General features: G+C 43.1%; 1 protein-coding gene across 1 annotated transcript; it reads left to right on the top strand.

Annotated features, from left to right (window-relative positions):
- Positions 1-40711: 40711 nt before the first annotated feature.
- LOC140467223 (uncharacterized methyltransferase YdaC-like) lies at positions 40712-49117 on the top strand. The gene is made up of 2 exons (XM_072563447.1): positions 40712-41328; positions 46647-49117. Exons 1-2 carry the CDS (start codon positions 40893-40895, stop codon positions 46844-46846), a joined length of 636 nt encoding a protein of 211 aa, XP_072419548.1. The 5' UTR covers positions 40712-40892; the 3' UTR covers positions 46847-49117.
- Positions 49118-60948: the final 11831 nt, after the last annotated feature.

Here is a 60948-nt window from a genome sequence, read left to right on the forward strand (position 1 = left end):
TCTACTTTTCGAAGCTTCTGGATCTTTGGAAAATGTGTACGCTCTGTGGTTAGTGGCAGCTACTTTAGAAGTTCAGTAAACTCAATTTTTCAAACAAAAGAAATCCGCAAGTTTTAACAAGTTATAACATCTTTCATGTACCAATGATTGTGCTGTTAGTCATCGTTGTAATGTAGGAAACCTATTACCTAATTTGTAGTCAGCATGCTCACACAAATTGCAATGTTACAATGAAAAATCTATTTTCACCAAAAACCAGCAGATTTAATGGTGCAGCAGTCACTCATTACTGCTCTGGAAGCCTTAATTTTGGATCTCAAGTCTTGGATTGGAACTTGAATCCAGAATCTTGTGACCCACTGCGAGGATACTATTAAGCTACAGTTGAATCAAAAGAAAGCAGAGAGTCAGGATAAATAGATACTTTTTTTTGTTGGCAAGACGTAACTTGTTTGATCCTCTGGTCGCAACTATTTACAAGCTACGTACATGATTTGAATGTAAAGATAGAAGTTGCTCTAGTAAAAACTGCACAATTCCAAAATAGGTGGAAAAATAAGTTGCAATGAAGAACTAAAATGCAAAGTTAAGACAAAGTCGATATGGAAAGGTTAGGTGAATAGGCCAAAATTTGGTAGATAAATTTAACCTAAGTGTGAGGTTGTCCATTGTGGTCAGGAGGATAGAAAGGTAATTTATTTTCTAAATGGAGAGACACTCAGAGGTGGCTTGGTGCCTCAGTGGTTAACACTGCTGCTTCACAGTGCCAGGGACCTGGGTTCAATTCCACGATTGGAAGTATGGAGTTTGCACATCTTCCCCATGTCTGTGTGGGTTTCCTCCAAGTGCTCCAGTTTCCTCTCACAGTCCCAGAGGTGTAGAGGCTAATGGATTAACCATGGTAATTGTGGGGTTATAGGGACAGGGTGGGGGATGACTCTGGGTGGATTGCTCCTGAGAGGGTTGGTGTAAACTTGATGGGCTGAATGACCACTTTGTGCACCGTGGAAGTTCTATGATTCTAAATGGGAGGAAAAAAAGGTGCAGAGGGTGCCCTTGTCCATAATTCACAGTGAGCTACTTTGCAGGTAAGAAGGAAAGCAAATGGAATTTTGGCATTTATTGCTTAAGGAATAGAGTATTGCTCCATCAATACAATGTCTTAGCAAGACTGCAGTATTGTGCACGGAATATTGTGTAATGTTCTGGTCCCCTTACCTGAGGAAGGATGTGGTTGCATTGCATTCCAGTTCGGAGGAGGTTCACTTGATTGATTCCAGAAATGAGGGTTTGTCTTATGAAGAGAGATTGAGCAGTTTCAATTTACACCCTTTGGAGTTTACAAGAATGTGAGGAGATCTAATTAAGGGATATAAGACACTAAACTGGATTGACAAAGTAGGTGTAGAAATGATATTTACTCATACAGGGCAGTCTGGAATGAGAGGCCATAGTTTTAGGATAAAGGGGAGATTTAAAGTCCAGATGAGGAGGAATTACTTCTCTCAAAGGATTGGCAACCTGTGGAATTCACTCCCCCAGAGTGTGACAGATGTCAGTCAGATTTGTAATGTGTTGAAGGACTATGGGGTGTGGGCAGGCAAGTTCATGAAGAGGGTATTAAAGGGCAGGCAGGCTTGTGGATTTTCCCTTCTTAAATTGGCTGACACAAACTATAACATCCATACTGCTGGACAAAGTAAGGTTGTCTAACCCAGAACAGGCCAAGATGTACTCTGGTCAATGCCTCTCAGTCACTCACTTGATAAACTTGGGATAGTGATCAGAAACCTGCCATTCTTTTATATCTGATTCTGAATTTAACATACTCAGACTGTCTTACAAGATCAAATCACCATTTTAACATCCTAAAAGATCCAATTTTCATAGAATCCCAACAGTGCAGGAAGAGACTATTCCACCCATCAAGTCTGAAGCGACTCTCCAAGAGTATCTCACTCTATCCCCATTACCATGGCTAGTCCAGCTAGCCTGCACATACCTGGATACTACAGACAATTCAGCACAGCCAATCCACCAATATTTTGTGTAGAGAGAATGAGTTTGAATCAGGAGTTCTTATCAATCCCCTCCTTAGTGAAGGGTACTCAATGTAGCTTTAGCAGCCATAATGCACGGGCAGCCTAGGGATCATTCCTGAGACCTTCAGTGTGAATGTGAAATACTCGGGGGACACTAGAGGGTGTACTTATCCAATGAAGTGGAAAAAGAAGGGGTACTTGAAGCCATGGCACAATGCAAACCAGTGAAGTCAGTTTTGTGAACACAATTTGACTCATTGAAGCTCTGATCTGGAAGCGTGGCACCAGAAGAGTAATCAAAGGTCGGTCTCTTGCCACTCTTCGTCAATGATTTCTATTAGACTGAGAATTAAAAGGGAATTAGATCCATTTACCTTTATGCACAAAAGAAGCATGACATGTTCAGTAAAATGTCAGTTTTATGTTTAAAACTAGTAAACTCCCTACCTCTTAAAACAATTACAAAGCAGCAATTGCCAACTGCATTCTATATTTTGCAGTTCCCGTGAAGATGAATCTGTTTGAAAACTCAGATCGAAAGATTTTTGTGATTTTAGATATTTTTGTAATCAATTGGGTAAATAGAGTAGATGACAGTCCATTAGAAAAGTGAAAACATAGATCAATTCCTTAATAAGGGCAGGGAAAAATGATGGCCAGTACTGTTACAAATGGAGCTGAAATAACTGCACAGAGGCTTGTATCCCGTCACCAAGTCCTCCCTTTATTTACCTGTGCACAGTACATTGGGTGTGGCCAGCCAGCTCCGAGTCAGTCCCCTCAACTGAGGAGATTCTAAATCCTCTGGTTATATTTTTTTCTGAAGTAGTGACAAGCAAAACCCAGAGTGAGCAATGCTTACATGAAACCAAAGATGAAGGGGAGGGTGGGGATTAAGTTAAAACAAAATGGGAGGGGGAAATAAAACACTCCACTCCCCGCGGTGCCCACCTCTCCCTTCTCCCGGTTATATATATTTTTTCCTTACCCCCACACTACCACCTAATTGCGATAGTGCTTATTTGTCCCCAGCACTCATGTTGTGTGTGTGCAGGTGTGAGACACAGTGAAAGATAATGGCTGTACAAATCTTTATTCATTGTTCACCACCAGGAAGAAAGGAAACACCCGAGTGGCCAGTGACAAAAAGTGCCCTTCTCATCAAAGGGCAATGCTGCGTGATCAAACAGTGAACGGAAGGGCAGGGATTAAATCAAAATAGAGTTGGAGGGGGAAATAAAACACTCCACTGCCTGCGGTGCCCCACTTCTCCCTTCTCCTAGTTTTGTTTTTCAGGGCTTTCCTGATTTTCCCAGGTCAACAGTAAACACTGACTGGAGCCAGCCAGCACAGAGTCAGTCACCTAAACTGAGGAGATTCTAAATCTCCTGGTTATATTTTTTTCTTCCTTCTCTATTTTCCCCCACACTACCGCCTAACAGCGGTAGTGCTTATATTTTCCCCAGTATCCATGATGTGTGTGTGTAAGTATGAGACACAGTGAAGAACAACAAATGAGCAAAACTTTATTCATTTTCCACCACCAGGAAGAGAGGAGACAGCAGAGTGGCCAGTGACACGCAATATCCTTCTCATCAATGTGCAAAGCTGCGTGAGGGGGAGGGCAGGGACTAAATCAAAATAGAGTTGGAGGGGAAATAAAGCACTCCAATCATGACAGGTACTGTGAAGAGAATCTCTGACTGCATCATCAGAGAAAAACATGGATTGGGATGAGGTAATCTTAAAAAAAGCACTCCAGTGAATTCTGAGGATATGCATCCACAACATGCTGCTTTGGCCTTTGGGATCAGCCCAAAATGGCCACCCCATTCCCACTCTTGGGAAATTTTGGGTGTCTAACCTATGCTGCAAAACATAGGTTTGAAACACTTTAGAAGTGGCTTTATATGTGTGTTTAGGAGCAATCTCCCAATAAATAGCTGGAGCATGTAAAACATTTTCAGATGACAAATGTTCACATCCATTGAGATGTGTTGTGAAAGCAGAAACAGTTTTCTTTCTACAAGTTGGCTTTGGACATTCTTGGTTAAGGCTCGATACCCCCAGTAAATCACTGAATATTTTGTGATAGCATTGTATTAAATAACATAACTTTCATGTTTGAATAAGTCCAGGAGTTAAACTTGTAGAATTGCTAACACTAACAGTTCCTTCCAATTCATGTGTTGCTGAGAGGAGAACCAGACTAAAATGTGAAGATGAACTTGAAGGTACTGTTGATGAACACAGACTTCTACGAGCATGTTTCATAGTGCTTCAGGTCTGAAAATGGCCTATTTTTAGAGAGGGACATGTTAGCTAATGTGCTTGTTCTGTTAGATTTATTCTTGTAGATGCTTTGTTCTTTATTATTGGGGGGAGGGGTGGTGAGTGGGTAAGGATGAGAACAGTTACTTCTGATGATAGTTACTTTTCAGTTATGTTCTCCTGTTGTGTAAAATTGTACCTAAAGTTGTTGCTTGTCCGAAAGGAAATTGTTCAATTTATTGAACTAGAGTTCTGCGCTAAACCTGGCAATCACTTTCTGATAATTTAAAGATTTTATTCCAGAAATGTGCATGTAATACACATTTTGTTGGGAGATATTCGATAAATTACCACATGTGAGGTTACTTAATAAGATAAAAGCCCATGTTCTTAGAGGTAGTGAGGATTGGCTGGCTAATAGAAACAGTGAGTTGGAGTAGAGGGACATTTTCAGAACTGCTGTGCTCTTCCAGCACCACTAATCCAGAATCTGGTTTCCAGCATCTGCAGTCATTGTTTTTACCTCGACATTTTCAGGATGGCAACCTGTGACTAATGGAGTGCTACAAGGATTGGTGCTGGGGCCACAATTATTTACAATGTATAGGAAAGTGAATGTAGTGTAATTATGTTTGCAGATGGCGTGCACAGGTGAGAAGGCAAATAGTGAGGACGACAGTCTGTAGAGGGATATAGACAGGTTAAGTGATTGGGCGAACATTTGGCAGATGAAATTTAATGTGGAAAATTGTGAGACAATGTACTTTGGCAAAGTGAGGATGCAGGAGCTGAATGTCACTTGAATGAGACAGACTGTGGAAAGCTGCAGCACTGAGGGATTTAGGAGTCCTCATGTGTAAATAATTTTAAAGAAAAGCTAGCATAAAGTTCAGCAGGAAATAGGGAAGGCAATAGGAATCATTGGCTTTTATTTCAAAGGGAACAGAGCATAAAAATAGGGAGGCCTTGTTAAAGCTATATAAGGCACTAGTCAGACCAAATCTGGAACACTGTGAAAAGGTTTGGTCCCATTATCCAAGGGAAGATATATTGGCATTGGATGCAATCCAGAGAAGGGTCACCAGGTTGCTCCCATGTATGGAGGGACATTGTTATGCGGAGAGGTTGAGTAGGTTGAGCCTATATCCATTGGGGATTTACAAGAATGAAAGGTGGCCTTATTGCAGCAGACAAGATTCTAAGGGGACAAACGTTGACCTTGTCTGTAATGTCCACATCATGTGGAAGAAGTGTCTTTTAAAAATTGGTCGCAGTCTTTAGGCTTTGCACGAGGAGTTAGAGTTGAAAAGTGAGCTGCATGGTGCCCCCTACAGGGAATAAGTGTATGTGTCTTCTACATTGATAACAATTGAGGCATCCTTCACGAGATGTGTAGGATTTAAACATTCGCTTGCTTAATGTCATGTCAAAATAGTGCTGCTCAGATTCCTTCGATTCACCAAGCCAATAGCATCAATGGTTGTCAACTGCACACCCTATACTGGGGTGGATTAGAGACCAGCTGTCTGTAGTAGACAACAGACTGACGGTGCTCAGTTAGCCTATGTATATAATGCTTATCTCATGTTTGACAGTATCATCTGTCATTCTGTGGTGGGATTGCCCTCACTTAGTTCATTTTTTATCGAGTAGTGGAAGTATCAATTGAATTTGGGTCTTCGTACAGCTGAAGCATGACCTCGTGTCTCTAAAACTCATTCCAACACACTAAATGCCTTCTTAACAACCCTATCAACCTGGGTGGCAACTTTCAGGGATTTATGCACCAGGACACCAAGATCTCTCTGTTCATCTATACTGCCAAGACTTTTACCATTAGACAGATACTATGCATTCCTGCATTCCATACTTCTTCCAAAGTAAATACCTCACAATTTTCCACATTAAACTCCATTTGCCACTCCTCAGCCCAGCTTTGCATGTTATCTATGTCCCTCTGTAACCCACAACATCATTCAGACTAACCACAACTCTGCCTACCTTAATGTCATCCACAAATTTACTAACACATCCTTCTACGCACATCCAGATCATTTATAAAAAACAAAGAGCAAAGACCTCAAAACAGATCCTTGTGGTGCACCTCTGGTTACTGAGCTCCAGGATGAACATTTCCCATCAACCACCACCCTCTGTCTTCTTTCAGCTATCCAACTTCTGATCCAAACCACTAAATCACCTTCAATCTCGAAACTCTGTATTTTGTGCAATAGCCTATCTTATCAAGTATCTTACTGAAGTCCTTCTACACCATATCAACCACTTTACCTTCATCCACCTGTTTTATCACCTTCTCAAAGAACACAATAAGGTTCATGAGGCAAGACCTACCCTTCACACAACCATGTTGACTATCCCTAATTAAATTATTCCTTTGAAACTTCCCAGTACTATCTTTGATTGGCTCCAATATTACTCAAATCATTCTTTTATTCCTGATATACCTACAGGAGGCCTTAGGGTTTTCCTTCATCTTATCAGCCAACAGCTTCTCATGTCCCCTCCTGGCTGATCTTAGCCCTCACTTTAGATTTTTGTGGCTAACTTATAACTCTCAAGCTCCCTAAGTGAGCTTTCACGCCTCATCCTCACATAAGCTTTCTTCTTTCTCTTGGCAAGAGCTTTAACTTCTGTCTTAAGCCATGGATCCCACTCTCAACAATTACCTTCCTGCCTGATAAGTATATACTTACCAAGGACCCGCAGTAGCTGTTATAGAGTCATAGAGATGCACAGCACGGAAACAGACCCTTCGGTCCAACTCATCCATACCGACCAGATATTCCAATCTAATCTAGTCCCACCTACCAGCACCCTGCTCATATCCCTCCAAACCCTTTCTATTCATATACCCATCCAGATGCCTTTTAAATGCTTTAATTGTACCAGCCTCCACCACTTCCTCTGGCAGCCCATTCCACACACACACCATCTCTACAGGAAAACGTTGCCCCATAGGTCTCTTTCATATCTTTCCCCTCCCCTCCCCCTTAACTATGCCCTCTGGTTCTGGACTCACCTACACCAGGGAAAAGACTTTGTCTATTTATCCTATCCATGCCCCTCATGATTATATAAACTTCTAAAAGGTCACTCCTCAGCCTCTGAAGCTCCAGAGAAAACAGCCCCAGCCTATTCAGCCTCTCCCTATCGCTCAAATCCTCCAACCCTGGCAAAATCCGTATAAGTCTTTTCTGAACCCTTTCAATTTTCACAAAATCCTCGCGATAGGACGGAGACTAGAATTGCACACAATATTCTAAAAGTGGCCTAACTAATGTCCTGGACAGCCGCAATATGACCTGCCAACATCTGTACTCAATACTCTGACCAATAAAGGAAAGCATAGCAAACGTCTTCTTCACTATCCTAACTGCATGCGACTGTACTTTGAAGGAGCTATGAACCTGCACTCCAAGGTCTCTGTGTTCAGCAACACACTCTAGGACCTTACGATTAAGTGTATAATTCCTGCTAAGAATTGCTTTGCCAAAATGCAGCACCTTACATTTATCTAAATTAAATTCCATCTGCCATTCCTCAGCCCATTAGTCCATCTGATCAAGATCTCGTTGTAGTCTGAGGTAACCTTCTTTGCTGTCCACTACACCTCCAATTTTGGTGTCATCTGTAAACTTGCTAACTCTAACTTTAATGCTCCTTTCTAAATCATTTATATAAATGATGAAAAGTAGTGGACCCAGTACTGATCCTTGCGGCACATCACTGGTCACAGGCGTCCAGTTTGACAAACTACCTTCCACCACCACCCTCTGCCTTCTACCTTTGAGCCAGTCATGTATCCAAATGGCTAGTTCTCCCTGTATTCCATGAGATCTAACATTGCTAATCAGTCTCCCAAGGGGTACCTTGTCGAATGCCTTACTAAAGTCCATATAGATCACATCTACCGCTCTGCCCTCATCAATCCTCTTTGTTACTTCTTCAAAAAACTCTATCAATTTTGTGAAATATGATTTCCCATACACAAAGCCATGTTGGCTATCTCTAATCAGTCCTTGCCTTTCCAAACACATGTACATCCTGTCCCTCAGGATTCCCTGCAACACGTTAGGCTCACTGGTCCATAGTTCCCTGGCTAGGCCTTACCACTTTTCTTAAATAGTGGCACCACATTAGCCAACCTCCAGTCTTCCAGCAGCTGACCTGTGACTATCAATGATGCAAATATCTCAGCAAAAGGCTCAACAATCACTTCCCTAGCTTCCCACAGAGTTCCCGGGTACAGCTGATCAGATCGTGGGGATTTATCCACTTTTATTCATTTCAAGACATCCAGCACTTCCTCCTCTGTAATATTTCCCGACATTCTATATCTTCCATGTCCTTTTCCACAGTAAACACTGATAGAAAAAACTTGTTTCGTATCTCCCGCATCTCTTGCAGCTGTACACAAAGGCTGCCTTGCTGGTCTTTGAGGGGCCCTATTCTTTCCGTGCCTCCTTAATTTATTTGTAAAAAACCTTTGGATTCTCCTTAACCCTATTTGCCAAAGCTATCTCATGTCCCCTTTTTGCCCTTCTGATTTCCCTCTTAAGTATACTCCGAAGCTCCACATTTCAAGAGTGTCCACCCCCTGCAGTTTCCTTCCCCATCCTAAATCTTGCCTAATCACATCATAATTGCCTTTTCCCCAGTTATACCTTTTTCCCTGTAGTATATACCTTTTCCTGCCCATTGCCTATGTAAACGTAACTGAATTATGGTCACTATCGCCAAAGTGCTCACCGACTTTCAAGTCTAACACCTGGCCGGGTTCATTCCCCAGTAACATATACAATATGTCATCTCCCCTTGTTGGTCTGTCTACATACTGTGTGAAAACCCCTCCTACACACATGGAGCTACTTGAACTATAGTATTCCCAGTCAATATTGGTGAAGTTGAAGACCCCCATAACAACTACCCTGTTACTCTCATTCCTATCGAGAATCATCTTTGCTATCCTTTCCTCTACATCCCTGGAACAATTTGGAGGCCTGTAAAAACTCTCAATAGATGTCTACTTTCCTGTTTCTAACCTCAGCCCAAACTTCCTCAGTGGATGAGTTCTCAAATGCTCTCTCAGCTGCTGTAATACTACCCTCGAACAACAATGCCACAGCACCCCCCTCTTTTACCATCACCTTGGTTCTTACTGAAACATCTAAATCCCAGAATCTGCAACAACCATTCCTGTCCCTCCTCTAGCCATGTCTCTGAAAAGGCCACAGCATCAAAATCCCAGGTACCATCCCATGCTGCAAGTTCACCCACCTTATTCTGGATGCTCCTGGCATAGACGTACACACATTTCAAACCAACATTCGGATTCCTGGTGCCCTCTCACGACCTTGTAAACCTATCCCAGACCTCACTCCCCTCAACCTCCTGTATACTGGAGATAATTACTTCTGAGACTCGTGTCCTGAATCTTCATAAGGAAAGCTACGATGGTATAGTGGGTATGAGTTGGCTATGATGGTTTGGGAAATGTTCCTGAAAGGAACGACAGTGGATAGGCAGTGGCAAACACTCAGGAGTGAATGGGTGATAAACAACAAATGTTTAATCCGGTCTGGCGCAAGAGTGCGAAGAGAGCAGTCATAAAATCATGGTTTACAAGGAAACTTAGAGATATGAAAAAGAGATACAAATTGGAAAGGAAAAACAGTCAACCTGAGGATTGGGAATGGTTTACAAGCAAAGGAGGGCCAAGGGATTGAGTAAGAAGGAGAGAGGATGAGAGTAAGCTTGCAGAGAATGTAAGAACTGACTGTAAATGTGAATTAGATCAGTATTTGAAAAGAAACAGGTTGGTGAAAACTAATGTCAGTCCCTTACAACCAGAAAGAGGGTAATTTAGAATGGGGAAAAAGAAGTGGCTGACAAACTACAATCATAGTTTGTTTCTGTCTTCACAAAGGAGGGTATGAATAATGTACCAGAAATGATTGCAAACATAGGGACTTTAGCTAATGTAACCCCATTGTTTAAAAAGGGAGGTTGAGAGAAAACAGGGAATTATAGACCAGTGAGCCTGATGTTGTGAGCAGAAAGATGCGAGAGTCTATTTACAGGATTTTATAGCAGAGCACTTAGAAAACAATTTTAGAACCAGATACAATCAGTATGGATTTATAGAAGGGAAGCCATGCTTGGCAAACTACTGGAATTCTTCAAGAATGTAACGAGTAGGAGGTGATTAGGGGGAGCCAGTGGATGTGTTTTATTTTGACTTTCAGAACAAGTCCCACATAAGAGATTAATGTGTAAAAGTAAGCACATGGGATTGGGGTAGTGGTTTGAGATGGATAGAAAATCAGATTTTCTCAGGGATTTCTGTTTCACAGGTCACGAATCGATAAAGTACCTTTATGAAAGCTATTCTCTGGGCAGTCTGCAGATGCTGGTGGCTTGGTAGTTCTCCTATCACCTGTGCCCCTGTCTTATACCCCCAATAGCATTGGATTGTATCATTGGTTTTTAAGATCGTCAATATAGTAAATTCAAACTTGATTGGAGTTTGGAATTTTTCAGGGTATAATTTAAACTGATTGGCCTAATTTGAATCTGAACCTGGAATCATACAATACCCTGATGTTTAAATTCCCATGTCTGGTCAATTTGAAAACTCGCAAGAGAACAGAAGAAAATGTCCTTTTTGCTGAGCTAGTCACAACCAGTTGGACGTTATGAGGTGGGCTCAGTTATGGAAACGTTTAGCTTCAAAAAAAGGATAGGTTTCAATTGCTGCTGATTCTAATATTTAATGAAAAATTCCAAAGACATGAGAACTGAATGCAGCAATTCAAACTAATACAATTGATGCATCATTTCTGTACCTCACAAATACTCTGGGATCACAGAAACACTGTAAAGTAAAAAGCTTCAATAACTCCTGGTAATGTCCCTGTCTCATAATTTAAAAAGCAGATCAAAAATACAGCTAGTCCCAGTCTCAGGGATTTAATTATCCAGTTATTTCCAACCTGAACAACCAATTAAGACTATGGCGACAGGTAATGTGTCTATTTAATTCAAGCCATATTAATATTTCTTTATTGAAGAGTGAAGATGATACAGTCATCAGTATTCAAAATCAATGCAAATATTTAACAACATTCATCGAGGATATAACCCACTCACAAGCAATTGGCAGAGCTATGAGGAAAGTGCATTACATAGAAGGAACACCGTGCACATGCAGCACTACAAAGAAACAACAGGTCATTTAGCTTCACAACCTCATTCCATCATTTAGTGATATCTTCGCAAATCTAAATACTCGTCTTTGTCCCAAATACTGGAACAGGAAGGGTTTAGAGGTTTATGGGCCAATTGGTGACAAATGGTACCAGATTAATTTAGGCTATCTGATCGATATGAATGAGTTGGACTGTAGGGTCTGTTTCTCTGCTGTACATTTCTATGATTCTACCTTAATTCTTTTGGCTCACCGAAACTATCAATCCCTGCTTTAACACTGCTGTCATTTCCCCACGCAGAGAGGGATACTTTCAGTCTGCAGGCTCCTGATGTTTCTTCTACATTTGCTAACATTAGCTTAACTTTTTACCTTAGGATCAGAGAATCCCTACAGTGTGGAAACAGGCCATTTGGCCCGACAGGTTCACACTGACCCTCCGAAGAGTATTCCACCCAGGCCCATTCCCCTATTCTACGTTTATCCCTGACTAATGCACCTAACCTACAGGCAATCCTACAGGCAACTCTGAACACTACAGGCAATCGAGTATGGCCAATTCACCTAACCTGCACATTGACTCATAGAGATGTACAGCATGGAAACAGACCCTTCGGTCCAACCTGCCCATGCCGACCAGATATCCCAACCCAAACTAGTCCCACCTGCCAGCACCCGGCCCATATCCCTCCAAACTCTTCCTGTTCATATGCCCATCCAAATGCGGAGGAAACCCACGCAGACTTGGATAGAATATGAAAACTCCAGACAGACAATCATTCTAGGCTGGAATCAAACTCAGGTCCCTGGCGCTGTGAACATGTTGCATCTCAACCAATCAGAAGGCTGTTATCAGGTATAATTTCCTTAATTTAAACATGTAGCAACTTCCAGGGTACCTAGTACAGACCTCTAAGATGTGGTCATGATGATCATAGATGACGTGGAAACTTTCCTTACTTTAATAAACTCACCTGCATTACAATATCATGCTCAACAATATGTAACATTTAATTTTCAAATTGCAAAACTCTCTTGTATTTCACTGTATAAGTGTCTAACTTTCATTTCAGTTTATCGTTTCCAAGAAGTGAAAAATATGTGGTTGCTTATAGTATCTGTTGGACAATAATGCACTGCAATGTTTTTCATTGTGGGTATTTAGGTCAAAGTTCTTTGTCATCATAACTCCTGTAACGGCACTCAAGTTAGGAAGATGTGCTTTTTTTTAAACTTACTAATTGTACTAGAATAATCCTTGAAGGGATAGGTGTCCCTTCGATTCCAGTAGACATCATTATAAGATGCAATGCTAATTTTTATGTAATTAGCTGCCTCCAATTGATACCTCAATACACAAATGGATCATGACTGTTACAGTTGCAGTTTTTACAAGATCACATTGTTTCATTATGTCTTCCTGTGATGAAATCAATGCTGCAGCCTCACAAATTTATTAAAATAGGAAAAGGTTCCAAAGCCAAATCATAATGCAGATGAATTTATTAGAATAGGAAAAGGTTCCACATCATCTATGATTGTCACAACTACATCTTAGAGGTCTGCGCTAGGTACCCTGGAAGTTGCCTGTATCATGGATAACACCTAGGCTCTTGCTTATTTTCAAGGGCTGGAAAGTCCATTCCACACAAGAATAGCTGCTGGGAGATGGTAGCAGTCCTCTCTGAACATGGCTGATGGTTGTGGGAAATAGAACTCATTCACTTCAATAATTTCAGTCCGAGACAAGATCTGAAGCAACAGTGTTGTTTATTATACGTTTGCAATTGTGGTGCCTAAAATAGACACGCAGAGTTTAGCAACTACATATCTTAGATAGGATTCGTTTCTCTTTCCCTCCTCCCACTACTCTAAACCCAGCACCCATTACTATTGTTTATCTCTTCCTTATCCAGCATTGTGCATAACAAAGTACAAGTTTTACTTGGCCATTTCACCACATCCTGCTGTGGTCCATTGTTAGGTATATCCTCCTTCACTACCATCTGTTTCCCTTACTTGTAACATTTCTTCCCATTCCTCATCCGTACTGAGCCTTATGACCTTTTATTTGGAGTTTGTTTTTGTTTTTGCAGAAGTGGGAAACAGATGCTAATAACTACTGTTTGTACAGGCATATCTAGCTTAACCTACACCCCCTCCCCTCACAGCACCTTATCTATTTGTCTGTAACATCTACCATTGTTTGCAGGCACATTTCATTCTTGTATGCACATTTTAGCTAATACAAAAACAATTGTATATTTCCTTCACATAGTTTTCATTCTTGTTGACTCAGCTCTTGGTTGAAACAATTAAACACTGGTGTGAGTTCATTTACCTTGCATAAGTAATTATGATTGCAGAAGTAACACTACTTTACCCATATTGCACATGGTGATTACACAATCCCCTGGTTGAGGCTGAGTGTAGATGCAGTGCAGTTTATACTTTCACCAGGGTTAGGCTGCTCCACCAAGCACAGATGCTAGTCCTCTCCAGATGAGGGCCTGATGTTTAGATTGCTCTGGCATGGGCTTTGTGGTACACGTCAGACAGAGTGTGCCACACAGTCTTTTCTCACTGTGCTCTGCACAACTGGAGAAGTGATGAATGCTGACAAGCTGGGAGGGTGGTATCAGCTTACGCTGGTAGACTGGAGCGACTGGGCTTGTATACCCTCGAGTTTAGAAGACTGAGAGGGGATCTGATTGAGACATATAAGATTATTAAAGGATTGGACACTCTGGAGGCAGGAAACATGTTTCCGCTGATGAGTGAGTGCCAAACTAGAGGACACAGCTTAAAAATATGGGGTAGACCATTTAGGATAGAGATGAGGAGAAACTTCTTCACCCGAGAGTGGTGAGTGTGTGGAATGCTCTGCCCCAGAAGGCAGTGGAGGCCCAGTCTCTGGATTCATTTAAGAAAGAGTTGGATAGAGCTCTCAAGGATAGTGGAATCAAGGGTTATGGAGATAAGGCAGGAACAGGATACTGATTGAGGATGATCAGCCATGATCATATTGAATGGTGGTGCAGGCTCAAAGGGCAGAATGGCCTACTCCTGCACCTATTGTCTATTGTCTATAACAGTGTTTCAAGGAGCAAGGTAAGGACATGAAATGAGAGGAATGTATCTTCATCGTGATATCATCTTCATCATGGTAGTGTTACAGCAACACAACAGACAGAATTTAATTGACTCCCACTTCCAATGCATCTGAATTGAATGAAGGCATGATTCATGGACTTTAAATTAGTTGTTGCTCCAAAAACAGCCCATGTTTACTCTCAAAAGCAAATGCTGCTTTTTTTTTTGTTCTTCACTTCTGCTAGGCAATAAAAGTTAAAATGTAAATGACTGTTTGAAAGCTTTGCAACTTCTAATGATCCAATGTTATATAAATTATAGTGAAGGAAAGAGTACTACTGCTTCAGTTGGGTCCTGTCATCAAAGAGGAACGGTAGCCACTATAGCTTCATTCTTGCAGCTGCATCTGAAATATCTCTTGATCAGATAAATGATAGTTCCATGTGCCAAGATATTGACAAATGTGAGATTCCATTTGTAAATAGCACCCGTGCTAGTAAAGGTCTTCTTTTCCTTGGAGTTCACAGCTCAGATGGTGGATGACTGTCCTATAGTGGTGCATGCTGGCCTTGAGGGTTTTGATGTTCCTGAGGAGTTTGTGGCTGGAGCAGCCAGACTTAGTAAGTTTGCAAATGACACCAAAATTGGAGGTGTAGTGGACAGCGAAGAGGGTTATCTCAGATTACAACAGGATCTGGACCAGATGGGCCAATGGGCTGAGAAGTGGCAGATGGAGTTTAATTCAGATAAATGCGAGGTGCTAAATTTTGGCAAAGCAAATCTTAGCAGGATTTAAACACTTAATGGTAAGGTCCTAGGGAGTGTTGCTGAACAAAGAGACCTTGGAGTGCAGGTTCATAGCTCTTTGAAAGTGGAGTCACAGGTAGATAGAATAGTGAAGAAGGCGTTTAGTATACTTTTCTTTATTGGTCAGAGTATTGAGTACAGGAGTTAGGAGGTCATGTTGCGGCTGTACAGGACATTGGTTAGGCCACTGTTGGAATATTGCGTGCAATTCTGGTCTCCTTCCTATCGGAAAGATGTTGTGAGACTTGAAAGGGTTCAGAAAAGATTTACCAGGAAGTTGCCAGTGTTGGAGGATCTGAGCTACAGGGAGAGACTGAATAGGCTGGGGCTGTTTTCTCTGGAGCGTCAGAGGCTGAGGGGTGACCTTATAGAGGTTTACAAAATTATGAGGGCATGTACAGGATAAATAGACAAAGTCTTTTCCCTGGGGTCGGGGAGTCTAGAACTAGAGGGCATAGGTTTATGGTGAGAGGGGAAAGATATAAAAGAGACTGAAGGGGCAACTTTTTCACGCAGAGGATGGTACGTGTATGGAATGAGCTGCCAGAGGATGTGGTGGAGGCTGGTACAACTGCAACATTTAAGAAGCATTTGGATGGGTATATGAATAGGAAGGGTTTGAAAGATATGGGCCGAGTGCTGGCAGGTAGGACTAGATTCGGTTGGGATATCTGGTCGGCATGGACAGGTTGGACCGAAGGGTCTGTTTCCATGCTGTACATCTCTATGACTCTGTTGGACTATAACCTGGTGTCGAATTTCAGTAAGACTGAAGTAATAGGTAAAGTTTTGGTCTCCATGTCATCTCATTAAATGGAGGAGCAGGTTTAATGGGTCAAATCCTTCTCCTGTACCCGATTATAGTGGTGTCTGCACACACAGCAATGGAAAACTACTCTGGAGCCAGTAACACTGAAAATGAAAGTTGCCTTAATCCCAGAGGACTATTGACTACACTATCACTGGGGAGAAATGATTGGTGGAGCCTTTCACCTGACAGTCATCATACCTCAGACGAATGGTGAAGTTGAGAAGGTGGGGCCTTCATAGTGATCTCAACTGGTACAGGAATTGAATCAATGCTGCTGGTGTCACTTTGCATTTTAAAACACCTGTACAGCAACCTGTAACACACAAACTGCTTCTTGGTGATGTTGTTCCACAATATCCTTGAAATTTCTCTCTCATCACTACTGACATGAATACTTCACACCGGGGTTATGCTGCTCAAAATGGTGTTTCACATACACCCCAATTGTCAACAGAAGCTTTGAAAAGTTGGCTGTTATTGTGTAGAGCTTTCAGACCAATACACCTCATTGCAATTTGAGTTCTAACAGTTGAAATTAATGAACTTAAAAACTTTCCTCTTGCCTTCCCCTGTCTCTCTTGACTCCCTTCTATGTGGCAAAGAAACTATTTATTGTGGTAACTATTTATGGTTACTGCGTTCTGAAAGTTAGCCTTGTTATGCTGGGGCTGCATGTCCTGGATCACTGCAAAAATTCAAGAATCTAACTGCACTGGCATCTAAGGTTGGCTTTTAAAACTGTATGGTTACCTGTTTCACAACCCCAGACGGAAAATGAAGGTTTTCAACTTTTAATTCCATTACATGTTTTTTATATGACGATGGATGCAGCCAAACTCTCTGAATAGAGAGAGAGGGAGGCCAAGCCTTGGAATGTTATGTCTTCAAACCACTGCCCTTCCAAAGGGGGAAGGATGCATTTCAAAACAGACTGGACTGTGGCATTTTGTGACGACAAAGATAACAAGATAGCGACCCCACCCACCCCCACCCCCACCCCTTCACGCTGCTAAACAGCACGCCAGCTCTCTGCAAATTATGCCCCAAACTGCAAACCCCAAATATATTTTTCCATTCGAAGGACACAGAAGGATAGGGATGAAAAAGCCAGTTTCAACTCAATTGTGGAAGTGGGAGTGAACAATCTGAAGTGGGAGTGAACAGCCATACCAGCCTGAATTTGAGTGCTCGCAGGCTGCAAAGATTACAGATGAAGAGCTGTTCTGTAGCTACCCCTGCCTTGAGGGGAAAGACAGTCTCTCTCTCTCTCCTGAGTGCTAGAGCTCAGCTAGCTAACAGCCAAACAAAAAGAAATAGGGCAACTAAAGGACTCCCTCTTAAACCTGACACCTAGAATTCAACCAAAGTTAAAGAAACAGGACAACAGAATCACAACCTGTAAAATTAAGGATCATGAAACCGACTGTTTGACTAACAATGTCAGTGCTATGGATAACTTCATAGTTATTGGCCATAATGTTCAACTATTACTGTTTGTGAATAATTCATTTATCTTTTTTCATAAATTTTGCACTTGCCTCTAAGTTTAATCTGTGTGTATGTGTGTTGCATTACTAATTCGTCTCACGTTTTAATAAAGTCACTCATAAACTGCTAACTTAAGACAGTCTGGTTAAATTGGCTGCTTTTAGACTAAGTTCATTTGGAGCTGGGAAAATGGTATCCATAATGGAAGGAATTGTTAATAAATTAACTTTGTTGAGATAAAACAAGGGGATGGTGAATAATTAACAGTTTTAGTGTCCTGTCTGGAATTGGAAAAAATGCTATTTTTTTCTTTTTTTCTTCTTGTTTTCTCGTATTTCTTTCTCTTTCTTCGCTTTTTTAAAGCTTACTTGCCAGGGAGGTGATGGAGTGAGACTTCAGCTCTCAGTAATGAGGTGGCTGGTAAACCAATCAGATCTCTAGCACTCAGGAGCATTGTAGCATTGTTGAGGTCCAGAGCAGTCAGTGGTGAGGTAGCTGGTGATCCCCAGGTGGCATTCAGCAGTGAAGCGGTGGTGAGTCTGGATGGGGGTCAGCGGTGGTGATCCCGGATGGCATTCGGTGGTGAGGAGGCTGGTGAACCCGGATGGTATTAGCTGGTGAGGTGGCTGATGATTGGGACTCTGGCAGTTGGCAGCGAGATGGCAGTGCAGAGGAGATCAAGTCCAGCACAGGGAGTGGAAGCCCTCCTGGGGAAAGCCCAGCAGGATTGTCTGCAGGCCCATGGCTAAAGAAAGAATATTATGCTGAACTTCTAACTTATTTCTTTGTTTTTCTACATTGTACCTAATATTTTGTACCTTGGTATCTTTGTACCTAAGGTGGTACCGAGAATGGCGGCTATGTACACTTTCACTGTTATCCTGTTCTTGAGTACATGTAACAATGAAGACTAATTCTAATTCTGATAAATTGGGGAAATTTGCCAGGGGTCTGGGCATAACAACCAGCATTTCTAATATGTATACAGTACCAATATCTGATGAGATGTGCAGCAGATGCCAGATGGATAAAGAGATTTGTACAAATGCTACTTGTGTATCAGCAGCTGGTAGAGTGGGCAGATCAGTTCGTGTGCAATGCTGTATTGGCACTAATGCTGCCATTTTCAGGAGCAGAGATCCAGCTTATCCTTTCTCTTAGTCTTACATAACAGAACATAATGTCAAACAACATAAAAGATGTCCATCAGCACAATTTTGCTGAATTAGGTATTTTTGCTGCTGGTGCATTTGCTTTTAAACATTCAATAGTCTTCAGGAGGTGGTTTGGCTAATGCTGCAGTATTTAGTTTCACTGATGGTTAGGCTCTTGTTTAATGAGCTGACTTCTCAATAATGGCATTGTCCTTGCAGGTCTTCCCTTTGGAATTGAGCACGAGTGGAAAATGAAGAGAAGATGCACAGAGCAGGCCAAGCTACTGGAAAAGCGAGAAGGAAGAATGGGATATGGTCTTATCATGCTCCGATGGTCTTTAAGAGGGCAGTTCTCTTCTCAACTTCAGCAAGGTTCTGTACATGACACATTGTTATCTCACATACTCACCCCTTTACCTTATGAATGTGCTGGCTGTGCTGCTGAAAATTTAAATATCAGAGCTAAAGATAAAGTGACAACCATCCCAGAGGAGCACAGGGCTCTCTCATTAGAGGGAAAGATGACTGATGGAAGTTTGACCTGAGGGTCACCACACCTCAGGGAGGGGAAGGAGTGTGAAGGAGAATCCTTCATGGTGACCTCTGTCTGTAGGAATTAAACCCACACTCAGACCATAGCAACTGACTGCAGCAAAAGGGGGACATGGTTTGTATCTCACTCAACTTCTCAGCAGCGGGTGTCGAGAGAGTGTGAGCCAGGGGGCAGCTGGCAAGATAAGGTTGAATGTAAAATACTTACCTCGTGAATCAGCAGAGCGAAGGCTGAACAGGAGGGGGAGTGAACACGGAGACTGCTGGGTAAGTGAACTAGTACATTCAGGCAATGGCTAAACCCAAAAGACTACACATGTAGTGTCCCCTACCCATCCTCCTCCTCTAACCAAGAAAAGGACTCTGTGTGGGAAGTTGGGAAGGTTTTTTAAAAGTCTTTTGGCAATTTCGAGCAGAGGGTATGGAAGCTAGGACAGTTACATGCTCCTCTTGCAGGATGTGGGAGGTAAGGGTCACCACTCATGTCCCTGTTAACTTCACCTGTGAAAAGTACACCCAACTCCAGCTCCTCACACACTGTGTTAGGGAACTGGAGCTGGAGCTGGATGAACTTTGGATCATTCGGGAGGCTGAAGGGATGATAGAGAGGAGTTATAGGGAGGTAGTCACACCTAAGTTACAGGATAAATAAAGCTGGGTGACTGCCAGGAGAGGGAAAGGAATTAGGCAGACAGTGCAAGGATCCACTATGGCCGTTCCCCACAATAATAAGATAAAGCTTTGGATACTGTTGTGAGAGGGACCGACCGGGGGAAAGCCACGGGATTGGTGGGGGAATAAGAGAGTGATCGTGAAAGGAGAATCAATGGTTACAGGAACAGACAGGCGACTCTGTGGTTGCGAATGAGACTCCCAGATGGTCTGTGCCTCCCGGGTGCCGGCGTCAGGGATGGTTTGGATCAAGTCTACAGGATTCTGGGGAGGGTGAGCAGCAGAAGTTGTGGTACACATCGGTACCAATGGCGTAGCTAGGAAAAGGGATGAGGACCTGGAAAGTGAATATAGGGAGTTCGGTTGGAAGCTAAAGGCAGGATGAGAGGAGTAGTGATCTCAGGATTGCTTCTGATACCACAGGCTAGTGAGGTTAGGAATGGAGAGCAAGTGCAGCTGAACACGTGGCTGCAGAGCCAGTGTAGAACGGAGGGCTTCAAATATGTGCATCGTTGGGATATCTTCTGGAGAAGGGGGAACTGTACAAGGAGGAAGGGTTGCACCTGAGCCGGAGGGGTACCAATATCCTGAGAGGGAGGTTTGCCAGATCTCTCCGTGAGGATTTAAACTAGATTGTCAGAGGGTTAGGAACCGGACCTACGGATCAGAGGATGTGTTATCTGGTGAACAGGCAGAGACGATGTGCAGAGAGTCTGTAAGGAAGGATAGACAGTTGATAGGGCAATTTTGCAGTCAATGTGAGGTGTTGAAATGTTTCTATGTTAATTCAAGAAGTGTCACGAATAAGGATGATGAACTTAGAGTGTGGATCAGTACTTGGAGCTAAGATGTTCACAGGGGCAAGAATGGTTGTTGCATGTCCTATTCATTTCAAAATGAATAGGCAGGGAGATAAAAGAGGTGGGGGAGTGGCATTGCTAATCAGGGCTAGTATTACAGCTGCAGAAAGGAAGGTCATCGAGGAGGGTTTGTCTACTGAGCCAGTATGGGTGAAAGTCAGAAACAGGAAAGGAGCAGTCACTTTATTGGGAGTTTTCTACAGAACCCCCAAATAGCAATTGAGGAGGATCTCAATAAGGAAAATCCTAAGGCATTCTACACTGATGTGAGGAACAACAGGATGGCCAGAGTGAGGGTAGGGCTGTTCGGGGATGGTAGAGGGAACTTGTGCCTGGAGTCAGGGGAGGCCCTTAATGAATACTTTTCTTCAATATTCACTTTTGAGAAGGGCATTGTTGTTTGTGAGGACAGCATGAAACAGGCTGATCTGCTCGAACAGGTTGATGTTAAGGAGGAGGATGTTCTGGAAATTTTGAAAAACATGAGGATAAATAAATTCCCTGGGCCAGATAGGATATACCCAAGGTTACTACAGGAAGCGATGGAAGAGATTGCTATGCTTTTGGCACTGATCTTTGCATCCAGAGGGTGGCAAATGTTATTCCCTTGTTCAAGAAAGGGAATAGAAATAACCCTGGGAATGACAAACCAGTTAGTCTTACGTCTGTGGTGGGCAAATTATTGGAGAGGAGCTTGAGATACAGCACATATGATTCCTTGGAAAATCATAGTTTGATTAGAAGTAGTCAGCATGGCTTTGTGAGGGGCAGGTCATGCCTTCAAGTCTTATTGAATTCTTTGAGGATGTGACAAATCACATTGATGAAGGTAGAACATTGGATGTGGTGTATATGGATTTCATACACCAGTTGATAAGGTTCCCCATGATATGCCCATTCAGAAAGTAAGGAGACATGGGATACAGGGAAATCTGGCTGTCTGGATACAGATTTGGCTGACCGAAAGAAGACAGAGGGTGTTAGTAGATGGAAAGTATTCAGCCTGTAGCTTGGTGACCAGTAGTGTTCTGGAGGGATCTGTCCTGGGACCTCTGCTCTTTGTGATTTGTGTAATTCACCTGGAAGTGGAAGTGGAAGAGTGGGTTAGTAAGTTTGCCAATGACACAAAGGTTGGTGGAGTGGTGGATAGAGTGGAGAGCTGTTGTAGGACATTGACAGAATGTAGAGCTGATCTGAGAAGTGGCAGATGGAGTTCAACCTGGAAAAGTGTGAAGTGATTCATTTTGCAAGGTTGAAGTTGAATGCAGATTGCAGTGTTAAAAGCAGGATTCTTGGCAGTGTGGAGGAACAGAGTGATCTTAGGGTCCACATCCATAAATCCCTCAAAGTTGCCACCCAAGTTGATAGGGTTGTTAAGAAGGCATATGGTGTATTGGCTTTCATTAGTGGGGGATTGAGTTTAAGAGCTGTGAGGTTATGCTGCTATAAATTCCTGGTTAGACCACACTTAGAATATTGTGTTCAGTTCTGGTCACCTCATTATAGGAAGGATTTGGAATCTTCAGAAAAGGAGCAGAGGAGATTTACCAAGATGCTGCCTGGATTGGAGGGCCTGTCTTATGAAGAGAGGTTGAGGGAGCTAGGGCTTTTCTCATTGAAGCGAAAAAGGATGAGAGGTGTGATTTGGAAGAGGTTTACAAGATGATGAGGTATAGATAGAGTGGATAGTCAGAGACTTTTTCCCAGGGTGGAAATGACTATCAGGAAGGGACATACTTTTAAGGTGATTGGAGGAAGGTTTTAGGTGAGATGTCAGAGGTAAGTTCTTTACACAGAGAGTGGTGGGTACGTGGAATGCACTGCCAGCAGTGGGAGTAGAGTCAGATACATTAGGGACATTTAAGCGACTCTTGGATAGGCGCATGGATGATAGTAAAATGTAGGGTATGTAGCTTTGTTTGACCTTAGAGTAGGATATAATGTCGGCACAACATTGAGGACTGAAGGGCCTGTACTGTGTAATACTGTTCTATGTTAACTATTCTGCCCCATAGGGAGCTGGGTTCATTTCAGCTTTGTCCTGAATGTCTGAAGGAGCTGGGATCAGAATTTCCAGCTAGAAATGTAGAGCACAGTGTTAATGGAAAGGAAAATCCCGACAGTGGGTGCCACTCTCGGGAATATCCAGACCAATGTGCTGTAAACTGTGGAATCCTGGCAGCACGCCCTGCAGCTTTCTTGTTTTTGAATGGCATGTTGCCAAAACAACCTGTTCAGGTGATTTCCTGGATAAAGCAAATTTTGAAGCCTCCTAGAAAATTACTATAGCACAACAGGAGGCCATTCGGCCATGGCACTGGCCTTCCTACTGTACATGTTACTTTCTTTTCCTCAGTTGCCATCCCCATCCAGCCCTGCACACTCGAACCTTTCTGGACACTATCTCAATTTCCTTTCAAAAGCCTTGGTCGAACCTGCCCACACCACACTCTCAGACACTGTGCCCAGACCCTAACCACTTGCTGCATGGAAAGTTTCTCCTTATCATTTATTTTTCTTTTGCCAACTGCTTTCAATCGGTGCTGTTTAGTTCTTGGTCTATCCCCGGGTGAGGAATGTCCGTTCTAAGGGTACATTGGAGAGGTTGGAACTGGTTTCCTTGGTGGACAGAAACTTGAGAAGAGATTTGATTGAAATGTTCAAAATAATCATGTTTGGACAGAGTGGATGGGCTGAAAATGTGTTGCTGGAAAAGCGCAGCAGGTCAGGCAGCATCCAAGGGGCAGGAGAATCGACGTTTTGGGCATGAGCCCTTCTTTAGCCCTTCCTGAAGAAGGGCTGATGCCCGAAACATCGATTCTCCTGCTCCTTGGATGCTGCCTGACCTGCTGCGCTTTTCCAGCAACACATTTTCAGCTCTGATCTCCAGCATCTGCAGTCCGCACTTTCTTCCAGAGTGGATGGGACAAAACCGTGCCCATTCCCAATGTGGAATCAAGGTGCATAGAACCCAGATAGCAAGTATTCTGTGAAAGAAATGATGGCGACATGAGGAGAATCTTTATCCTCAGAAAGTGGTCAGGATCTGGAAAGCATTGCCCAAGTGTGGGGTTGGGACAGGGCCAACCAAGTCCCTCAATAAGAAATTACATCATGATGTGAAATTAGCCGAGCAACGGGAGAAAGGCACTGGCTGAATTGAATCTTCAGAGATTCAGAACAGATACAGTGGCCGAGTCACCACCTCCTGTGTTTTACTCAATGATTCCATTATATAATTCCGAGTGCCCATTGCGCCATCTGGGATTATGATGATAAAGTCCTATCACTGGAGTATTAATCCAGAAACTCAGCTCATGTTCTGGGGATGTGAGTTTGAATCTTGGCACGGCATATGGTGGAATTTGAATTCAATTTTTAAAATCTGGAATTATGAATGACCTGATGATTATGATGATTATGAAACCACTGTTGATTGTCAAAAGAAACCAATCTGGTTTACTAATGTCCTTCAGGGAGAGAATTCTGCTGTTTGTACCTGGTCTGGCCTACCTGTGACTCCAGAGTGACAGCAATGTGGTTGCCCTCTGAACTGCAATCAGATCAAGGCCAGCCAGTGATGCCCACATCCCACTGATGAATTTAAAGAGTATGGGCTGCAACCTCCCACCCCTTTACAATCTGTTGAGGTATAGTATCCTTCCTGTCCCTACAGGGCATGTTGGAAGTATTTATTTTACTTATTTCCTTGTAAGAGGCTCTTTTGGTATGGAAACCAGTCTTGCTTCTGCTGCTGTGAGCTGCAGTGAGAACAATGCGAATCAAGAGTATGGTGCTTTTGCCCGAAACATCGACTTTCCTGCTCCTCGGATGCTGCCTGACCTGCTGTGCTTTTCCAGCACCACACTCTTGACTCTAATCTCCAGCATCTGCAGTACTCACTTTCGCCAATTGAGAGCAATGTGTCTAACAGAGATGTTGAGCTGCCCAGGAGTTGGAGCAGAACTGTTCAGAACATTCCCCCTCTTTCTCTGTGTCTCGCTGTGCTCTGGCTGCTTTCAGTCTGTTTGCTCAGCACTGTCACTGAACAACAGCTTAACGTACACACTCTCAGCCCAGCTGACTGGCTCAGTCTGTTTGTAAACTGATGCTGGGATAACAGTGTATCGTCATCCAAGCTGTCAATCATCCAGCAAGGCTGAGGTTCCATGTTGTGTAACAGGAAGGGGAACTTTTCGCAGCTCTGTGAGCAGCAGCAATGCTGTTCGATCACCTCACCAAACAACTGAGCAAACCAACGCAGGGCCCCTGGGGATGGATGGTGAAAAAGTTCTTCGAGAGGAGGAATAGATTGTTGGAGGTGAATGCTGTCAAACTGTGTGACATTCAGCCTGAGAGTGTGGTGCTGGACCAGGGCTTTGGACCAGGGCTCGGTCTGCAGGAAGCTGGTAAACGCCTTACGCTGCCGAAGGGTAAACTCTATGGGCTGGATTACTCTGAATACATGTACCATGTAGCCAGCAGGAGGTTGCAGCCTGATATTCAGACCAGGAAGGTGACATTGTTTCATGGCAGTGTGGAACATAACCCTCTGGAAGATAACGTGGTGGACAGAGTATTTCACTGCAACTGTTATTACTTCTGGCCTGATCTGCAATCTGGATGCAGAGAGATTTACCGAGTTATGAAACCAGGTAGAGTATTGAGCTGGTTAATTCTGAAAAATCCTAAACCTCAAGGGAAATGGTGCAGTCAGGATGAAATGGCAGTGTCACATATCAACTCATCTCCCTGATTGACATGTCACTGATTAGCCTGGTAGTCAACACTGATTAACTTAAACTTAGAGAGACTACAATAGCTAACCGATGTACGTGGGTGTTTTTCTGGAACTATGAGGGACTGGTGCATTAATGGACAGTAACCTCCTATAACCTCACCTTACCCCATCCATATAACTCCCTCACCATCCTGACCAGCAGCCACAGATTCTCTGGTCGAGGAAAAGCATTTTTAAACATAGAAGCCACGCCCAATAATTATGCAATCAGTCAATAATTACAACAATACAGTCAATAGTGCAATATAAGAGAAGGAGGAGCTCAGCCTGTAATGCCTGTGCCCATTGTTACACTTCACTGGGGGACTGCACTGGAAATCAGACCCCACGATTCCTGGAGTCATTCGCTGCATGGAAAAGGTTTTCTCATGTCATTTTTGCTTCTTTTGCCAATTACAAACCATCAGTGCCTTCTCGTTCTCGATATTTTCGCAAATGGGAACATTTTCTCCCTATTTACTCTGACCATATCCATTGTGATTTCCAGCACTTTGATTGAATCTGTTCTCTTCAAGAAAGTCAGTCCTGACTTCTCTGCTTGATCTTCATAACTTCTTGATTGCAGCGAGTGTACATGTGCAACGAGAAGCGGGTGTAATTACCAAGAATTGTTTCCAAGTCTGTCTGACTGAGGAGCTTTTAGTTACGGGGTGACAATCTGCTAAGAAGCTTAATGGTCTGTATTTTGGGAGGACTGGGGGGTTAATTGCCTTGCCCAGAGATCTTCCATTGTCTGGATACATAATTGCCAGAAGCTGAGCCATAACCATCATTGAGCAGCAGAAACAAGTCTGATCTAAGTTGATGGGGGGAGATTTTAATTGTGTTATTGACCCAGAGGTGGACTGCAGGCATATCTCTGAGATCTTAGCAATTGGTGGATCTGAACAGGGAGCTGGGCTGGTAGATGTGTGGAGGTGTCTCCACCCTGAGGGTAGAGATTTTACTTTCTACTCTAACCCACACAATTGTCATACCAGAATCGATCTGTTTTTTGTCTCCTCGACCCTTTTAAATCGATACTGTCTTGTAAAATAGGTAATATAACTATTTCTGATCATGCTGCAGTATAGATGGAAGTTACGACTAGTGATGACGGGATAAGTCCCCCACATTGGCGTATGGACCCTTTCTTATTGAAGGATAGCAAGTTTATAAAATATTTTTCGCAGGAATTTAAAACCTTCTGGGATATCAACTCAGGCACGGCCAGTACTCCTTTGACGATGGGGGAGACCATTAAGGCATACGCGCAAGGCTTGGTTATTTCATATTCTGTGTCCCGGAAAAGACAAAAGGGAGATCAACAGCGTCTGCTGGAAGCTCGCCTGAAGGCAGCTGTAACTGCGTATGTTGATAGGCCCTCCATTACCAAGCTACAGAGGATCACAGCATTTAGGGCAGCCTTGAATACTGCAGTTACTCAAACAGCAAAGATTGAGATATTATTGGTGAAGCAGAGATTATTTGAATATGGCGACAAGCCTGGCAGATATCTAGTGCACCTTGCCAGAAAGAAAAAGGCTCTCCAAGCCATTCCGTCTATCAGAGAGAGTGCTGGTACCCTGACTTGTAATCCTAAAATAATTAATACAGCCTTTAGAAAGTTCTATTTTGAATTGTATAAGTCGCAGGACTGTGAGGATAGAACTGGGAAGATGGCGTCTTTCTTTAGAAATCTGGCCCTTTCGGGCCTAACCTCGGAGCAGGTATCACTCTTGAATGCCCCCCTGACAACCCAGGAAGTACAGTAGGCGGCTAGGCAGCTTCAGGCAAAGCGCCTGGACCAGATGGATCCCAGGCTGAGTTCTATAAAGAATTTATAGGGGAACTGGCCAAACCACACATAAATATGTATAACTATTCACATAGTCAGGGCTGCCTACTGCCTTCTTTGAGAGAAGCAAATATCTCTCATTCTTAAGAAGGGAAAGGTCCCGAAGACTGCTCTTCATATAGACCCATATCCTTGTTAAATATGGATTTTAAAATTCTCTCAAAAATGCTGGCATTAAGACTGGAGAGGGTTTTACCATTCATTATGAAAGAGGATCGGACGGGGTTTATAAAGGGTCACAGGTCAATTAATAACATTAGAAGAGTGTTAAATATGGTACAAGCCTGCCAGCAGGGAGCGATACCAGGATTAGTTGTCTCCCTAGATGCAGAGAAGGCATTCGATCGGATAGAATGGTCATATCATTTCCATAAGCAGGGACAATTTGGTGTCGGAGAGTATTATATAATGATCCCAAAGCAGCGATGATCACCAGCTGTTTAAGTTCAGATAGCATTAACATTGGCAGAGGCTGTCACCAGGGATGTCCTCTTTTACCATTATTATTTACGCTAGTGATTGAACCACTAGCGGAAGCTATACGAACTGACCCTAATATAACGGCTCCGAGCGTTGGATCGGGCAAGCATAAAATTACTGTCTATGCGGATAACATCCTCCTTTTCTTAAGTGATCCTTGGACATCTGTGCCCCGCTTAATTCAAGTGGTCAATTTATTTGGTATGTTCTCAGGTTATAAAATCAATTTCCTGAAATCAGAGGCCATGCCGTTGGGAGGCCTTGCCTGCATATACAATTTTTCCGGACGGATCTTGTTTCCCCTTTCGGTGGTCACTAGAAGGTTTTCTGTACTTTGGAACTTTTATTATCCCGGTATTTGGTCAGCTGTATAAAGTCAATTATACACACTTATTAGAGAAAATAAGGCAGGACTTTTAACGCTGGGAAGATCTCCCAATATCCTGGCTAGGCAGAGTAGCCTTAGTTAAGATGAGCATTTTACCCCGTCTTTTATATCCTATGAGGATGTTCCCCTTGATGCTGCCGAGACAGGCGTTGTGTAAGCTTTACGGCTGGCTCGGCTCCTTTATTTGGAATCATAGACGGCCCCTTGTCAAATTAGAAAAGCTGCAGCTCCCACAAGTAAGGGGAGGACTGGACTTTCCAGATTTCAGGAGGTACCAACTGAGCTCCCTGTTATCTTATGTAGCTGATTGAGACTTCCCAAGCAAAGTGTCCCTTCATCAATCTACTATTTATGGACAAGATGAGAGTCATTACGGACTATTGTAAATACCCTATAATGGATAATGTGTCAAGATGAGGGTAACCTTCAAAAACCCTCCCCTTACACCCCCATAGTGGGAACATTGGGATTTCAGCCAGGGTTGACTGATGCTACATTCAAAATTTGGGAGTCTAGTGGTATCTTCTGCTTGGGAGATGTGTTCATGGGGGAGGTTATGATGTCCTTCGAGCAGCTGCACCAGAGGTTTGGACTGCCCAGCAAGGACCTCTTTCGGTATTTTCAAATACAAGACTTTATACACAAGAAGACCACACTGATAGTCAATCCTTACAAATCGGAAAGTAAAAGGAGAGTGCTATGGCCAATGGGGCCGCCCTCAGCCACTGCTCTCTACCACTCACTATGCAATAAGGTACCGAAAGACATGGAACGGTTGTATAAAACCTGGAATCGTGAATCAGAGTTAGAAATTTCTTTAGAAATGTGGGAGGATGTCTGGGAAAATGCCAGGAAGATCTCTATCTGTAACAAAACTCAGGCTACTCAATTGAAGAGACTTCACAGGGCTCACATGGCACCTGAATGACTCACAAAGTTCAAGGCAGGAGCATCCCCAGTGTGTCCCAAATGCAAAATCCAAGTTGGCACTGTCACGCATTGTCTGTGGACATGCTGTAAGATCTGCAGGTATTGGGACAGAGTAGCGAATGCCTTGACAAAGATTTTGGGTACAGAGATTGGACTGGCTCCAGTGTCCCTACTTTTAGACTCCCCAAATTTTCCCTCTCTGGACGTATATGGGAGAAAGTTATTTACTATCCTTTCCTTTTGTGTGAGGAAAAATATTTTAGTGAATTGGATATCCGAAGTCCCCCGGGACTTTTAAATTGGCACAGGATAGTCATGGAATATATTCCCCTTGACCTCCTTACGAATATGGTGCACGACAAATGGGAATTATTTTACAGAACATGGCAGCCCTTTTTGAACTATACTGACACAGATATTTTGGCCATATTGTCCAGGGCTTTTGCTTATCCATGGTAATGGTTCCAGCTAGTTCCAGCTAATGGGCCCGGGGAGGAGGAATTCCGTATAAATATGGGTTTTGTTATGACTTGATATAAATCTATTTTGAGCATGTATCTAGTTATTTATCTACCTTTTTGTGTATTGTTAGTAATGTATGATATCCTGTTTTATGTTTTGGCCGTTTGTAGAATAGATTAATAATTAGGTTTTGTGTTTAAGTTTATATTTGTGTTGCTGTTATATTGTAAATATAATACACTAGTTTGCATTTTTTTTTGTAATTTTGTAAAAAATGTTGAAAATCTTCTTTCTTGATAAAAATATGCGTAAAAAGAAGAATTTGGTGCAAAGGGGGACAGAATTGCTTGAATTAAGTTTTACTGTAAGAGGTAAACTGTCCAGAGTGAGAGGTGAACAAATGAAAAATGACATTAATCAAGAGGCTGACCTGCAGTGAGACTAGCTGTAGAGTGACATCAAGAACCACAGCATGATACAAGCGTGAGGAATGACACTGATTGGTGAGAATGATTGATGATTATTTCTAGTCTTTCAGAGAGTTGTGAATCTGTGAAATTTCAGGCAGATTTTTGGTTATTAAGAAAATCAAGGGTTTGGGGAAATGGTAGGAAACTGGTGTTGAGGATTATCAGATCAGTCATGATCTCATTGAATGGGAGAATAAACTCAATGAGCTGAATGGCCTATGTCTTGTGGTGCTAAAAGGGTAGGAACTGCCCAATTAATATTGTGCAGCTTCATGGAAATGTGATGGACCTCAGCACCCTGTGTAAGGAGTGTTTAGGGTGATGGAATTTTACGTGTTGGAATATGTTAGTTATTTAAAAGAAAACTTTGTTGCTAACTTATGCCTGTTGATTGAAGCTAATTTAAGTACAATGATTTCTAAGAAATTTGTAAAAATTGAAAGAACTGCAGATGCTCTAAGTCAAAAATAAAAACAAATTGCTGGAAAAGCTCAGCAGGTCTAGCAGCACCTATGGAGAGATATCAGAGTTACCATTTCGGATTGAGTGAACCTTCCTCAGAACTGTTTCTGATTTACAGCATCTGCAGTTCTTTTGGTTTTTACATTCTAGAGGATAGTGGCACAATCTTCAGTACAGGCAGCTATCGCACTGCAATACTCAGCTAGGCGCATGTGGTGCACAATCCAGAGGTCACACTAGCTTCAACTCCCAGAAATTTGGGTGAATTCCATTTTGTCCTCATTATATCAATGATAATTCCAGATGTATCTCACACTGTAATACTATCATAATTTTTACAATCGAATCAGAGTTAACATCCCAAGTTCCTCTGAACTGGCGGTGTCCCACACCCCAAGCCCCTCCTCCTCCTTCACATAGTGGATTCGCGTAGAAACATGAGTGTAAGATCACGAGATATTATGGGAACTTTCTAGTACCTTCACACACCAGAAAGAAAGAGATAGTGAGATTTTTTTAATGCTTTCTTTTTGCAGGCTAAGTGGTTATGTTCTCCACACAAGCCACAGTCATCTGGTCAGGAGCCAATTTGAGCATTTTTGAACATTTATTCATTTTGTGGTATGGAGGTGTTGCTGGCTTCCACCAAACACTGCCCGTCCCTAGTTGCCCTTGAGAAGATGGTGGTGAGCTGCCTTCTTGAAATGTTGCAGTCCACCTGCTGTGGGTTGAGCCACAATGCCATTAGGGAGAGAATTCCAGGATTTTGACCCAGTGACAATGAAAGAATACTGATTTATTTCCAGCAGTCGGGATTGTGAGTGGCTTGGAGGGGATCTTGAAGGTGGTGGTGATTCCATTGTCCTTCCAGATGGACGTGTTAGTGGGTTTTGAAGGTTGGTGAATTTCTGCAGTACATCTTGTAAATAGTATACACTGCTTGCTACTGAGCATCAGTAGTGAACGAAGTGTGTTGCTTTGTCCTGGCTGGTGTCAAGCTTCTTGAGTGTCGTTGGAGCTGGACTCATCCAGGCAAGTGAGGAGTGTTCCATCACACTCCTGACTTGTGCCTTGTAGATAGTAGACAGGATTTGAGCAGTCAGGAGGTGAGTTACTTGCTGCAGTATTCCTAGCCTCTGACCTGCTGTTGTAGTCACTGCATTTATGCGGTGAGTCCAGTTGACTTTCTGATCAATAATAACTCCCAGAATATTAATAGTGGGGGACTCTAATGGTAATACCATTGAATGTCAAGAGATGATGGTTAGTTTGGCTCTTATTGGTGGGGGTCATAGACTGATGTTTGTGTGGCACAAATATTATTTGCTTTTTGTCAGCCCAAGCCTGGATATTGCCCAGGTCTTGTTATATTTGGACACAAGCTGCTTCAATGTCTGAGGAGTTGTGAATGGTGCTGAACATGGTGCAATCATTGGTGAATCTTCCCACTTTTGATCTTGTGATGGAAGGAAGGTCATCGATGATGCAGCTGAAGATGGTTGGGCCTAGGACACTATCCTGAGGAACTCCTGCAGAAATGTGCAAGAGTTGAGATGACTCACCTCCAACATCCAGAAGCATCTTCCTATGTGTCAGTAATGACTCTAACTATCTGAGAGTTTCTCTCCTGATATCCATTGGTTCCAATTCTGCTAGGGCTTCTTGATGCTACTCAGTCAAATGCAGTCTTGATATCAAGGGCTGTCACTCTCATCAATTCAGCTCTTTTGTCCATGTTTGAACCAAGGCTGTAATATGGTCAGGAGTGGCCCTGGCAAAACCCAAACTGAGCATCCCTGAGCAGATTATTGCTGAGCAGGGGCTGCCCGATGGCACTGTTGACACCTTCTATGACTTTACAGACAATGGAGAGTAGACTGATTGGGCAGTAACTGGCCAGGTTAGATTTATCCTGCTTTTTTGTACAGGACATCCTTGGGTAATTTTCCATGTTTTCAAGTAGATACTAACTGTACTAGAACAGCTTGGCCAGAGGAGCGGCAAGTTCTGGAGCACAAGTCTTCAGGACTATTGCTGGAATGTTGTCAGGGCCTGTACCTTTTGCAGTGTCCAGTGCCTCCAACCATTTCTTAATATCACATGGAGTGAATTGAATTGGCTGAAGAATGGTATCTGTAATGCTGGGGACCACTGGAATAGACTGAAATGGATCATCCACTTGAGTTGGACCAGAGACAACTGATACAGTAAAAAGGAGACAGTGTTCCTCAAGGACTGAGGGCGCTACATGAACAGCACAAACTACACAATCATACACTTCACAAAGTGCATAAGAAGTGCAAAACATGCAAGTTACAGTGTAATAGAAGAATGATCAATCATAGACATTTTACTAGCAGCAATTCAAAGGCAGATTTCAGATGGGAAAGAGTCCGATCATACTGTGGTAAGGGACCTGATGACTTGGGGGAAGAAACTGTTGCACAGTCTGGCCACAGAGTGACCAAATGCTCTGGTATCTTCTGCCAGATGGCAGGAGGGAGAAGAGTTTGAGTGAGGGGTTGTGTGGGGTCTTCCACAATGCTGTTAGCCTTTTGGATGCAATGGGTGGTGTAAATGTCTGTAATGGAGGGATGATAGACCCTGATGATCTTCTCACTTGGTATTTCTGGCTGAAGATTGCTTTGAAAGCTTTACCTTATCCTTTGCACTGATGTGCTGGACTCTTCCATCATTGAGGATGAGGATATTTGTGGAGTCTCTTCCTCCTCTAGTGAGTTGTTTAATCGTCCACCACCATTCACTACTTGATGTGGCTGGACTGAAGAGCTTAGATCTGATCCATTGGATATGGGCTCGCTTAGCTCTATCACTTGCTGCTTATGCTGTTTGGTGAGCAAGTAATCCTGTTCGGTGGTTTTACCAGGTTGACACTTCATTTTCAGGTGTGTCTGGTGCTGCTCCTGGCATGCACTCCTGGATTCACCGTTGAACCAGTTTGTTGCTAATGGTTGAATGGGAGTTGACCTACACCATGAAGTTACAGATTGTGCTGGAGTCCAATTCTGCTGCTGTTGATGGCCCATAGAATCTCATGGATGCCCAGACTTGAGTTGCTAGATCTGTTCGAATTCTGTCCAATTTAGCATGGCGTTAGTGCCACACAACATGATGGATATAATTCTCAATGTGAAGCTGGTACTTTGTCCCCGCAAGGACTTTGCGGTGGTCATTCTTGCTGAAACTGTCATGGACAGATGCATCTGCAGCTGGAAGATTGGTAACGATGAGGTAAAGTATGTTTTTCCCTCTTGTTGGTTCCCTCACTACCTGCTGCCGACCCAGTCTAGCAGCTATGCCCTTTAGGACCTGACTAACTCGATCAGTAGTACTGCTGCCAAGCCACACCTGGTGGTGAGCATTGTCGATTGTTGGAATACAACTCCATCTGGGGCATGAATGTCCTTCAGGGAGGGAAATTCACCAATCATACCTGGTCTGGCCTACATCTGACTCCAGAGCCACGGCAATGTGGTTGACTCTCAACGGCCCTCTGAATTGCGCTCAGTTTAAGGGCAACTGGGGATGGTCAATAAATACTGGCCAGCCAACAATGTCCCACCATTGAATTAAAAAAGAAAGCATGGTCACCTCCCTCTGCAATATATTAAAGTTTTATTTACTTCATGTCCATGTAAGGCATGGGAATGTTGGAAATATTTGTTTTGCTTGTTGCCTTATATCAGGTTCTTTGTGGTGTGGGAACCAGTCTCTGTTGAATGTATCCCCGCTAATTTTCTTGAACGGCATGTAATGGGAACTAACAAGGGAGCAAGCTATCCTCGATCAGGTCTTGTGTAATGAGACAAGAATAATTCATGATGTCATCGTTAGGGATCCTCTTGGAAAGAGCAATCACAGTATGGTTGAATTTAGAATACAGATGGAAACTGCGAAGATAAAATCCAATACCAGGGCCCTGTGCTTAAATAACGGAGTCTACATTAAGATGAGGGAAGAGTTAGCTAAAGTAGACTGGAAGCAAAGACTTTATGATGGGATAGTTGTTGAAGAGTGGAGGACTTCCAAGCAATTTTCCAAAGTGCTCAGCAGAAGTATATACCAGTGAAAATGAAGGAATGTAGGAAAGGGGGTAATCAGCCATGGATGTGTCAGGAAATAAGGGAGGCTATCAAATTGAAAGAGAAGACATATTGAGTGGCCAAGATCAGCAGGAAACTAGAAGATTAGGGAAGCTTTAAAGGTCAACAGAAAGCCACAAAAAGAGCTATAAAGAGAGGAAAGATAGATAATGAGAAAATAACTATCTAAAGACAGATAGCAAACCTTATCTATAAATATATCCAACAGAAAAAGAGTGGCTAAAGTAAACATTGGTCCTTTAGGGGATGAGAACGGAGAATTAATAATGGCATATGAGGAAATGACCGAGGCATTTAATAAGGATGTTGTGTCGGTCTTCACAGTGGAGGACACTAATAACATGCCAGTAATTGACAAAGAGACAAAGGTGGGTGAGGACCTGGTAACAATCATTATCATGGAAAAGGTAGTGTTAGGCAAGCTAATGGAGCTAAGGGTAGACAAGTCTCCTGGCCCTGATGGAATGCATCCCAGGTTGCTAAAAGAGATGGCGAGAGAAATAGCAAATATACTTTTGGTAATTTTCCCAAATTTGCTGGACTCTAGGGCAGTTCCAGCAGATTGGTAAACAGCAAATGTGGCATTCCTGTTTAAAATGGGAGGTAGACAAAAGATGGGGAATTATAGACCAGTTAGTTTAACCTCTGTAGTAGGGAAAAAGCTTGAGTCTATTATCAAGGAAGAAATAGCAAGGCATCTAGATAGAAATGGCTCCATTAGGCAGACGCAGCATGGGTTCATGAAGGGCAGGTCATGCTTAACAAATCTCTTCAAATTCTATTCAAACATTACAAACACAGTGGACAACGGGGATCCAGAAGATATGGTGTACCGAGATTTCCAAAAGGCATTCGACAAAGTGCCACACAAAAGGCTGCTGCATAAGATAAAGATGGATGGTGTTACAGATAATGTATTAGCATGGATAGAGGATTGGTGGACAGATGGGAAGCAAAGAGTGGACATAAATGAGTGCTATTCTGGTTGGAGATTAGTAACAAGTGATGTGCCACAGGGATCAGTGTTTGGTCCGCAATTATTCACAAATTATATCAATGATTTGGAGTTGGGGAACACATGTAGTATGTCAAAGTTTGCAGAAGTCATCAAGATGAGTGGTAGAGCAAAGTGTACAGAGGACTATGAAACTTTGCAAAGGGACCTAGATAGTTTAAGGGAGTGGGCAAAAGTCTGGCAGTTAGAATACAATGTTAATAAATGTGAAGCCATCCATTTTGGTAAGAATAACTGTAAAAGGGACTATTACTTGAATGGTAAGAAATTTCAGCACGGTGTGGTAAAGACAGATCCGGGTGTCCTTGTGCATGAACCATAGAGGGTTGGTCTGCAGGTGCAAGAAGTAATTAAGAAGGCAAATGGAATTTTGTCCTCATGTGAAAGGGATTGAGTTTAAAAGCAGAATTGTTATGTGTAGCTATACAGTAGCTACACCTCCCCAACTCCCTTATCTACGGGGGGTGGAATATATTCCAAGACCTACCGCGGAACCCGAAATGGGAAATTTCCCTTCCCAGCAGCCCCCTGGTCCCTGGTTCTAGAAGGTTCCCTATAACATATTTGAGCCGCGATATACTGCGGGCACCCGAAACCACTGAAAACAATTCCGTGGATATGGGGATTGCCCTCAGTAGGAGGGGTGGTGAGGCCACACCTGGAGTATTGCATGCAGTTTTGGTCTCCTTACTTGAGACAGGATGTACTGGTGTTAGAGGGGGTGCAGAGGAGGTTCACTAGGATGATTCCAGAGATAAGGGGGGGTTTGACTTATAAGGAGGGACTGAATAGACTGGGAATAGAAGATTTAGAATTAGAAGAATGGGAGGAGGGGTGTCTTATAGAAACATATAAAATTGTGAAGGGAATAGATAAGATAGAGGCAGAGAGGATGTTTCTACTGACAAGTGAAACTAGGACAAGAGGGCAAAGCCTCTAAATTAGGAGGAGCAGATTTAGGATTGAATTGAGAAGGAATTTCTTCACCCAGAGGGTTGTGAATCTGTAGAATTCCCTACCCCCATTGAAGTGGTCGAGGTTTCTTCAATAAATGTGTTTAAAGTGAAGATAGATCATTTTTTGAACAGTAAAGGAATTAAAAGGTTGTGGTGAGAGGGTGGATTAGTGGAGCTGAGGCCACGAAAAGATCAGCCATGATTTTACTAATTTTTATGTTCTTATGTGTTCTGTTGCTGTGGGCTGCAGTGACAGTAATATGTTACTCTGTGATAGAGATCCTGAGCAGCCCAGGAGTTGGAACAGAGCTCCTCTGAACATCATTCCCTATTTCTCTGCACCTCACTGTGCTCCGGCTGCTTTCAGTCTGTTTGCTCAGCACTGTCACAGTCACAATATGAAAAATCAGACTGCTCTAAATCATGCCTGTCACAGAACAACAACAGCTCAATCCATTTGTAAACTGATGCTGATATTGCAGTGTATAGTCAGCCGGGTTGTCAATCATCCAGCAAGGTGAATGTTCCTCTGCAACAGGAAGGGGAACTTTTCGCAGCTCTGAGAGCAGCAGCAACGCTGTTCGATCACCTCACCAAACAACTGAGCGAACCAACGCAGGGCCCCTGGGGATGGATGGTGAAAAAGTTCTAAGAGGGGAAGGGTAAATTGGTGGAAGTGAATGCTGTCAAACTGTGTGACATTCAGCCTGAGAGTGCGGTGCTGGAACTAGGCTTTGGACCAGGGCTCGGTCTGCAGGAAGCTGGTAAACGCCTTACGCTGCTGAAGGGCAAGCTCTATGGGCTGGATTACTCTGAATACATGTACCGTGTAGCCAGCAGGAGGTTGCAGCCTGATATTCAGACCGGGAAGGTGACATTGTTTCATGGCAGTGTGGAACATATCCCTCTGGAAGACAACGTGGTGGACAGAGTATTTCACTGCAACTGTTATTACTTCTGGCCTGATCTGCAATCTGGATGCAGAGAGATTTACCGAGTTATGAAACCAGGTAGAGTATTGAGCTGGTCAATTCTGAAAAATCCTAAACCTCAAGGGAAATGCTGCAGTCAGGATGAAATGGTGAAGTCAACTATCATGACAGGGATACTCTAGTCTACCCCTGATTGACATGTCACTGATTACCCTGATTGTCAAACGCTGATGAAATTAACATTTAGAGAGACTGCAAGAGTGGCCCTGACCACTTGTGTGCTTTGTGTAGAACAATTAGGGACTGAAGCATTATTTATAGTGAGGCTTCTGCAACACCCCTTTTCCCATCCAGATCACCCCCTCACCATAATGACCAGCAGGCCACAGATTTTCCTAGAGAGGCAGGAGAGATTTTAAAAATCCAAGACACGTCCAACAATAGTTACAGTATACATTCAATAGCACAGTATCTACTATACTTGGAGAAAGAGGACTTCAGCCTGTAATGCCTGTGCCCATTGTCATGACTCACTGGAGTACTGCGCTTGAAATCAAACCTCACTATTACTGGACTCTTCACAAATATGCAAAGATTTAATCAAATTATCCAAAGTTCTTGTTTATCTGACTGACAAACTTAGGTTGAAACAAAACTCTCACCAGATTTCAGTGATTAACAAGATTGTTACAAACAAGTTGTCTTTAACCAATGGTAATTGGGAAACATGAATTGTTATCTTACAACTCTACAGTTCAGAGTATGTCCCTTCTTCAATGCCCCCTTCACAGACACCCAAAGACCGACAAGACATGGATATTGAAGAGGAAAAAAGACAAAAATAAATTCCAAGGAAATACAGTTGGTTAGCACCAGTCTGGACCACAGGATTTGATGAGTTACCTTCTTTCTCCTCCTCTCCATTTCTTGCTGACACAAGTTTGTTTGCACACTGATACTGTCCATCTTCACTGTTTTTGAAGATATTTTATTCCTTCTTTAACAGGGGATTTACACATAAAGGTTTGCAGAAGCCAGCTAGCTATTACTGGGAACTTTCTAGTGCTTTCACATAGGGCAAAGAGAGAGATGGTGAGATTTTTTGATGGAAGGTGGTTTGGTTTCCCACACAAAGCATGGTTAACTCAACCATTGTTGTCAAAAAACGTTTGCTTTCATTCAGAACTCATTTGCTCTGTGATGTCTGCTTTAGCTCTCAATGTTCCAACATCATACAGAATACACAATGCATTTCAGAAAATTGGATTTTTAAAGTATCTCTGCACTGTCTCCTTGGTTTAAAGCAGTTTTTTTCCTTTTTAGTCCAGAGTCCAAAACTAAAGGATATAAAAGGATGAGGGTCTTTACGCTATCTCACCTCCTATTCTGTTTATGTCTCTGTGTTCTTTTCCAATTCCTTCCTGAATCTTCTATATTAAAATTAACTGTGGAGCCCTGGCAGCACTGCCTGCAGCATTTTTGTTTTTGAAGTGCATGCTGGACAGACAGCCTTTATCAGGTGATTTCCTGGTAAAAGAGAATTGTGGCATATAAATGAGGCCATTCGGTCCATTGCACTGGCCTTCAAATGAGCATTCTACTTCCTGCACCTCTCTCACCTTCGCCCTCTAGCCCTGCACACACTACCTTTTCCAGCAGCTGCCTCCACCATACTCTCATACACTGTGACCCAGACCTGAACCACTTGTGGCATGGTTTCTCATCTCATCTTTTCTGCTTTTGCCAACTACTTTCTCTTGGTGTCCTCTCGTTCTCAATCTTTTCCAGGGATGAGGAACTTCAGTTTAGTGGGTATGTTGGAGATTTTGGAACTGGTCTCCTTGGTGAATACAAGGTTGAGCAGAGATTTGGTCAAAATGTTCAAAGTAGTCGTGTTTGGACAGAGTGGACAGGAAGAAACTTCCCATTTCTGGAGGGACAAAGAGGACCCAGATTGAAAGTAACCTGAGAAAGAAATGATGGTGATATGAGGAGAAACTTTATCCTCAGAGACTAGTCGGAATCTGGAAAGAATTGCACGAGTGTGGGATTGGGACAGTACCAAGTAAGTCCTTCAAAGAGAAATGACATCATGATGTGAAATTAACAGAGAAAGGGAAAAAACACTGGGTGAATTGACCTTCAGAGAGGCAGAACAGATAGAACAGGCCAAGTGGCTGTCTCCTGTGTTTAACCATTCAGTGAATTTACTATACCAATGCTGAGTGCTCTCTGCCCTATCAGGGGAGGTGATGGCTGAGTGGTTAGACTATTATTGTTAGACTATTAATCGTGAAACTCACCTAATGTTCTGGGGATATGGGTTCAAATCCTGCCATGGCAGCTGGTGAATTTTACATTCGATTTGAAAAATCTGGAGTTATGAAACAACTGATGATAATGAAACCGTTGCTGATTGTAAGAAAACCCCATCTGGCTCACGAATCACTTTCTGAGAGGCAAATCTGCTGTCCATAAGTGATCTGGCCTACATGTGACTCCAGAGTCACAGAAATATGGTCAGTTCAAGGGCAACAAGGGATGGTCGATAAATACTGGCCAGCCAATACTGTCCACATCCTGAGAGTAATTAAAAGAAAATGCATGGTCACCTCCCTCTGCAATACCTTAAGTTTTGTTTACTGCTCATCCCTACAAGGCAAAGGAAGGTTGGAAATAGTTGCCTTGTACCAGGCTCTTTACAGTACGGGAACCAGTCTGCATTCTGTTGTTGTGAGCTGCAGTGAGAACAATGTTTAACTCTCGCAGAGATTCTGAGCTGCCCAGGAGTTGGAGCAGAACTGTTCAGAACATTCCCCCCCTTTCTCTGAGTCTCGCTGTGCTCCGGCTGCTTTCAGTCTGTTTGCTCAGCACTGTCACTGAACAACAACAGCTTAACGTACACACTCTCAGCCCAGCTGACTGGCTCAGTCTGTTTGTAAACTGATGCTGGGATAACAGTGTATCGTCATCCAAGCTGTCAATCATCCAGCAAGGCTGAGGTTCCACGTTGTGCAACAGGAAGGGGAACTTTTCGCAGCTCTGTGAGCAGCAGCAATGCTGTTCGATCACCTCACCAAACAACTGAGCAAACCAACGCAGGGCCCCTGGGGATGGATGGTGAAAAAGTTCTTAGAGGGGAAGGGTAAATTGGTGGAAGTGAATGCTGTCAAACTGTGTGACATTCAGCCTGAGAGTGCGGTGCTGGAACTAGGCTTTGGACCAGGGCTCGGTCTGCAGGAAGCTGCTAAACGCCTTACGCTGCCGAAGGGTAAGCTCTATGGGCTGGAATACTCTGAATACATGTACCGTGTAGCCAGCAGGAGGTTGCAGCCTGATATTCAGACCGGGAAGGTGACATTGTTTCATGGCAGTGTGGAACATATCCCTCTGGAAGACAACGTGGTGGACAGAGTATTTCACTGCAACTGTTATTACTTCTGGCCTGATCTGCAATCTGGATGCAGAGAGATTTACCGAGTTATGAAACCAGGTAGAGTATTGAGCTGGTCAATTCTGAAAAATCCTAAACCTCAAGGGAAATGCTGCAGTCAGGATGAAATGGTGGGGTCACATATCAACTAATCTCTCCTGATTGACATGTCACTGATTAGCCTGGTAGTCAAATGCTGATTTACTTAAAGAGAGACTACAATAGCTAAACATGGCCCTGACCACTTGTGTGCTTTGAGTAGAACAATCAGGGACAGAAGGATTATTTATAGTGACTCTTCTACAACACCCCTCTTTCCATCGAGATCACCCCCTCACCACTTTGACCAGCAGCCAGATTTTCCGAGAGAGGCTGAAGATGTTTTAAAAGTCCAAGACAAGTCCAATAATTATAGAATCAGTCAATAGTACAGTATCAACAATACTTAGAGAAGGAAGACCTCAGCCTGTAATGCCTGTGCCCATTGTCATGACTGACCGGGGTAGTTTGCTGGAAATCAAACCCCACTATTCCTGGAATTTGTCCTTTCACTGTTTTTGAAGATATTTTATTCCTTCTTTAACAGGGGATTCACACATAAAGGTATATGGAAGCCGCTAGCTATTATTCGGAACTTTCTATTACCTTCACGCAGGTGAGAGAGACCGTGTGATTTTTTTGATGATTTCTCTTTGCTGGCCAGGTGGTTCTGTTCCCCACACACGGCATGGTTACCTGGTTGGGAGCCAATCAGAGTATCGTTGTCAAGAAAGTTTGCTTTTGTTCAGAATTCATTTGCTCTGTGATGTCTGCTTTAGCTCTCAATGTTCCAACATCATGTGGAATACACAGTGTATTCCAGAAAACTGGATTTTTTAAAACTATCTCTTTGTACTGTGTTCTGGACTAGGCCGGACCCCCTCAAAATATTTCAAGAAAGTAGCCTGGACCTAACTTTGCGAGTTGTTTTAAGCAGGTGTAAAGTGGATATTCCAGGAGTGATGCAACTGGCCCAACCACTTAGTTTTAAACAAAATAATTTATTTGCAAGATTACCAAATGAAATGCAAGCAAAAGAGACTGAATACAGAAGAACTTAGTCTATCCGAAAACTCAACAGATTATCCCAACTTAATGACGCAATTTCAAATACTCCCAACAATCCCTATAAACACCCGTGGGCAAAAAATGTAAAATCAAACACTGCCTTATAGGAGAGAGAGATTCAGCTTGGAACACCTTCCATGTAGCTATTACTTGGACCAGCAGCTGCAAAACTGACTGACTGCTTTCAGTGAACAGCCAGGCTGCTAAAACCAAATCAAAGCAGAGAAAAGCTGAGCTGGGAGAACTGACCACTTCCCTTTCATTGGAGATAAGTTTATTTTCAAAAGATTGAAAGCATTCTCAAGTAGTTAAAACCAGACCTTTTGGAATTGCTGCTTTTACGGCTTCTCTGGGGAAAAAAAAGCCAATGACAGCATAACCTTGTTAAAGGATCAGCTTTGTCACAACTGTCTTCTTTAAAGTAGGATCTTCCTTTTTAGTCTAGAGTCCAAAATTAAAGGAAATAATAGGATAGGGTCTTTACGCAATTTAATTTCCCCCCTGTTTAGGTCTCTCTATCTGTATTCTTTTCCAATTCCTCCCTGAATCTACCATATTAAAGTTAATTGTAGAGTCCTGGCTGTACTTATTACAGCTTTCTTGTTTTTGAGGTACATGCTGCACAAACAACCTTCATTTTTAGTCCAGTGTCCAAAACTAAAGGAAATAAGAAGATGTAGCCTTTACACTTTCTCCTTTTTCTGTTTCTCTATGAGTGTTCTTTTCCAATTCTTTCTTGAATCTTCCATAGTTGCCAATTGTATTATCTACTCAACATCTTTTGTATACAGCTGTTATTTTTGCCTAATCTGTAGCAGCTGCATGTTTTGGTAGGAATATTGGTGAATTTACTGCATAGCTCTTTGTATTGGATTCACAAATCTCAACTGCCAACCTCACCTTCAAATGATCTCACATACTTAACCCTTTAACAGCAGCTCTCAAAGCTGGATACTTAATTCTCAGAAGTCACTCTAGTCCAAGAGGACCACAGAGCTGCTTTATTATTACAGAGAAAGAGATGGCCAATGGTAATTTAACCTAAGGGTCACTATGCCTCGGGGAGGATAGGGAATGAGAGGAGTATCCTTCGTGGTATCCTCAGACTTTGCAGGGATTAAACCCACATTCAGACCATAGCAACTGACTGCAGAAAAATGGGACATGGTTTGACTCCTTCCTTGACTATCCCGCCCTATAGGGTGGGGGGGACTGTGTTCATTTCAGCTACGCCTTACCTGTCTGTGCAGCTGGGATCAGAATTCCCAGCTAGAAATCCAGAGCACAGTATTAATGGAAGAGAAAATCCTGACAGTGGGTGCCACTCTCGGGAATATTCAGACCAATGTGCTGTGAACTATGCAGCCCTGGCAGCACTCCCTGCAGCTTTCTTGTTTTTTGAACAACATGCTTCCATGACAACCTGTTCAGGTGATACCTGGTTAAAGCAAATGTCGGGACTTCTCAGAATTATTACAGCACAATAGGAGGCTATTCAGCCCATTCCACTCACCCTCCAAATGAACATTTTATTTTGTGCTCCTCTCTTGCCTTCTCCCTTTAACCCTGCACACTCTACCTTTCCAGTGACTGAGGTAAAAACAATGACTGCAGATGCTAGAAACCAGATTCTGGATTAGTGGTGCTGGAAGAGCACAGCAGTTCAGGCAGCATCCGAGTACCTTCGAAATCGACGTTTCAGGCAAAAGCCCTTCATCAGGAATAAAGGCAGTGAGCCTGAAGCATGGAGAGATAAGCTAGAGGAGGGTGGGGGTGGGGAGAAAGTAGCATAGAGTACAATGGGTGAGTGGGGGAGGGGATGAAGGTGATAGGTCAGGGAGGAGAGGGTGGAGTGGATAGGTGAAAAAGGAGATAGGCAGGTAGGACAAGTCCAGACAAGTCATGGGGACAGTGCTGAGCTGGAAGTTTAGAACTAGGGTGAGGTGGGGGAAGGGGAAATGAGGAAACTGTTGAAGTCCACATTGATGCCCTGGGGTTGACGTGTTCCGAGCGGAAGATGAGGCATTCTTCCTCCAGGCATCTGGTGGTGAGGGAGCGGCAGTAAAGTAGGCCCAGGACCTCCATGTTCTCGGCAGAGTGGGAGGGGGAGTTGAAATGTTGGGCCACGGGGCGATGTGGTTGATTGGTGCGGGTGTCCTGGAGATGGTCCCTAAAGCGCTCTGCTCGGAGGCGCCTAGTCTCCCCAATGTAGAGGAGAACGCATCGGGAGCAACGGATACAATAAATGATATTCGTGGATGTGCAAGTAAAACTTTGATGATGCGGTCTCCTCTCCATTGGGGAGACTGGGCGCCTCCTAGCAGAGCGCTTTAGGGAACATCTCCAGGACACCCGCACCAATCAACGACACCGCCCCGTGGCCCAACATTTCAACTCCCCCTCCCACTCTGCCGAGGACATGGAGGTCCTGGGCCTCCTTCACCGCCGCTCCCTCACCACCAGACGCCTGGAGGAAGAACGCCTCATCTTCCGCCTCGGAACACTTCAACCCCAGGTCATCAATGTGGACTTCAACAGTTTCATCATTTCCCCTTCCCCCACCTCACCCTAGTTCTAAACTTGCAGCTCAGCACTGTCCCCATGACGTCTCCAGACTTGTCCTACCTGCCTATCTCCTTTTCCACCTATCCACTCCACCCTCTCCTCCCTGACCTATCACCTTCTTCCCCTCCCCACTCACCCATTGTACTCTATGCTACTTTCTCCCCACCCCCACCCTCCTCTAGCTTATCTCTCCACGCTTCAGGCTCACTGCCTTTATTCCTGATGAAGGGCTTTTGCCCGAAACGTCGATTTCGAAGCTACTTGGATGCTGCCTGAACTGCTGTGCTCTTCCAGCACCACTAATCCAGAATCCTTTCCAGTGACTGTCTCATTTTTGTTTTGAACGCCTTGGTATAAGTCCACTGCACTCTCAGACTCTGACCCAGACCCTAACTCCTTGTTGTATGGAAAATGTTTATACTAGTGTCATCTTTGCTTCTTTTGCCGACTGCTTTCAATTGTTGCCCTATCATTCTCGATCTTTTCACAAATGGAAACCTTTTTCTCCCTGTTTACTCTGACCAGACCCATTGTGATTTTGAATACTTTGAATCTACTCTCACTCGATTTTTCATAACTTCTTCATAACACATGCAGCTGGAAGTTGGTGTAATTAGTAGGAATTATTTCCAAGTCTGCCTGACTGAGGAGATAACATTTAGTTACTGGGTGGCAATGTGCCAAAAAGCTCAAGGGTCTCCTTTTTTGGTGGTAATTGGAATCTCCTACCCAGAGATCTTCCAGTTTCTGAATGCAGATTGCCAGAAGCTGACCCATGATCGTCATTTAAAACTGTGAGCTGAAATACCGCGTTCCACTGAAGGAATGTCTCAGGTTTCTGAACCAGTAGCAATCTGTTGAAAGCTGCTTGACTTATTGAAATCTCCTGAATTCTGAGGTGTCAGCGTGCACATGTATAGGGAACTTATTCCAATGAGCTGGTAGGGAGGGACAACAGGTGGCACATACCCAAAGGCCAGTACTTCCCCACCCCCAACATCCCACACCCTTCTGATCACAATCCTGATTCTTCCAGAGTTTAATAATCAAGCCAGAGGGCAGAATATTTGCTCCCCACCCCACCACCCCAGAGGGAATGAGGGCAATAGCTATAAAGTATCTTACTGGCTGACATGCCAATTCAGCCTCTGGGCCACTCTTTCACATGTGGGTAGCTCGTTAACAGTAGCCAGTTCAAGGAAGCAACTTTCTAGCAGGAGTCAGTTTAGGTGCCTGGAGGTGGTCATCCGATGGGTCAGCAATCCAGGATGGTCTCTCCCAGAAACTTCCCCCTACTCCCTGAGTACAGGAGCAGCCATGAGCCATCTTGGAAGGAGACTCCAACCTCCCCCATCTTCTACTCATTACTGGTGGCCTGTTTGCTGAATCTTTTTTTCATCAGATTTTGACCCATTTGCAGAGAGGAATCTCCATATTGAATCCCTCTCTCTTTTGCTTACCTTCCCTTACAACCTGCTGCACCTCCCTTGCTGGAAGCCTTCTGATTGGCCCTCCTTGTTTCAGGGCACATCCACTTTTGATGGTCAGGAAACAAAAGCCCAGGTGAGTTCGGAAAATCCACAGCATTTTGATTCCACTGGTGTGGTTGCTTTTTCACTAGAAGGTCTTGATATTGAGATTCTTCTTCACCTAAATTCCAAGAAACAACCTATCAGAAAATTGAGTATTTATCCTTTATTTGACAGGGGGACTGATGGTCACCACCTTAAGCCTGGAAGTTCTAAGGAAGATTGTTGCTGCTGGATTGTTGAAGAATACAAAATGGCCACCTGAACCATACATGGCTACTCTCCGTGACACGGGATTTGTTGACGTGTGTATGGAGCACAAACAAGATCAAGGGAAACCCTTTCAGGCTATCTTTGCTAGAGCAAATAAGCCGTGAATGTGCTGTCATCTCTGATGCCTCACTAGCTCAATAATTTGGGTTTACTGAGCTATTATATAACCCATTTGTAATATTTTTAGATAGATTGGAAGACACCACTTCATTGAACGTAGAAGAGTACAGCACAGTAGAGATCCTTCGGCCTTTGATATTGTGCCAGCATTTTATCCTATTCTAAAGTCAGACTAACCTTCATTCCCTTCATTGTATTAACTTCCATGTGTCTATCCAAGAGTCACTTAAACGTCCACAATGTATTTGACTCTAGTACCAGTGCATTCAACGGACCCACCACTTGGAGAAAAGAACCTTCCTCTGACATCTCCACTAAATCTTTCTCCAATTGCCTTAAAATTATGTCCCTTCATCATTGAAAAAGTCCCTGGCTATCCACTCTACCTATGCCTTTAACAACTTGTACACCTCTATCAAGTCACCTCTCATCCTTCTTCACTCCAATGAGAAAAACCCTCGCTTCCTCAACCTTTCTTCATAAGAGATGTCGTCCAGTCTAAGCAGCATCCTGGTATATCTTCTCTACACTCTCTCTAAAGCTTTCTCATGTTTTCTATGATGAGGCAACTAGAACTAAATACAATATTCCATGTGTGGTCTAGATTAGATTAAGTTACATGACAGTGTGGAAACAGGCCCTTCGGCCCAACAAGTCCACGCCGACCTGCCGAAGCACAACCCACCCATACCCCAGTATTTACCCCTTACCTAACACTATGGGCAATTTAGCATGGCCAATTCACCTGACCTGCACATCTTTGGACTGTGGGAGGAAACCGGAGCACCCGGAGGAAACCCACACAGACATGGGGAGAATGTGCAAACTCCACACAGTCAGTCGCCTGAGGCGGGAATTGAACCCGGGTCTCTGGCGCTGTGAGGCAACAGTGCTAACCACTGTGCCACCGTGTCGCCCATTAACAAGGACTCTGTATAGCTGCAGCATAACCTCGCGGCTCTTAAACTCAATCCTACTGCTAATGAAAGCCAACACACCATGCGCCCTCTTAACAACCCTATCAACCTGGGTGCCAACCTTCAGGGATCTATGGAGATGGCCTCCCAGATTCCTTTGTTCCTGTACCCTGCTAAGAGTTCTGCCTTTAACCTTGTATTCTGCATTCAAATTCAATCTTCCAAAGCGAATCACTTCCCACTTTTACAGGTTGAACTCCATCTGCCACTTCTCAGCACAGTTCTGCATCCTGTCAATTTCCCATTGCAACCTACAACAGCTCTCCACACTATCCACAACTCTCCCAACCTTCATGTCATCAGCAAACTTACTAACCCACCCTTCCACTTCCTCATTCAAATCATTTATAAAAATCACAAAGAGCAGAGGTCCCAGAATTGATCCTTGCAGAACACTACTGGTCACCGAGCTTCAGGCTGAATACTTTCTACCACCACCCTCTGTCTTCTATGGGCCAGCCAATTTTGTATCCAGACAGACAGATTTCTGTATATTCCATGTTTCCTTACTTTCTGTATGAGCCTACCATGGGGAGCATTATCAAATGCCTTGCTAAAATCTATGTACATCACATCCACTGCTCTACCTTCATCAACATGTTTTGTCACATCCTCAAGGAATTCAATAAGGTTTGTGAGGCATGACCTGCCCCTTATAAAGCCACGCTGACTATCTTTAATCAAACCATGGTTTTCCTAGTAATCATAAATCCTGTCTCTCTGAACTTCTCCAATATTTTACCCATCACTGATGTAAGACTGCCTAGTCTGTAATTCCTAGGATTATCCCTACTCCCTTTCTTGAACAAGGGAATAACATTTGCCAAACTTCAATCATTTGGCACTACTCCAGGACACAGTGAGGACAAAAGATCATTGCAAAAGGTGCAGCAATCACTTCCCTCACTACCTGTAGTAACCTAGGGTATATCCCGTCTGGCCCGGGGGACTTATCTATCCTTATGTTTTGCAAGGTTTTCAGCACATTAGCGGCATGGCATTCTAACCAGAACTCCATCAATAAACACATCGATTTAGATCCCTTGGAAAAAAACCGGAAATGACATCACCCATCTTAAGAAACCAAGAACTATAAATAGAAATGTGGGACATACCACCGGTGCTTCACTGGAGACTCTCACTGATGGTGTTACCTAGTTCTGATGATGAAACATCTGAAAAAAAACCTTCCAGCTCAGTGAGCTAACTTACATACTTAGTGATAAAAATATTACCTACTTAAAATGACAATAAAGACGGACATAAATCTCGCATAAACTGTGGAGTAAACCTGATTTTCTTTGATAAAGCTGAGAACAAAAGCTTAGGAAAATAAAATGGCCAACACTGTTGAGCAACCATTTCAAATGGAGAATTCTTGTTTTGCCAATCTCACTGAATTGTTTTGAGGAGAGACCAAGAAAGTAAACAATAATAATGTAGCAGATGAATGTTATCTGGACTTTCAAAGGGCCTCAAGTCCGATTTCTGTATTCCTTCAGAAATATGGAGCTTTTCAGGCTGGGTCAGCATTTATTGCCCATTTCTAATTACGCAGGAGAAGGTGATGGTGAGCTGCCTTCTTGAATCTTCTTGAATGCAGTTCATTTAAGGTTCCCTTTCATTAACTAATCAAAACAGTCAAGGTATGTGAAGTCAAGAGAATATTTGGCAGAATGGATTATTGGCTGACCTCATGAGTAGAACAGAGAATGAGAGTAATGGTGGTTATTCAGAGTGGCAGAAGGTAGTAAGTGGCATTCCACAAACATTAGTGTTGAGAGCATTGATGTTCAAAATGTATATTATTGATTTGGACATTGGGATAAAATAAAACACAATTTCCAAATGTTTGGATGACAAATTTATGGGTGAGGGGGGAGTCATGGTCAATATGAAGCGATGTCTGCAACAAAATACAGGAGGACATTAATCAACTTGCATTGTGGGCAAATAATCATGAAATAAAGTTCAACGCAGGTAAATGTGAGATTGTCCATTTGGCAGGAAGAGGGTTTAATTCATTTGTCACTCAGAACATCAAAATCTTGGAGTGCAACTAAATAAATCATGAAAGGTTGTGTTGTAGGTGAGGAAGGGCATCAAAGATAGCAAATTTAGCAGTAGGTTTTAATTGTAGAAGAACAGAATCAAAAAGTAGGGAGATTGTAATCTTAGTTAGACCATACTTCTGGTCATTATGTCATCAAAAGGTGGTAGAGCGAAAGGCAAGGGTTCAGGAAAGATGTTGCAAGGGTGATACCAGGAATGCACACATTTCAAGGTCTCTATTTTCTTGAAAACTAGAAGAGACTTTTAAAATTGTGAAAGGATTTGACAGAGTGAATCCAAGTGGAATATATCCAATTGTGGAGAAAAGCATAACGAGAGGCCATGAGGGAATTCAGAAGTAACTTTCCACAGATTGGTCAGAACATGAAACTCACTACCTGAGACCGATTGAAATTTATAGTAAAGATGCATTTAAGAAGAAGTGAGACAGGATTGTGGGGAGAAGGAAATAAACAGTAACAATAACATGTTCAGATAATATAAAGTGGGAGAAGGCTCGAGTGGATAGCAACTGGTTGGGACACGTGTTTTTCTGTGCTGTAACATGTTATAATTTTAGCCACCTTATTAATAATTACAATGAATGGATTTTTGTAAATGTTGTTTTGAGTTTTTTTTAAACATACTAATCCTTTTATTTTAATGGTTATGTTGTATCCAGTTGGTGGTAAGCAATTGTGTTGGATGGCAATGAGACTTATCAAATTTGTTTATTGAGAACACTCGTCCAATCTCTCTGGATGTGAGTCATGTGATTCGAACAAAGGATGAGTGGTTTTGAGACATTTTGAGTTCCATTCTCTGAATGGAATCCTCAGTAATGAAAAGCCAAAGATTGGCCATTCCTTGAAAGTAATGGGCTTTATCTACTTTAGTTAGCACCCCAGTCTCTGAGACAGAAGGTTTTGGTTTCAAGTCCTACTTCAGCAATGTGAACACTAAATCTAGATGAAACCTATATGCAGTATTGAGGCAGTGTCGAACTGTGAGAAATGTTGCTTTTCAGGTGAGATGTTAAACTGAGGCATTGTCTGCCCTTGTGGGTAGACACGTGAATTAAGTGTAGGCTATAACGCCATTTGAATTTGCTATGCTATTCTGTAAGGGTACACCTGATCCAATTTTAATCTCAATTCCACTTTGCCACCTATGCGATAAATTTTTATTCCATAAAAATAATAAAAGAACTGCAGATGCTGGAAATCTGAAACAAAAAAAAACCATAAGTCACTGGCAAAACTCAGCAAGTCTGGCAGTATCTGGGCAGAGAAAGCAAAATTAACATTTTCGATCCAGTGACTCTTCTTCAGAGCTAATGGAAGCTAGGAAAAGGTTTTTATATAAATGGAGGGTAGGGGCTAAGGATTGAAGAGTCGGTGGAGATGGAGCCCAAGGAGAGAGAAAAGCAGTTGGACAAAGGAATAGATAACAGTCAACCAAGGAGAGTTAATAGCTGTTAATGGGGACTATTAGTGACAAAAATGGATAATGTGTAATAGCAGACAATGCGATTAAAAGGCCTGATATGTGGGGTTTGGGGAAGTGTGCTCAACCCTTATAATTGTTGAACTCAATATAGAGTCCAAAAGACTGTAGAATTCCCAAGCAAAAAATGAGGTGCTGCTCTTCCAGCTTGTGCTGACCTTCAGTGGAGCACAGCAGCAAACCTGAGGCAGAGGGTGGCCAGGGAATATAGGGATGTGTTGAAACGGCAGGCAACTGGAAACTCAGGCTCTCTTTTGCTGACAGAGTGTAGGTGTTCTGCAAAGCAGTCCCACAGTCTACTGTTCATTTCCCCAATGTAAGGGAGACCACGTTGTGAGCAGGAAATACAGTAGACTAGATTGAAGTGCAGGTAAAGTGCTGCTTCATCAGGAAAGTGTGTTTGGACCCTTGGATACTGAGGAGGGTGAAAATAAGTTGGCAGTTGTTACACCATCTGTGGTTGCAGAAGAAGGTGCACTGGGACTGTTGGGAGGTCTTGGGAGTGAAGGAGGAGTGGGTCAAGATGTCCTGGAGGGAAGAGTCCTTGTGGAAAGCTGATAAGGGAGAGGAGGGCAGGGGAATAGTTGTCTGGTGGTGGCATCCTGCTGGAAATGGCAGCTAATGATTCTTTCCTTATCAAGGCTATCGAGCTCTGCCTTCAAAGTATTTCAAAATAATACCTCCACCACCATTTGAAGAAGAGAGTTCCAAAGTTTCACAACTCTGTGAGAGATGAAAAATTCTCCCTCTCTGCCTGAAATGGAGAAAGTTTTTTATTTTCAAACAGTAACCCCTAGTTCTAGATTTTCTCGCCAGAGAGTTTGACAGGGTTTCGAAGAACACACATAATCTGTCTAGAGTCTCCGCTAACATTTATCCCATAAGCATTTTAACTAAAACAGATAACCTGATCATTATCACAACTTGACTTGTGGAACTTATGAAAGCTTCAGGCACAACATCTCATTTTCTGCTCAGGCAATTTACAGCACCACGGTCTCAATATTGAATTCAATACAAACCACATTATGTTTCTTATCCATTTTTCTTGCATTCTCTTCCCATCCTGACAGCCTTGCTTGTACCTTACTTACTTTGCTCTTAATAGAAAGAACCCCTTCTCTCCCCCTTTTACATTTTCATTTACGCCCATTTGACATTTCTTTCTCTTTCTCCACCATTAACAACCCCTTATTCTTTTGCACTGGGTCTCTTCCTCTGTCAGATGCATGTGTAAAATAATTCCCACAGCTTTCAGTTCTGAAGAAGAGTCAGACTGCACTCGAAACATTTTTATTCTCTCCACAGATGCTGCCTGACCTGATGAGTTCCTCCAGCACTTTTTGTTTGCTGTACGCATATTGACTTCTGTGTCCACCACATTACAACAATGATGACACTTCAACCATTTATAAATGCATAACTAATTCCATGGTTCTTCCACCAAACTTTGTCACGATGGCTCAGTGGTTAGCACTGCTACCTCACAGTGCCAGGGACCCAAGTTAAATTTCCACCTTGGGCAAGTGTCTGTGTGGAGTTTGCACATTCTCCCCGTGTCTGCGTGGGTTTCCTCTGGGTGCTGTGGTTTCCTCCCACAGTCCAAAGATGTGGAGGTTAGATGAATTGACCTGGTAAATTGCCCGTAGTGTTAGATGTACTAGTGAGGGAAATGGATCTGCGTAGGTTGCTCTTCAGAGTGTCGGTGTGGACTTGTTGGGCCGAAGGGCCTGTTTCCATGCTGTAGGGAATCTAATCTAATCTAAAAAAAAACTGTCTCCCTTGCATAACAGAGTTTTCTGTGTAGCAGTGCCGTTGCTGATGCAGCTTCGCCCTCCCTTCCAGGAATGTCATATTTAACCTGCTGTGGAGTTCTCCCCCAGTTAGGAACTTTGCTGGAGCGATCCCTATAGTTGCATGAGGGGTGATCATCTAATCAAATAGGAACCAGGACAGTTTGGTATCAAATGAAGCTGTAGGCTGTTTCTTATGGCTGCCTTCAAAGTTTGGACTGCTCTTTCCGGCACACCATTCGCTGATGGTTGGTATGGAGCTGTCCTTATAAAACGAATACCACTTGACTTTAGAAAATGCTCAAATTCTATGCTGTCAAACAATGGCTTATTCTGTGACCAATATCTCTAAGGGTGTATGTATAGTAAAAGATATGCTCAGTTTTTGTATTGTTGACCCCGTGTTTGGTTAATGAACTTTATGCATGTCCAGCTACTTGGAGTAGGCATCTACAATAACAAAGAAGATTGAGCCCATGAAATTGCCTACATAGTCAAAGCATGATCGAGTCCAGGACTTACCCAACCATTATACAAATGTGGGGAACTGCTGGTGATAAGCTTTGTCCTTGTTGGCACTTTGGACACTGCCTCAAAACACAGCTAAGTCTGCGTCCAACTCTGGCTACCTGACATTACATCTTGCCAACATTTTAGAAACCCCTGGATGACCTTAGTGGAGTTCAGCAAGTATCTGGTGGTGACCTTTGCTTGGGTCAATCACTCTTGCTCCCCATAAGAATATGCCGTCCTCTACTGTGATCTGGGCTTGTCAGATCCAGAAAGGTTTCAATTCATGTTGTATCGATCTTTTGTTTCCCCCATCACCACCAGCTGTTTCACTTTTGCAGGACTGGATCTTTCTGCATCCAAAGACTGATGTTGGCAGCTGTGACTGGAAGTTTGTCCAAAACATTTGGAACTATTACAGACTCTTCCACTGGTACTACCATCACTGGTGTAACTGCTAGTGGAAGATGGCTCAGACAGTGTTCGAACTTGAAATTATACACACTTAGTAATAGAACCCAACACTGAATTTGACCTGAAACTAAGGGCAGCACTGCTTTGTCCTTTCTAAGTAGATCTAGCAGGTGTTGGTGGAACTTCCTGACTCCAAATATGACTACCAAACTTTCCTTCTGTATGTGGGTGTATTTACGCTCTGCATCAGCCAAAGGGCTGCATGCATATCCTATTTGGCATCCCTCTCTATTGGCCACCTATGAGCTAACACTTCCCAATGCTGTATGGGGAGGCATTGTATGTCAAGACCAGATCCTGCTTGGGAGCATAGTGCGCCAAACCATAGAGAATGATAACTCTTTCTACACTTCCCTGAAGGTTTCCACAACTGACCATTTTTGAAGAGTCGATGCAAAAGTGTCAGAATGGAGGTCAAGTCATGTATGAACTTTCCATGGTAATTCACCAGTCAGGGCACCTTTGAGCACCCTCACTTCATCTTCGAACAGGTGTAACCCGACCTTGTCAACTCTATAGCCTAAGTAGGTCACATGGGGTGCCTGGAACACACATTGTTTCCCTTCTAAGGCATATGCCTGCTTGGGAGAAACTTCTAAGGACTATGTCTAAGTTCTGTAAGTGCTCCATATTGGTCTTCTCTCAAATTAGGATGTCATCGCGATAAATGGCGACCTGGTGCACACCATGTGCAATGTTCTTCATCATCCATTGAAAAATTGCAAAGGTTCATCTAACCGCAATTGTAACTTAGCATAGCTCATGTTCAGCTTTGTGAAGGACAGTACCCCCTGCCTGCTTTGCATACAAGTCCTCTATGTGAGGGATTGGGTATTTATCCAGCTATGAAAAGATGGGCTTGGCTCCTTTGATCGTCCTTAGACCTTCCTGAAAAACTTCCAGGTATTTAATTCAGACTGCACTCAGTCAGCCAATTTCTAAATGAAAAATGTTGAGCCAATCAAGGTGAATCTTTCTCAGCCAGCTTTGCCCCCATCAAGCTTGGGCACAAGTCTTTTACTACAATCCATGGTCCCTGAACCAGCTGCTTCACATATGAGATTGGAACCAAAGTCATATTCTCAATTTGTGAAGATTCCCCAGAATAGATTCTCAGTCAAACTCAGGTCTTACACAAACCTCAGAGTTGGAGTCCAGAGGAAAGGCTGGTTCTGCAATCACTGAAATGGCCACTCAGGTATTGCCCTCTATTAGAACCAGGTGACCATTTAACCAGATGTTTATTCTGATTGGTTCTGATTTGGATGTTGCTGAGCAATTTTCCAACCCAAAGAGAGATGGACTTTCCAGGGTGTGCACCTTATGGATACTGGATTATGAGTTTAATTATTCCATTTCGGTCTAGTGGGACTCTTTTGCTGTTTCAAGACGGCATGCCAGCAGCAACTACAATAGCCTGCTGCTCTGGGTCCTGAAGAAAATGTTAACTGTTTGACAGAGGCTTGGCTTTGTTTTTGGGTGTTGCTGTGGGTTGAGCTAGAGACCTTCAGTTCAGGATATGTCCTGAGTGAAGGCAATTGCCTTCACTCAAATGCTGTTCACCAAGTGGCATCAGACTTCACTTCCCTAGAAATAGCCTGCAATTCCTATGCTCCACTTGCCACATTTTCAATGATAAATCCAGTTGCCTCTTTGAAATCCAGTTGGGCCTCAGCTGGTTTTTGCATGGTTACATCATTAATCCAACATCCCAAAAGGCATCTCAGCATCTCATTAAGGGTTAACACAGTCACGTGCCTCTGCCAGTTGTCTTAACCTTGTCAAAAACCCTGATGCAGGTTCCCCGGTTCTCTAATTGCTGAGTAAAACCAATACCATTTCAGAGTTAGAAGAGGCTTGTCGTGTAATATTCCTTAACTAAATCCATCAATACTTGAAAGGTTTTAGTATCTGGTGCCTCAAGGAAAGTTAGAACATAGAACATTACAACGCAGTACAGGCCCTTCGGCCCTCGATCTTGCATCACTCTGTGAAATCAAAGTTAGGCTCCTAATAACTGAAAAAGCTGGTGTCAGGAGAATTACACGTTGCGTTTCACCTGCCCCAATGTCTTTTTGCGCAGAAAAAATAAAGCATTCTTTCCACAAACTGGGCACAGTCTTTTACAGCAGGGTTGAATGAGCAAAGCTTCCTAAATAACAATGTGATGCTAGAAATGATTACCCCAATTCAAAAACGACTACACAAAAGGATTTAATCAGGACCATGCTCTTCTCTCATTGCCACTGAAATAATTCCACACAGGCTGGTAGTCTGTCACTAAGTCACCCTTAATTTCCACCTGGACATGCCTTGACTTTGATCCAACTTCCTCAGTGCCAGCTCGCAGAGTCAACAGGATATCTGACACTCCAGGTAAAAACAATGACTGCAGATGCTGGAAACCAGATTCTGGATTAGTGGTGCTGGAAGAGCACAGCAGTTCAGGCAGCATCCGAGGAGCAGTAAAATCAACGTTTCGGGCAAGAGCCCTTCATCTGATAAAGGGCTTTTGCCCGAAACGGCGATTTTACTGCTCCTCAGATGCTGCCTGAACTGCTGTGCTCTTCCAGCACCACTAATCCAGTTTCTGACACTCGAGTTTATATCTGTCAGCCAGAGATCCCTGATTGTATGATTAAGAATCACAGTCAAGTAACTCATATTCCTTGAGGTCCACCTGGCTGAATTCATTGCAATCAATACAAGGGCAACATTCATTTGAACGAATGACCGAAAGGATAGGCCAACCAAAATGTAAATATGAACAACCTATAGTTCCTCTCTAACTGGTAAAAAAAATTCAAAGTAACAAAAGGGTAGATAAAAGGGAAACAGTGGATATAATATATTTGGATTTGGATTTGGTATACATGGATACTGTGATGATACTGTCAACATAAGAAGTTATTCTTGCCTGTTTTGTGTTTGAAGAGTGGTTGGAAGGTTGAGGCACTGAAGTGGCTACTGAAGATGACTTGAGTAAATAGTTTGTGAGGTCTTGTGTATTTTAGCAGCCAGAATGAGTATGGCCAGCTCTCACAGATCCAGATGTCTGAGTTGTGGTTTGTCCAGTAACCTCAGAAGCTCTTGGAGTCTGAAAAACATTGGAGGCTTCAGTGAATGTCTCCTGGCTGCTACACTCACTGAATCTTCTCGATGCTTTGTCCCTCCTGGATTGGAGAACTGCATGTGAGAATCTGTGTCTGGCTTTCCTTTTAGCAAAGGGGTGGATTTATGGAATGTTACTATATTGAAACAGTTAATTAATAATGGTTACTGTATCTATTTTTCTGTTAAGTTTCCAATCTATTTTATTCTAAATTCTTCTTCCTTTGGTTGTATTTTATCTACAGTGTTTAAATAGATTGTGTTTTGCTTAATGTCCAGTAGCTTGGCCAGTCATATTGCATCTGAGACACTTCAGATTTGCCTTGAAAATAAGAAAAAGTTAGGGTCTGGTCTACCTTCTTAATATATTTTTGAGGGAGTCGGATCTGGTTCATAACAATACTTAGTAAAATAAAAGCCCGTGGTATTGGACATATTATAATGAATAGAGGATTTGCTAACTAACACAATACAGAGTGTTGTGTTAATGGGGGCATTTTCAGGAATAAAACTTGTATCTCATGGCCACAGGGGTCAGTGCTGAGGCCACATTTATTCACAATATTAGAAACTTGGATGAGAAAAGTGAATGCACTATGGCCAAGTTTGCAGATGACACAAACTCTTGTACGAATGCAAGTGGTGAAGATGACACAAAGACTCTGCAGAGTGGGATTAAGAGTGACAAAAGCTTGGCAGATGGAATGTAATGTGGGGGAATGTGAGGTTATTGACTATGGCAAGAAAAATGAATATAATTTAAGTGAAGAAAGACTGCAGAAAGCGACAGAACACAGATATGGGAATCCTGCCCATGAACCACAAGAAGCCAGCGTCCAAGTTCAGTGACAATAGGAAAGGCAATTGGAAAGTTGTCCTTTATTTCAAAGTAGAAAATCTGAAACTATATGAGACATTAAAGTCATAGACATGTACAGAAGAGAATCAGAGCCTTTGGTCCAACCTGACCATGCTGACCAACTATCCTAAATTAATCTAGTCCCATTTGCCAGCACTTGGCCCATTTCCCTCTAAACCCTTCCTATTCATATACCCAATCAGATGCCTTTTAAATGTTGTAATTGGACCACTTTCTCTGGCAGCTCAATTCCATTCTACACCGTCTTCAGCTTGAAAATGTTCCCCACTTAGGTCCCTTTTAAATCTTTAACTTATCACCTTAAAACTGTGCTGTCTAGTTTTGGAGTCCCTTCCCCTGGGAAAAAAAGATCTTGACTTATCTCCCAATCTGTGCTTCACATGATTTTATAAACCTCTAGAAGGTCACCCCTCAGCCTCTGATGTTCCAGGGAAAATGGCCAGAGCGTATTCAGCTTCTCCCTGTAGCTCAAACCCTCCAACCCTGGCAACATCCTTATCAATCTTTTCTGGACCTTTTCAAGTTTCACTCGTGACAGGCAATAAATACTGGCCAGCCAGGGATGCCCGTGTCCCACAGATGAATTGAAAAAAGGAATGATTTCTTCATACCATTTTCTGTGTGCATAGATTTGAGCTGGAAGAATGTAAGATGATGGATTTTGAGTATGGTTTGAGGCATTTTCATTTAGAGTTGTAGGAGCAAATTACAGCTGATGCTGGAATCAGTTCTGAAAACAAAAAATGCTGGAGATCCCAGTAAGTTAGTAAGCATCTATAGGGAGCCAGCAAGCTAACATTTCAAGTCTAGATGACTGATGAAGAAGTAGCTTGCTCTCTCTCCGTGGATGCTGTGATCTCCAGCACTTTATGTTTTCATTTAGATGTTGTTGACAACGAAAGTTTGCACAACAAAGAAACTGCTAAAATGTACCATTTAAACATTATCTAATGCACTTCTGTGGCTTTCTGGTGCAAATTCCAATTTGTCCAAACATTCATAGTCTGCCCCATATTAAGCCTGCCTCATCATTAACCTGAATCTTCCTTTAAATTAACGCCGAGGTTTTAGTCCTTGTCTTTAGAACCTTCCATCGCTTCAATTCACTCAAATTCTCCAACCTCCTGCCGATTTAATGAGTGCCCAACTTGCTTTAGTCTCTGAATTGCAAATCTACGTTAATGGCTAGGACTTTGGTGTGAGGACCTGGACAGAGCTTTAGCACTGATATTAACTTTTAAGCTTACCAGCTCATCAATGATTTGGAGATGCTGGCGTTGGACTAGGGTGTACAAAGTTAAAAATTGCACAACACCAGGCTATAGTCCAACAGGTTTAATTGGAAGCACACTAGCTTTCGGAGCGAATCAACCACACCACCCCGTGGCCCAACATTTCAACTCCCCCTCCCACTCTGCCGAGGACATGGAGGTCCTGGGCCTCCTTCACCGCCGCTCCCTCACCACCAGATGCCTGGAGGAAGAACGCCTCATCTTCCGCCTCGAAACACTTCAACACCAGGGCATCAATGTGGACTTCAACAGTTTCCTCATTTCCCCTTCCCCCACCTCACCCTAGTTCTAATCAACCACATCGCCCCGTGCCCCAACATTTCAACTCCCCCTCCCACTCTGCCGAGGACATGGAGGTCCTGGGCCTCCTTCACCGCTGCTCCCTCACCACCAGACGCCTGGAGGAAGAATGCCTCATCTTCCGCCTTGGAACACTTCAACCCTAGGGCATCAATGTGGACTTCAACAGTTTCTTCATTTCCCCTTCCCCCACCTCACCCTAGTTCTAGACTTCCAGCTCAGCACTGTCCCCATGACTTGTCCGGACTTGTCCTACCTGCCTATCTCCTTTTCCACCTGTCCACTCCACCCTCTCCTCCCTCACCTATCACCTTCACCCCAACCCCACCCACCCATTGTACTCTATGCTACTTTCTCCCCACCCCACACTCCTCTAGCTTATCTCTCCACGCTTCAGGCTCACTGCCTTTATTCCTGATGAAGGGCTTTTGCCCGAAACGTCGATTTTGAAGCTCCTTGGATGCTGCCTGAAATGCTGTGCTCTTCCTGCACCACTAAGCCAGAATCTGGTTTCCAGCATCTGCAGTCTTTTTTTTTTCTTCGTTGATTTTTAACTTAGCTCATCAATGGTGAGGAGAGCAGGCTTAATGAATGACACATTATGGTCATAATTATCATTTAGTTGGTTACCCATCTGCTGAAGTGACCTGCTTATATCCACAATATCATCAGCATTATCTGAGAGAAAATAAAGCAGTTAGAATACAGAAAATGAATGGTAAATTCCCACAAAAATCCCCATTCCTTGTCAATTCCTACAAATCATTTCACTCGGGAGCTCGTAACATGTCATGTGTTGCGTTTTCTAACTTCTAGTCTGTTGTGACCATTTGAAGGGGGAGGGTGAACATCCAGTCTTCGTGGTGCACATTGATATCAAATACATAGGTTACAAAAAAGGAATGAGGTCCTAAAAGCAAAATAAAGGGAATGAGGAAATAAGCTGAAAAATAAGGATTTGAAAGGGGTGATTTCAGGATTACAACCAGTCCCTTGTGCTAGTCAGAGTAATAATAGCAGGGTTTACTGAATGAATTAGTGTCTAAAAAGATGATGAGGGGGAGGGTTTCAGATTCCTGGGACGTTGTGGTTTCTGAGGGAAACTGGAAGAAACTGGACTGGTTACTCCTGGGTGGGACCATGACGAAGGCCTTTCAAGGAAGTACTTGCTCGATTAGTTGGGTTTAGGAG

This window comes from Chiloscyllium punctatum, chromosome 45 (genome assembly GCF_047496795.1).
Source record: "Chiloscyllium punctatum isolate Juve2018m chromosome 45, sChiPun1.3, whole genome shotgun sequence".
Taxonomy (NCBI): domain Eukaryota; kingdom Metazoa; phylum Chordata; class Chondrichthyes; order Orectolobiformes; family Hemiscylliidae; genus Chiloscyllium; species Chiloscyllium punctatum.

What these genes read in the sequence shown, in the direction of transcription:
- LOC140467223 (XM_072563447.1), top strand. Translation starts at nt 40,893, where the DNA reads ATGCTGTTCGATCACCTCACCAAACAACTGAGCAAACCAACGCAGGGC. An exon ending in TTACCGAGTTATGAAACCAG is followed by an intron (nt 41,329 to 46,646) that starts GTAGAGTATTGA and finishes TTTATTTGACAG; the next exon opens with GGGGACTGATGGTCACCACC.